The sequence below is a fragment of the Fundulus heteroclitus genome, chromosome 4 (genome assembly GCF_011125445.2).
Source record: "Fundulus heteroclitus isolate FHET01 chromosome 4, MU-UCD_Fhet_4.1, whole genome shotgun sequence".
NCBI classification, from domain to species: Eukaryota; Metazoa; Chordata; class Actinopteri; order Cyprinodontiformes; family Fundulidae; genus Fundulus; species Fundulus heteroclitus.
Genome location: NC_046364.1, coordinates 16,038,501 through 16,110,589, shown reverse-complemented (window position 1 = coordinate 16,110,589; position 72,089 = coordinate 16,038,501). Strand labels below are relative to the sequence as shown.

The 72,089-nt window shown below is 40.2% G+C and overlaps 1 protein-coding gene across 2 annotated transcripts; it reads right to left on the bottom strand.

The window, feature by feature from the left end:
• Nucleotides 1-18,857: 18,857 nt before the first annotated feature.
• On the bottom strand, nt 18,858-68,161 carry acsf3 (acyl-CoA synthetase family member 3). Of its 2 annotated transcripts, none has more exons than XM_012850780.3 (10): nt 68,116-68,161; nt 66,491-67,312; nt 62,893-63,048; nt 58,697-58,851; nt 55,098-55,243; nt 48,820-48,917; nt 47,451-47,577; nt 27,251-27,385; nt 24,970-25,081; nt 18,858-20,873 (listed from the first exon to the last, which is right to left on the bottom strand). In XM_012850780.3, exons 2-10 carry the CDS (start codon nt 67,214-67,216, stop codon nt 20,759-20,761), a joined length of 1,770 nt encoding a protein of 589 aa, XP_012706234.2. In that variant the 5' UTR covers nt 67,217-67,312; nt 68,116-68,161; the 3' UTR covers nt 18,858-20,758. The 2 variants fall into 2 exon arrangements, with proteins under 2 accessions (XP_012706234.2, XP_035992054.1); XM_036136161.1 differs by having other exon boundaries at nt 68,067-68,127.
• Between the last annotated feature and the right edge of the window lie 3,928 nt (nt 68,162-72,089).

The following is a 72,089-nucleotide window of genomic DNA, read 5'->3' as shown; positions in this document are numbered from 1 at the left end:
GACTATAAATGCCTTATCAATGTCAGAGGCTAGAGGAAAAGGGTCAGACTGGTTCAAGATGATGGAAAGGCAACGGTAGATCGAATAAGGTATGCCAAACACCATCTCTGAATGTAAAAGACACACTGACATCCACTCCTGCCTGCTAAGAACAAACAGCTAAAGCTTTAATTCATACAGCCTCACCAAAATTGGACAAACTATCTGACATGAAAGCCTGAAGCCACCCAGCCTTGTTTTGATGGTCCAGACTGCTGGTGGTGGTAGTATAAGGGTGTTTGTTGGTAATTTTCTTACTGCATTCCTTTGTATAGTTGCTGACCGTGTGAATCCCATTATGACCAGAGTGTTGCCATGCTCTGAGGTCTATTTGCGGCAGAATAAAACACAACAACACAAAACTCTGATCAAACTGTATTGAACACTGTTTCTACATTCTATCCCTATTTTCTTTTATTCTATTTTCTATCCACATTTTATTCCTGCTTGCTTTTTATTTTGCTATATTTTAATCATGTACAGCACTTTGCATTGTCTTTATACTGAATAGAGCTACATAAAGAAATTTGCCTTGCCTTGCCTTGCCTAAAGCGCCATGAAGAGCTTTTAAAACATCCCTCCTTCATCTGTCATTTGCTGCTAAGGAGCCAGGCTCTCTTGTAGTCCTTTAAATAAGCTTTTTTTTGCTTAGTTTAAGCCACTTAGATCTGACTTGTGAAAAAGTCATGCATGAAATGGTAACGAGTCTGACGACACAAACCAAACATTTCAGAGAACTACTAATTTCCAACTAAAAAATTAAGGGTGTTTGCTCCAATTTGTTCCAATTTATTGTATGGACCTATAGAAATTACTAAAGATAACACAGTTGGAGGATCAGAAAACATGAAAGAGGGACTACAGTAGGTGATGAGCTGCAGAATGATGCACCTGTTATGTTGTGTGCCAGATCTGTCCTCAATTTTTCTTCATTTGTGGATGTTCCTAAAGCAAGGAATTTAGATACATTTCATCGGCTGTGTATATTTTTTAAGTGTGAAAAAAATTCCTGAAGAACTATTGATCAAGACTGATTTAAATGATGGGTGAAACGTCTGGCGAGGCGAAAGAAAAGTCTGAAGAAAAGTGTTACAATGGTTTAAAAGAAGAAAAATCATCATACACAATAATTCAACCACACTGCCCATCTCTTTTGTGCTGTTTACTCTGCTGTGGCTCCAAAAAAACCAAGATATCCAATTTTTTTTCCCCATGTCGAATTTAGAAGATTTGCTCCCCCCTGCGTCGCTCTCATGAGAACCTTCTGCTTGCCCGCATTAAACTTTCACATCGGCACCTGCACGTGGGCACAAACAGGCCAAACAAGAGCCGGTTCTGTCAACACCGATACAAACACACGCGGATCTGCTCACACTCGCCTCCTGGCTATGAGTACCCTTGCCCTGAGTGCTCCCTCGCTGCAGTCTCCACAGCGAGCAGCGAGGCTGTCTGAGTGCTTTATGTTTGCTGTAACACAGAGTCATGGCCAGCAGAGCCATTGATTTGTCAACAACATAGTGATACACGGTGGATGGATAATGGCCCATCTTGTACAGTCGCTGCATTTTTCTGGACGACCCAGAAGCATCTGTTGTTGTCTTCTGCTTTCTCTCCTTCCTCGCCCCTCCTTCTCCTCCTCTTCTCAGTCCTCCCTTCCACCCACCCACATCCTCGCACTTAGAAAACAATACGAGAAAAGCAATGTGTCTTGTTCAGCTGCTAAATAGCTGTCTGGTTTGTGTCTCCTGAGGTGTTCGCACATCAGTGGCTGGCCCATCTATCAGGCCCCGCGCGCGGCCCTCAAACCTGCAGGTATAAAGATGATAGATATAGCACCCTGCAAAAAGGGCAGGGAGAAAGATGAATGGATACGGAGAGAGACAGTTACAGATATCAAAATGGAGTGACTGAGGGGGAAAACGTAATGGAGTTAAAGAGAGAGAAAATTCTGAAAATGTAAAGATGAAAGAGACCGAGGCGCAGAACGAAAACACCCACAGCAGTGGCTGGCTGCTCTTTATTGACAACAACTAGTTAAAGTGGACTTCATCAAAAGAAACTTTTAATTGAAAATGTGAAATAAATGGCTCTGCGCTGTAACTTCCACATCTAAGAAGTAGGATTAGTTGTAAGAGAATAATTCCCTTTAATAAGCCAAAAAATCTAATAAAAGAATGTGACTGAAGTACAGATACCTGTCAATAACTTCTTGATTTTAGTTTGGTTATAGTGTACCCTCTAACGCCGACGTTAAAATACTTTAATTAAACATTAGATGTTTAGATATTTTTTCTGAGAGATTTTCAATGTAATAGAAGATTATTCTATTTTCCTCTTATCGATCATCTTTAACAGTGACGTCAATTAGTCTTAAGGATGTTGTATCTGTTCAAATGAGCTTCCGTTATTGTAAATCGAAGAATACAAGCACAGATGCATACGTGATGCTTGTTAATGGTAACATGTTTGTGATTTCTTTTGCTTTATTTAAAAAAAAAGGTTTTAACTTGTTTTAAAACTGGGTATTGAATTATTGGATATTTAGTAATTAATTGCAGTTGTAGTTCTTTTTTTATAGGGAAGTTTGACATTTTTGAATAGCTTGTACTTCGGTGCTGCATGATCAGGCCATCTATGTCCCCTTTGATGAAAACATTTAAATTAAATCCCTTTGGTATTTTGGAAAAAATGCCCTCAGTACTGTTACATATTCATACATTATATTATTTGATACTTGTATAATAACTGAAAACTGCTTGTATAACTCTATGTCTGGTACTAATGCAGTGCACCCTTTTTAGTGGGCTTTGCTCTTTTATCATATTTAAATGTTTCAAATCATCAAACGTAATCATCAGACAAAGACAGTTCTTAAATAATAATTTAATCTACGTGGTAAGGGGAAATAAACTATCCAAACCAACCTGGATACATGCAAATATAGTACATCACATGATTTGAAAACTGTACTATGTTTTTTTTTTTTTTTTGGTTTTCTTGGATATACAAATTTTATTCAAGAACAAAGTGTGATGGGGGAAAAAATTAGGCATACAGATGCTTTTTCATGCCACTGTAGATTCTTGCCTTCATGGATGAAAGCTGTTTATATTTCCAGAAGACTGAGTTGGTGCATATTTACGTAAAACCGCTATTTTCACTATTGGCTGACCCGCCATAGACTTTACGTAGACGATAGTTTCTGACTGTACGGCTAAATGTAAAGACAGTGAAAAAAGTCCTAAAAGTGGAGCCCAGTCGAGCAAATCCCTAGCTTGTAGTTCGCCAGAGAGAAATCAAGAAGGCCTTTACAAGCACCAATGCAGTGACAGATTCATAAAGAGGTGATACAAGTTATTCCAGACTCCCCTGTACACATTCCCCTTTTCCCTCCAGTGTTTGATTAAATAACACCCCTCCCTTATCTGAGCTGTCGCTGCATGAAGGGGCTATCTGCTGGGTGAGTGGCAGACGGCAGCCTGCTGCCTCTGATAGTGCTCCACTTTGGTTAGGTAAATAGAAACTTAACTGAACTGAAACAATTTAAACAGTCTAAACGTAAAGGGATTAAAACCGGTCAAACGGTGGCTGAGCACAGGGATGGTTCCCTACCTGGTGAGGAAAAAAAAAAAAGCGACGCACGCGAGGGGCTGCGCAAAGCATATGTTTCAAAAAGTAAACGGAAAGGCAGGAACGGCACGGAGAGAGTCGGAGCAGACAGAGGACACAGCTCCGGTTCCCGATGCCTTGGTGCTCTCTGACCTACAAAATCCTCGCCTACGCCTGCAAAATGTTGCATGCGAACATACAAATGGCAAGAGGCAGAAAAGGCACGATGGACCCGGGGACAAGTTTCCGGCTGGACGGCCTCACATCGCAGCAAGCCTCGCCACGCTCTGCCCAAGGGCCGTTCCCGACTGGGCAGTGGAGTGAGCGACCCCGCCTGACTCTAACGCTGTGTGGCAGGGGGACCTCAAGACAGATGCTGCCTGCCACTGGCATGGTGCTGAAGAAGAGATGGTATTCGGTCTGCTGCAGACGGCATATACGAAAAAGCAGAGGGGGGGGAGGGGGGGACAGAGAGAGAAACTGATTGCTTGAATGGCAAAGTTGGGGGAGGAATGACGGCGGCGGGGTGGCGAAGGTGGCGTTCGTGGGGGGGTGTGGCTGTAAAAGGGGAAATAAATCAAGTCAAAGCAATTTGTGGCAATGGCTGCTGCAGTGTCATTAGGAATCCTGTCACGCAGCAGCTCCTCGGAGCAGTCAGCAGGCGCAGGTTGACAGCAGGCCAAAGAGGAATTTTAATTTTTACTCCCCGTCTCACGACTCCCACCACACATACGTTTCCTAACCGGCGGCTGCCAATAGTGGCCTTCAAACTCATCCACCACCAGCAGCCTGTCCTCCATTAAGCCTCTCTGATATATTTTACTCGAAAATCAAACCGAACATATCTCCCACACAGCTTCTGGATCGATAATTGTCAAACATTGACAGGCAGCGTAATGTATTTCATGCATCGACGGATTATAAAACAACAGGCCCCTGGGCGGTGACATGAAAAAGCACCCCTTTGATTTGGAGAGGACAAAAGAACCCCACAGAAAAGAAAACAACCACAGAGATCAGTGCCACTCTGGTCAGATCCCAGCTGTCAGACCGCTTCACATATGAGTGTGTTTTTTTTTTAACATATTTAAAATATTTCTAGTCACAGAATTTGAATCACTTTCAAAAAAAAAAAAAAAATGTTTAGCGCTGTAATATTTTAGTAAATCTGCTTCTTTTCTGATTGATTTCCAGTTCAGTCCTTTATTAATATTCTCATTTTGTCATTTAATTTAAACAGTTTTATTGTAAGCCACATTTCTTGTGTTGTTCTGGGGGATTTATTTGAATTCCCATTCCCATTACATTACGTATTCCCAGTAGACTCAATAACGTTTGATAAGTTGGCAAATAAACTTGCTTGTAAACAGATACGTTGGAAACAAAATCTAGAAATGTGAACGACATAAAATTCAAGACAGTTTTTAGTCAGCGTTATATGGTGATAAGAAGATCACAAAGCAATATGGTTTCTGGTTACTGGTTTCATCTATCTTGTTATTATTCAGTAAGATTTATGAAGTGTCTTTTTCAGATGTATAAGACATGAGATGACTTCCTGTAACTGTATGATCACATCATGGGTTTTGTTTTCTAGGGTCAAAAGCTGATCATACAGCAGCCATTCCTTTGGCAGAAACTCACAGAAATACTGACCTCAGCCACAGTCGTGAAGATTCACTCGCTGCTTCATGGCAGCCGTAGATCCTCTTTCTAATGAATTTATACAATTCCGGTTTGATTGTTTCTGTGACGTTTCCAGCCTTTAATCTTATTTTTCGCTCCATCAGTTTATCCTAGTTTGTTCTTTTTCCTCGTAGGACTCGTCCATCCAGGATTCCCCACACAGTTTTCATGTCAATAATGCACTTTTTGACATGAAATGTGGAAAATGTACTTTTCTACATTTCATGTCAAAAAGTGCATTTTGGACATGAAATGTAGAAAATTTACTTTTTCACATGCACATTTCCAGTTATTTGTCAACTAGTTTTAATTTCAAACAGAAAATGAACTTTAAATATATATCTACAGTGGTTAGGCGTATACAGAACTTGCAGAAAAGCCCAAACTCATTGGATGGATGGATGGACCCGACAAACGGATGAATAGTGAGACGGATGGAGGGATGAATGGATAGGTAATGGACAAAAAGATGATAATGGAATGGATGGATGGAGAGACGCTGATTTGAAGTTCTTTTTGCCTCCTGAACAAAGTTGACTTCATGTAATTCAAGCAAAAGTCCCATAAAAGTCAATATGTGTTGGCAAAGTTGTCACCAAAACCAAAACAATTAAAAAAACTACATAATATATCAGAGAATGTAAAGGATGGACCTAAAATGAATTGTGTGGAGTCATTCAGCAAGGGATGATGCTATATGATGCATCTTAAAAGCAGTTAGCAGTACATAAGTGGTAAATGGAAAATAAAAAAAACAACAACATAGCAGATAAACTGAAACATTACTCATTAGAAAATAAACTTATACAGCATTACACGGGGAGATGCAACACAAACACACACAGATAAGTAATGTGCTTCCAGCGTCGCCAGCAGAAGACAAAGTGGTTATAATGCTGCCGGAGCAAAGCAGGGCAGAGTAATGCTGCACATTTCTTCTCTCAGCTGCCACTTTAATAAGCAGGCAAAATGGCCACTGCTGAATAATTAATGTGTGGCTCCATTAACATCATATTAGAATGCATTCTATCTCTAATTGATTTCCCCCCCCCCTCTCTCCTGTCTGTTTATTTATTTATTTATTCCGGTTGAAAACTTTTACTCCATCAGTAGACCACTCCGTGTCCGCAGCGCGGAGGGTGAAATATGGTTGCTGCTGTTTAAATGTCAGCTTTGTAATTACACATGGAGCCATGAGCTGGGGCAACCCCGCGGCCTGAGGGGCCTCTGATTTATGGTCGGGCACTGATCACACATCACCGCACAGACACATGCAGACAAAATGAATCCGAACCCTTTCCACTCACATTTCCCGACAACGGACCCAACTCATTTAACCGGCCTTCTTATCTTGCCGAACGAGTTGGTTAGGTTGCAGCTCACGAAAGCTGCGAAAACAAAATTAAGAACACAATAAAAGTACAAAAAAATAAATCAAAGTTTTTTTTTTTTTCATGATAGGTAGGTTTCTTTGAAGTTATCTTGTTATGAACGAAATAAGTAAAAAAAACCACAATCCATGCTAGGAAGGCGGGGAAATGTGAGCTAGAGCTTTTAAATTGATGACTCGAATCATTATATCACCTTTTTGAGTCACAGGAGTCGTGGGAGAATTAAAGCTATCAAACATATACGTAGCTGCTTTGACTTTAAAGTTTAACGTCTTGTTTTAAAAAGAAAACATCTATGTCGAGGGTCAAAATCAATTCGGGCCTTTTTTTGTTCTATTTTCTATCTACATTTTATTCCTACTTGCTTTTATTGTGTTTTAATTTGCTATATTTTAATCATGTAAAGCACTTTGCATTGTCCCAGTACTGAATTGTGCTATATAAATAAATTTGCCTTGCCTTGCCTTCACCACTAACACCCATTTCTTCTTCTCCTGCTTCCATTTTTGCTCTTAAATCAAACCATATTATTGTCCTCTGCAGTTTAATGTATTCATGAATTCTAGAGTAAAATAATTATCAAGGTATTTAAACTGTGCTTCCCCACCTTAAAGGGACAGACGCCTGCACTGAGTTACTTCAGCTGGGTTGCACTCAATGACCAAACAATCTTCCTTCGTGTCTTTCATCGTATATTTTCAGAGGGGAATCTAAAGGCACCTTCCTGTCCTCCAGTGTCACTTTTCAGGTACAAAAGCCTGAACAAGCTTTACAATTAAAACACAGAATCAGACCAGGAATAGACTAAGGGATACTCATGTTTGTTGTGCACTGTGGGCTGAATAAGCCAATTTTCATCAACCACATTTAAATCCAAACTAATTATGGTGACTCTTAAAATAAATCTGTCTGTAGTCAAGTGGACAGTCGTCTATTTCACAGCAACGTTGTAAAATCTGCTGAAAGGAAACACAAATTTCATGATGCCATAAATACTGACTGAACAAACATGTTATATTTAATGAGCCAATAAGCACCAAATAGTTTAAACAATATGAAAAAGCAAGACTGTAACAGGTTTTCTTCCAGGTTTGCTGGGTATTTAGCTACATCCATCGACCACTCTAGTCAAACTAACTTTGCTTTCCCTGATGAAAAAAAGCACCAGGGATGCTCCCACCATCGTGTTTCCACTGTGCCTACCACTTAATATGCAGGACTAAAAGATTAGTTTTGCTCTCATCTGACCTGATGTTTGCTGTGTGCCCTACATGGTTTGCTGCATCAATAATCAGGACTTCTGATGGGTTTATTTGAACAATCAACCCATTAGAAGTCCTGATTGATTTCAGATTTGTATTTGGAAGACTCTAATTTGTGTTAGCCAATCACATAAAATCCCCAAAATCAATGAGGTTGTCCCATGGCACAATGTGCAACATTTTAAAGGGTATGAATAGTTTTGCAAGGTTCCAGCGTTATTCCCAGGGCTCCCCCTGTGGATCATGAAACACCAATGGGGATTGTTCAAGTGATGCCCAGAGAAGTAACCACATTTACATCTGATTTTCCATCTTGTCCCCCCCTTAACTACTCCAGACCCCAATCAAAAACAGGTTGGCCAATCACACTGCAGTATTATGGTGTAAGGCGGGACCTACAGCTGTGATGAAAGCAACAGCTGCCAATCCCACAGCTGAACCAAAATAAACATGGCAGCACAGGAGCTGCTACTATCACACCTGTTTGGTCAGAATCCCCGATTTTCACGAGGGTCACTACCCAAATCCAAGATGCTGCTCACAGACACTGCATGACCAGGGCTCAGACAACCATAAATGACCCCTCCCATCCCCTACCCACCCATACATACAGAACTAGTTACTTTACATGGACACTGTGAACTCTATTGCAACTGTCTCATCTGCTATTGTTGCAATACCTCCTGCTGCTACATATACTTGATCCATTCCTATGCTTTGCACATAACTTTTCTGCACATATAAAATGTATTTTTTGGTTTGCCGCTACATTCCTGACGTGACAAAAATGCATATTTACAATGTTTCTCTTCTGTCTTCTGTTTCTACTTGGAGCCTTGCAACAACACTTCGCTCAAATGTACATTGTGAATTTGCAGTTGAATGACAATAAAGTCTAACTCTAAATAAAGGCCCTAGTGCCAAAAAAAAATAAGAGTCCTTTAAGCCAGAAAACTTCCAAAGGAGATCAGTCATTGATTATAAGTGCATCACAGAGTAAAATAAATAAATGTGATCAGGTGTTCTTTTCTACGACAATAAGTCAAAACTCATCTCTTTGGAGCTATTATTTCTGGCAAATGTGGTTGTTTATTAATCCTTGTTTTGGTTACAACAAATTTAGGCAACATCAATATCAAAAGCAAAAATAGTTGAATGACCTACAAACCCTTCATTCCTGCATTTGTCCAACAAACATATAACAGTGTCCCCATCACTAGGCGCAAATGTCCCCTCCCTGTTTCTTTTTGTTCACTGGCCTAACACAGTAGTGGCATGTGAGACCCCCCCCCCCCCCAAACCCCCAACCCCAGTTCAATACACCCTCCCTTATGCACTCCACCCATCAGTCAGATTATAGGCCCAGATACCTGCTGGGAAAACCAATCTATATCTGGATGAATGGAGGAGGAGAGGCAAGGCCAGATCAATGTACAGATATTGATACAAGCAGCCATGCAAGGAGACTCTTCTCCTTCTGAACTCATTCTCCTTCTCTCTGAAAAGATTAAGAATCAAGATGAGCTGCTGAGTAAGGTGTGTGTGTGTGTGTGTGTGTGTGTGCGCGCGTGCGACGATGACAAAAGAGACACTGTAGCATGCTGCCAGATACTGTAGATAGAGAGAGAACGGAGGATAGGAGGGAGCGGAGATACACGGAGGAGACACGGATTACCACCACAGAGCTCAGTAATGGTGTGAAAGGAGCACGTCAATAATGAATACCTCCCATTACAGAGCGATAGACTGCTGCTGCAGCCTGCGTGGCACAGTACCTGCTGACTCCCTGATCTACCTGAAATTACACTGATGCTCTCACACTGCGTCTCTCTGAGCTACAACACACACCGACTGCAGAGAGCAGAGACACACAGCGATGTGCTCGAAGCCCCTGCTCTGGGGCCGCCAAGCTGAATTCATTTTCCAGCACAGTAGATAAGTTGAGCATTGGGGTCTGAGCCCCTCTGACGACTCCCCTGTCGGAGGGCGAAGGCTCCCCTCCCTTCAAAGAGACGGGGCTTGACATCCAGGTGTTTTATAGTATTTGTGGCTCTGATCATCCATCAAGGCGATCGATCACTCTCCCAGCAGCTTTTATTAATGATCTTGTCAGCCGGCCCGCTCTCTGGTGCTGCCGCTTGTCCAGAATGATAGATCATTAGCTAGTCTGCCTGCTATTTATTCTCTCATGACCTTGTCTCTCTCCATTGTTGAGCGGGCCGAGTTATGAGTGCTAGAACATGATAATTCGGTATTGATCCCCCCCTCCCCACACTTTTTTTTTTTCTTTAAAAAGTTTTTAGCCTCTTTATTCTAACAAAAAAGTGCTGGAGTAAAAGATGCGCACAAAACATCTAGGTTTACAAAAACTCATCTTGGGCAAAAATGCCATTAATTTGGAGTTTTTAATCACGTATTTGAACCTGTCTTCTACCAGGCTGCAACGATTACAGAACGTAAAGCTTACTTCTTGTTTTTTTTACAAGAATTTACTGTGGATTTTCAAAGTTGCAAAAGGTGTCCAAATTTTAGATGCAAGTTCAAATATATTCACGCAGGTCAAACATAAATAAATAAAATTCATGTCCCATAGCAAGTTGTACCACAACATGCTTGTTGCTTGCACAAGCTTTACTGATCAACAGGCCTGCTGGGTTTCATCACTAGAAGCTTGATAGTTGCACACTTTAAGCAGTCCTAAGCATACTATTGTAAAACTCAACTAGACCAAGGCTTAAACCATATACAGTAGTTGTAGATATGAGGTGAAGTAGAGAAACTTAGATGTCAAAAGTATTCACATCTCTTATTCAAGTAGAAGTATCGATACTAGGGTTAAAAAATGATTCTGTAGAAATATTAACTCAAACCTTTTCCTCAAGTGAAAGTATAAACATACTGGATATAAAACTAGGAAACCTAGAGGGAGTACCACTGGCAACTTTTTCCTTTTGTGCCTCATCTTTTTGAAACAATCTTCCTCTAGACATTCAGCAGGCATGTTTAAAACCCTCGATGGCTGATGGAGGTTTTTAAAGCCAAGCTAAAAACCCACTCGTTCACTTCATTTTCTGCGACTTAACTTGATGCCTAAACCTATCCTGTTTTATTTTAGCTGTTTCCTTTTTGTTTTTATGTTTTTACCGGGTTTTAAATAGCATTGTTCTGTTCCTTGTTCTACTATTTTTTTTTTATTCACCCACTGTTCAGCACTCTGTTTATAAATAAAGATTATTATAATTAACAGAATAGCCCCACAGCATACCATCTCTACCCTTAGCATTTCTCATGGTGGGCTTCATTTGAACTCAGAAGTCGACCTCCTGGTGGGAAATGTCGATCGGAATGCCTCCTAAAGTCTGAATTACGAGTCGGAAAGTCAGAGCAACAGGACCATACCTGACTAGATGACTGCTACTCGCAGCAACATTGAGTAAAACGTCGTACTTTGACTGTTTTTAGCAAGTATTTATTATTCATGTAGCGTTTAGTCAGTCTTACACGTACTACTTTTCAGTGTTTATAAGACAGGATACTTCAGTGCTGTTTATATGCACGAAATACTGCATAGAAGAGTGTTATTGTCATTGTTTTAATAGTAGAGTCAGACTAAGATTTTGCAACAAAATGTTACTTTAAAAGACCATCTGAGACTTAGGTTGGCTGTATTTGTATTTTTAACTATGGCTTTGGTGTACGCATTTATGTTTGTTCCAGCTGTCAGACAAGCGGGAAACTATAAAGCAATATCAACTCAGAGAAGTCGTGACTCCGTCCTCCCGGTTTCGAGTTCTGGGCTTAATGAAACGTAGCATTACAGCGTTGTTTGGTTTGGAAGCATCACTTAACTCCAGTCCATCTCAGGCCATGGTGATGTAGAACCTGCTTTACTCTGGGCGTTGGCATCGCTCGAGTAGTTTCCAGTTGATGGAAAGCTTTTGGCTTAGTGTTTCCTGGTTTGAGCTACTGTCAGGGTGCCAGCTTGTTATCTTCCTCTGGATGCATTAGGGGGTGAAACATGTAAATACCTTAATTACTTGAACTCATAACTGTAGCATAGCTGTTTAGACTTAGATAGGCTTTCCAAACGTGAGCCATTTTGTATTCCTCCCTCTTGAAAAGGATAGATAAAATAAAGCAAATAAAAAAATCTTGCACCCAATTTGTGTTTGACCAATTTATTAAGATGAGAATTGTGAATCATGCCACCTTGAAAAAAAAAAGAAAAAAAAAAGACAAAAAATATTACAGATAAATGTGATTGCAACTGTATGCTCAGTGTGGAAATATATAAACACTGCTACTAAGCCGATGAAGAAAGGGTATCATAGGAACAGCCATCATACTAATCTGATCCATTCATTAGAGCAGATTTATCCTAATAACAAAATCCCTACTTTTTTAGGTTTAGCACTGCAGCACAGCTGGCTTCAACATAATTAGCAGTGACTCGATGCAATCGTCTGGGTTTCATAAGAAATTGTTTTCCTTTAATTTCAATAATAACCTTAACTGCATCATTTGATAACTATGATCCAGATATTTGTACTTAACTTTGAATCTTTTTGTATGACTTGATTGAACTATTTTATTTCTGTAAAGTGACCTGAGATTATATATGTCGCTATAAATTATGCTATATAATCAAAGCTAAATTTAATAGGATTTCACGATACTTAAATTTTGACAATGCCCTTTACCTAGCAACATGCTATTTCCCGTCACTTTTGAATTTACATATTTTCTAAAAATCCTCTCATGAACCCAAAGTTTCCATTTCAGGACCCACAGGGATACTACTAGTTTTTGATTCACTCTGTGAGGCTATCATCAACCTAAAACAATAACTTTCCAAAATTAGAACTATTTAGGAATATCCATCCATCCATCCATTTTCCGACACATCTATCCCTATTGGGGTCACGAGGGGTTGCTGGTGCCTATCTCCAGCTGTCAATGGGCGAGAGGCGGGGTATTTTGGAACATATAAAAAGAAAAAGAAAAATCAGACTTTTTTTAAACTTTAGGAACAGTTTTTAGTGTTGATGTCAACGTCATAAAGGCACAAAAGGTGAAGTTAGGCTATTGCAAAAATCTTTTTGCTCTTTTTCTCAGATGTTCTGGACCGGACAAATATGCAACGAATCAAAAAATACACCAACATTCATCATCTAATGACCAAAAACAAAACAAAGGTTTCTGCCGATTCATCAAAGAGCTGATGGAGATATTTCACTTTGTGCTGAAGGGAACGATCGCCCATCATAGCAACGTTTTCCATGCCTGGAGCGAAGCTGCTGGTGAGGCTGAAAAACATGTTGTGGAACATCTCATAATGAGGGGCAGGGAAGAAAAAGAATGAGAGAGTCGCAGAATAAGAACAAGGGAAGAAATGTCAACGAAGAAAAGGCAGCGTGAAAGCAGAGAGCGATTCAGAGGGAGTTTCGCAGGAATGAAGCCCGAGGCTGAGCCAGTGAGGTGTAAGTAGCTTTAGAATAAACATGAGCTCCATATAAACAACAACCTGCCACTACAAGCATCGGTTAAGCACCCACACAGGCCTGGTGGCACTCTGGAGCCACTCGTGTGTATGTAAACCTGGGTGTCCCTGGGGCTGATGAGCCTTCCCTGTCATCCTCCCATCACTCTGGCTTTCTGCCCACTTACATTCATAAAGCCTGTCATGTGTTGATCAAGTAGCCGCAGGCTCGGGGGCCTTTTGTGACTGTCAAAAGTGTGCATGTAAATGTTTGACTGTATAATTATAGCCCCATTTTCTGTTTTGCGTCTGGAATGTAAAACAGCACAGCGCCGTATGAGCGCTTTGCCGTGCAATCCAGAAGCTACTGTGTTTGTTTGTCTCGCTACTTGAGTCTGACCTGTTTATTATGCAGTTTAAAGAGAAGAGGGAGGGACTTTGTTCTCCTCCAGAATCATTCATGATGGATGGCTTTCATCTTCAGAGGAGAGTGGCAGGCTGAGACGTCTGTGGAGTTACAGTGAGAGGATGCGTGTAAAAATAACATATTATATACACGTCCAAAGCCTCAGAGAGCACAGCACTACAGTGTTGACCTCTCTGCATTGAGAATCAGGCCCTTTACACACTGGGAAAATCTGAGCGCATTTCAAAAATATCTGAGTATTTCACTACAGGCCAAAAGTTTGGAAGCCACTTTACGTTCACAATATGGTTCTTAAAATCCAGAAATTAATTGCACCTTTGGATACATTTACTCCATGATTAGATTATACTTTTAAGGCTGATTTTCTTATTTTTTTCTATTACCAGACTGATTCTCAATAAATGTTAACAGAAGGTCTTAGTTGTAAGATTGAGAAGATTAGCAAGAAGACTCAAGAAAAAACAAACAAAAACAAATCAGTTTGCATGTTGTATAGATAGCGGACAATGGACAATATGACTCAATGTCCAGGGTGTCACTGTGTCAGGTGACAACACGAATGACCGAAAAACCCTAAAATTTCTAAGAAATTTCCAATTTTAATTATATTTGGATTGGGTTTGATCAGATCCAGTTCAAAATCTAAGGGTGAATTCACGCCTGTCACGTTTGGGCTGCTTTAAACGGACCAGAATTAGTTTCCTCCCTTGGTCGGGACCTTTTTTGCAGGTGTGACTACACTCAAGCGAACCCTGGTCTGGCCCAAACAGGGGAATCGAAACGACACCAAAAATTGGGTCTCGTAGAAGTAAAAGCGGTACTGAAACATAGCAGCTGCTTAGCAACGCTGCTGCCAGCACGCTGTGGGACTCCTTCGGTCATATGATGCTTTCTCCAACGCCCTTCCAAAATGAGCAATAAAAATGTAGATAGAGACCTACGTTGATTGAGCTACTCTTGCCACTCACAATGATTTAGTGGCAATAATAACAGCAAAATGTGCAAAACAAAGGAATCTACATCATAGTTTTCCTCCTCTTCCTGGTCTGTGCTGCGTCCCTCCCTAGTCATTGCTGTCCAGTGGAAACAACAATCGTCAATTTACCTAGAGTTAAATGAAAATCAATTCAACGTTCAGTTAGGTACAGGGCAATGTGTGAATGGAATTCACTCCCAAAGACTATCATACAACAAAACACTCTCTATGGTTTCAAAACTTCACTTAAGAAATATTACCTTCAAAGAAATTTGGATAGTTAATGTTAATTTTATTAAGGAGATATTGTGTAGGGTTCTTGTTAGCTAGTTCTTCGATATAGATCTATCTGGAGTAGCAAAATTTTATGTTAATTATGTTTATTTATTTATGTTACTTTTAATGATAAAAGGTGTTAAATGTAAATATGTATTACATTTTGTGTAAATGTCTTGTATGTATAGTGTGTAATGTGATGTAATACATTGTATTGTCACGTGGAAGACTGAAGGACCCCAGGAAGGATAGCTTTTAGCTGATGCTGAAGCTAATGGGAATCTTAATAAAACAAACAAACAAACAAACATGTGTAACTTTGCTACAAGTTATAGTTCCCCTGCAAAAACTACAATGTGCTGCAGCAACCCCACCAAAAAAAAAAAAAAAAAAGTGGTCCACAAAGGACTTTCCTGGTGTGAATATACCCTAAAATATTAAATAATTAATAATGTTTATAGAAGAGACATTGGGTGAGCTCTAAATTTGGCAGTGTGCAACTTATTTGGCTTTTTATTAGCAAAAATCAAGTATTGCTTTCATAAATACATCTTATGGGAAAAGTCTAATAACAATGAGTAACAATTAGAATGAGTAGTTCATTAATAGATAGGTAGCGGAAGACGGCGTATCGGAAGACGCCATATTGCGTCACCATTTTTGATTACAGAAGCTGAAAGGGGACAAACTTGTTACTCGTTAGCCTTACTCGTTTTCCCTGCTCCTTTGTGGACTGGTGCACCTCACAAAATAAATGTCAACACTGGGAGAGAACATCTCTAAACATCAGTTAGGAATAAAAAAAAAATGGGTACAAATGGGTCTTCCATCCAGATGGCCAGATTAATTACAAAGCAGTTGAAGGAGAACCAACACAATGTTCTGGAGCGGTTCCTGCAAAGGTTTACTGTGTGGCAGCTAGAGGACTACAAACCTGACCCGATTACACCAGCTCTGTGAGGAAGAATGGACCAAAATCAAAACAATATATTGTGAGAAGCCTTGGGAAGGAAACGAAAAATGGTTTACCCAAGATATACAATCTAAAAAGCAATTTAAACAAGAACTAGCGAAATGTATGCAAACATCTGAATTTGAAGAACGGGAAAAAAAGGTAAATAAAAGCAATAACGGTAACCCTAACCGACCTAAAACAGGAAACGATTTGCTGGATTTACTGTCAGCGATAAAAACAAAAACAAAAGACGTCCACTCTATTTGTTTTGTATAAATACCTGATTAAAACAGTATTGCCCCTTTTATTTGCTCCAGCTGCTGCATATTCAACCTAAATTGATCAACTAGAAACGTAATATGCATCCTAAACATAACACTTTTTTCACTATTAAAACCTTCATAGCTGAACTCTTCCGCATCAAAGCACCATGGGGAAAAATGTCATTCTGATGTAGGCAGGAACTCCTGAGTCCTTTGTGAGCTTTCTTACAGGACGTCATGTTACCGATCGTGTTTCTTTCCTTCTAGTCTGCTTGCCTTCAGCCGGGTGTTGGATAGGCTTTGGAGAAGCAGATACAGAGAATGAACTTAACTAACTGTGCAAAATGGATAAAAAAAATCTCTGAATGCAAAACTCAGTGAATTTTTAGTTAGCCTTTGATGGAACATGGTCATTGTTCAGACATTTAACGAATCCTCGTTAAATTAACCCTATCCTCGCTGATAGGGTTGCACATATGTGAAAGAACATAATCCACAACAACCTAACCGCCTTCTGAATATTTTGTTACACCACCAGCTTTTGAAAAAAACCTTTGGTACTCCATTGACTCCATCTCTCTCTCTCTGTCTGTCCTGAACAACCTCACCAGCATCCCCAAAGCCCCACCCTCCAGGACCCAGGAGCCCAATAAGCAGCCATCTGTAGCCAACCTCTCTCACTACGCTCCAGCAAACACAGGCAGAAGGTGGTTGAATGTGTGTGTTCAGGAGCAAAAAGGAGAGGTGAAGGCAGTTCAAGGGCACAAGAGCGGTGCCCTTCGACTGCCTGAACCCTTCCCCCCCACCCCCCGCGCCTTCCTCTGCGCATCAGACAGCTTTTCAAAGGCCTCCAGAGCCCAACCTTCAAACACACACACAAGACGTTTGTGCACACCAGCTACACCCCAGCCTTCCTTCCAGTGGCCCTGGCCGAGGACCGGCGTGGCTTCTTAGGCGGGGTGGTGGTGGGGAATCTGAGGGGCACTGGAGCTGTCCTCTGATGCTCCTGCAGCCCTGCCTGCTCATCCATCCTATCCTGCCAGCCCACAGATCGATTGCACTGCTCTCTTAATCAGGTCTCTGGTGACTGTGGGCGGATGAACGCGTGTGTTTGTGTGGACCAGAGGCCGTCTCAGCTCGGGGGTCGCCCTTTTATATCTTTCCATCTTCAGCTCTGGCCGTTCATCACGGCACGACTGTTTATCTAAACCTTGATTTCAGAATGTTTGTCGTTCTTTCTGTTCCGCTTTCTCACCGACTTCCCTTCGCATTTCTTGCTGAAAACTCCTTGAATCCTTTCATCCAAGCACTCCTCTGCTATCCAACTTTTCTTGTTAGCGCTTCGTTCTCTGTTGAGCTCCTGGTTCATGGTTCTTTCCCCTCTCTCTGGAGTTTCTGTCATTTCCTCACACACACACACACACTGTCTGCTCTGGCAGCGTGCCACGGCTCATTCAGGAGGAGTCTGGAAGCCGAGGTGATCCGTTTGCCGGCACAATCTGCTGCGACTTGTGATGAAGACAGAAGAGGCGAAGGATTGGATAAATTGAGAAGAGAAAGGATGAGAGGCGAGAAGAGCGAGTGGGGTGAGAGGACTAGTCAGATGGAGTGCGGGGCATCCAGCTGTGGTGTTTTGCCTTTCTGGAGAAGTCGTTCAAGCTCTCATCACACCTGTGTCCCCCCCCCCAAACACACACACACACACACACACACACACACACACACACACACACACACACACACACACACACACACACACACACACACACACACTGAAGACACGAGGGGAAAAGCATGCAAAAGTATGTGGTAAGATAACTGTCAATAAAAACGTATGGGTAGGAATTTTTAAATGTAAGTCAATAACCGTGAATACATTTAAGATTTGCTTTTGTTCCTTGTTGTCAACTCATACATATCAGATGTTTCATCTGTGAGAGTACAAGTTTTTAGAAGTTACAACTTTGCAACAATACATACAAGTACAGATCGCAGATTTAGCGGTACGGGTCACAAATTTACGAGTACGAATCTACAACCCCTGATGAAGGTGGTGGCGGTAATGCTCCTGAAAGTTGTTCACCGGCCACCCTTAAACGAGAAGAGGAAGTAGACGACGAAAACAGAACTTGTATTCTCACAGATGAAACATTTGATGTCCCATCAGTACCGCCACCCACTGGTGAGGAGTGTAACAGTTTCATCAGCGGCTGTAGATTCGTACTCGTAAATGTGTGATTTTTATGTCTGTATTGTTGCAAAGTTGTAACTTTGCAACTTATATTACTTCTAAACTTGTGTTCTCACAGAGGAAACATCTGATGTTACATGTATTTATCAGTTGACAACAAGGAACAAATGCGAAACTTAAATTTGTTCACTCTTATTGACTTGCATTTACAAATTTAGACACCTACGCATATGTTTTTATTGACAGACATCTTACCCCATACAAAAGAGAGAAACGCCAAAAAAAAGATCAGCAAACAATTTCTAAAATTTCTAACTTTCAGATTTATTTACATTTCTTATAGACAAATACATCAGTGTCACTTCAATGCATGGAGGAAAATAAGTATTTTTTCATATCATTAAGGAAAAATACAGTTAATTACTATGATCTCGCTTAAGATTATCTGTTAGTTTATCTGTGTGTAGCTCTGGCACCATAACGCCTTTAACTGTGATCAAACCACAATGGCAGCTGGAGCAGTGAATCCTACAGTGTTGCTCAATACGATCACTTTACATTTCATCAAAGCTCTTTCCCTTACTTTGTAGAAGAGTTGTAAGCAGTAAGGACCTACAGTAAGCCTGAACAACATCTGGGTCACAGTCATTTTCACCTGAGAGTCGCTTTATCGGCTCAACAGAGCGAGGCCACTTCCAAAGTGGATTTTTGTCACCCGAAAAACTCCCAAAAGTCCCAGTTCCTCAGTTCATTCCTACTGACCTAAATAATACAATGCAAAAATATTATTGTGTAGGTTCATGTTGTTTGTCTGATGACTACCTGAATGATGCCAAGGTAATGCGTTCAAAATTAATACAGCGGCTTCTGCTTAAAATACAACTCCTTGAGAAGGAGCCTTTTTCACATTTTAACTTTAACAGCTACAAAGTTAATTTATTTTGTTGGGATTTTTATATCCAATATATCAACAGAGATTAGCGCTTCATTGTAAAGTGGAACAAAAACGATGTGGAAATCTAAAAAGTGAAGCCTGCATCTGTATTCAGCCTCCTTTACTTTGATACTCCAAAAGATACTTGTGTGCAATTTCAAGGTAAGACCAGCTGTTCTGTGAAGGTCTCAGAGGTTTGTTAGAGAACATTAGAGGACAAAAAGCGTCATGAAGACCAGGGAACAACTGTGACAGGTCAGGGGGGAAGGTTATAAAGACCTTTATCGCAGGGTTAGGTTATAAAACAATATCTCAAGATTTGAACATCTCAAAGAGAGCTGATCAATCAGTTCTATGAAAACTGATGATACAACGACCATCCTATTGAAAGATGGTCTATTCACATAAGACCAAAACAGACATAGTGTCCTATATACAAAACGCTGCGTGTTGCCAAAAACCACAGACCAATCTGAACACACCAAATCAATGGTGAAATACAGTATGGTGGTGGCAGCGTCATGCTGTGGGGGCGTTTTACGTCAGCAGGGACAGAGAAGCCGGTCAGCAGTGATGTGAGGATAGCTGGAGCGAAATGCAGTAAAGAAAACCTTTTAGCCACAAAAGACTTGAGGCTGAGGCAGAGGCTAAGAAGGCCTGAGAACAAATGCTGAATGTTGTGATGAGAAACTGTGAAAAAGTTAAAAGAATTAAGCTTTTTTTGTGAGGGACTGTAAAAAAAAAAATCCATCCTTTTAATGACCCAGTTCAGAGAACATCACTCCTTTGTCTGATTCTTAATACGGAGAGCGCTTCTGGTTAACAATTCACACAGTTTGTGATGTGGAGCAGAACTAGACAAAAAAAAAAAAAAAACAACCAAAAGGAAACCCAACACACACACAATACAAGAAGTATTTCAAAACTTCTCGCCACATAACACATTTTTACACCCAGATTTGACTTTTTCTTCTTTCATATCAGCATTCCTAACACTCTGTCCTCATGGTGGAGTTTAGACTTTTATTCTCTTTCATCCACACAGGTGCTTGAAGCAGTAAGTGCAATAGTTGACAGGAAATGATTAACCTCCGTGGTCGTGTTTGGATCGGTGATCGGGTTACGGCGAATGTTTATCCCTCGTTTTGGCTTCTTTCCTCACACTAACGTAAAACGTCTGTCTGATCTGGAAGGACAAAAGAGAAATATCCTGGCAGAGAGGCACACTTGAAGAAACACCGACATTTCCGCAGCTATCAAAGCTGTCCAGTCACGGAAAGAAGTGTCGCAGGAGGTCCTTCTTGTTGACTTTCCCCATCTGATTCCTCGGCATTTCCTCCACCAACACCAGGCCTGTCGGAATGATGTAGGGCGCCATGTGCTCCCTGCAATAAACAAGACGCTTTAAACGCTGCAGACAGAAGAATCAACAGTCATAAGCACGCGCATAACGCCGGCAAATGCACCAGCGCGGATGGGCGAGGGCGCACGCTAATGCAACATCAAAACAAAAACGAGAAAAAAACAAAAAAAAAACAATTGCCAAAACAAAGGCTCGCCCCTTGGCAGAGTAGTTGAGATAAGGAAAGAGACGTCCTTCATGCGCTCTGCAGCTCTCTGCCTTAATATCCCCAATTCGCTTCCAGTCACAGACAATTCCCTTCATACAAAGCAACATAATCAAACTGAGATGAAAAAACAAAACAACAACAACAACAAAAATAAAAAAATAATAAAGAGAAAAACAGAAGGCTGTGATAATTAAAAGTGTTTTATTTTTCCGTTTTCACTGGCTGTTCGTTGCTTCAAGTCTTTAAGCCCGGAGCAGTTTTTTTTTTTATCATCGTCTAACCTAGTTTGTTTGTTTGTTTGGCATTATGTGCGCGCGTGTGCATGCCGCTGTTGTGTGAGTGAACATAATGAGTCATACGGCTGCCATCAAACACTCTGTTCAGCAGATGTCTCCGTCTGTCTGACTCGGGGAGGAGAGTCTGAGGATATGTGCGCGCATACATGCCTCTGCAACGCGGCTTGCTCCTGCCACCGATTTCTTTAGGGTAGCCTAAGTGTGTGCGCGTGGCAGCGTGGGGCACAGAGGCTGTGATTCAGATTCAGAGTGACAGCTGAAGCCGGGGCACTGAAGAGTGAGCATCCATCTCCTTGTTTTATGTCTCATTTTCTCTGCCTCCGCCTCGTCCACACTCCGGACCGGCAGCGTGTTGGCACTGCCAGTCCGCTGGCAGGACCCCTGGCTGCGTATGCTGCTCAGAGAGTACGTTTGCAGCTCAGCAGTGGTAGTCGGCCAGGCGGGAGCAGCAGGATCTAACATCTACACCCCATGTTGAGCCGTCAGCCCGAGCACCTGAGTTTGTTCAGAAGTGAAAGAGCGGATGACAGCGGTGGGACTCTTGTACGGCAGAAATGTATGAAAAAAACAACAACAACAACAACGTAGAGTAGGGAGAGGAGACGTGGATTTAAAATCTTATCAAGATATTTTGTCGTATTTATTAAGCGATGGGAATATTTGTAAGTCATTCTTTTTCACTGGGCACAGTCCGAGGCTCCCAAACGACTTGTCTTTATCAAAAAGGAGACTCCACTAGTTACGGTCTGGAAACTAATTCACACCCCTTGACCTTTTCTACACTTTCTCACATTACATCAACACACTTCAATGTGTTTCATTATGAGTTTATGTGATAGACACACAAAGCAGGGTATGATTGTGAGTGGAAGGAAAATTAACGGTACACGACGTTTTTAATGACATAAATATCCAGAAAATTCAAATTCTTACTTTATTGATCCCAAAAGCACAGACGCGCACTGGTCTTCAGCTCCCTAGAGTCAACACTTTATAAAACCGCCTTTTGCTGTAATTATAGCTTGAGTCCTTTGCGGTAAGTCTACCAGCTTTACACCTCTAAAAATGTTTGGTCATTTTACTAGCTATATGCAGAATCTGACAGGTTTTCCTCCGGGTTCGCCCTGTATTCAGCTCCATCCATCTTTCCTTCAACTCTGAACACTTTCCCTTTTCCTATTGAAGAAAAAAGCCACATTTCTATTCGGGGTCATGTGCATATTTTTTTTTTTTCTGCATTTGGTGTTCTGTGTGTAGGCCAAAAAGTTTCATTTTGGGCTCATTTGACCAGAGCCTGTTCTTTCCCGGGTTAGCTGTGATCCCAACATGCTTTGTGGGAACCTTAAACTTGACTTCTAATGGGCTCAGGCCTGTCACACTATCAATAAAGTTCAGATTAGTGCAAAGCACAACACATAGTTGTCCAGGAAATGGATCCTCAACCTGGGCTCTGCAGCTCTGGTTGAGGATCCCCTTCCCCGCCCCCTTATTTCAGATGGGCAGCCATGTCCTGCTAGGTTTCCAGTGGTGTCATACTCTTTTTACAGAGTGGTGCTCTGTGAAATGTTAAGAGGTTGGAATATTGTTATATCACCCTAACCGTGCTTTAAACTTTATTCCCCAGCCGTCTGCTGTCTTCCTCGGCCATCAGGGTGCGTTTGTTCACAACTGTTCTCCAAACCTCGAGGCTGTCTCACAGCGGCTGTATTTATATCGCGATAATAACTACAGAAAGGCGGACTCTACAAAACGGTTCGGTTTCTGTGGATTCTATTTAGGAGCAGCAGGTTAAAGGGTGGAAATGCAAAAGGACACTTCTGCACATTTTGGTAACCACGTGACGTGTTTTCCCTCCAGTTCACAATTATGACAGGGTCTCCAAACTTTTGCGAAGCACTGCACATTCAGCGGTGCATCTGTGCTACTAAACTGTACACAGTAATAGCATTTAATCGCATTTTAAAACGCAACAAAGCAATTAAATGTTGATCAAATGAAACCAACAACCGGAAAACAGTTTAAACAGCAAAAATAACATAATAACCCATTTGCAAACGGCATCAGGAAAAAAGGCCTTATCTTCATTACATCAGAAGGAGTAATGCTTATTACCATAATTTCTTTTCACTGTAACAATAAATGATACAACAACTAATCATGCAGAATTAAAGGTGATGAAACTGATAAAAAGCGATAGAAACGAACAGCGTTTGTGTGAGAGGCGGCGTGCCAGCAGCTACAATCAGCTTCAGACAAAACAAACTCCTCTGACATTTGCAAAAGGAGGAGAAAACGTTTGACAAAGCCTCTCCATAACAATCATGCGTTTGCTTACTGCACACCTTCCTCATCCCCCCCTTCCTTCTCCTTCAGTCAAACGGCGGCTTCTTATTCTGCATATATTTTTCGATTAATCTGAGAAGTTCAGGGTGAGTGAGAGGGGATCTATTGGATCCAGGGTCTGCATTAGCAGCTTTTGTTTGGTTTCCATGAATAACAGCATGAAATAAAAACACACTCCCTGTGATAGTGGGAGGTGGTGGTCTGCTGCTGTTGCAGGGTTAGGATGATGGATTGGTCAGAAGCTATGTAGGTCACAGGCTCCTCTGGTGGTACCAGTCTCAGTCAAACTGTGGCCACGGAGAACTTTGAAAGGGAGCAGTCGGTAAACTTTCTAGACATTGATTTAAAAAAATAACACCCATATAACGAATTTTGTTCCTCCACTCCAGAAATCTAAAGATTTAAAGACTGGAATATGGTGCAGGAGAAGATGAATCGTGGCTGGAACGTTTCTTGTTTTATTATTTTGTTACTTCTGATGGCTAAAAATGTCGCATCAGCATCACATCTGGTGCAAAAACACCAGGATATGCTGAGGTTTTCAAATTAAACATTTAATGTTGTATGGGGGGGGTGGGCCGAGTACTGTTCAAAATGTTTTAAAATCTGATTATTAAGATTTGAGCTTTCATAGCTTTATAGCCACAGACCAGTTTGTTAGTCGTGTTTTTTTTTCAGACAACGTGCTTTCATTTTCCAAATATAAATTATCATATTCATGTATAAAAGTCCACGAATAAGGCTGAAATATAAAAAGGCACCATTGCTACTGAACAAAGCAATCAGCTTAGCAACTGGAAGACAAAGGCACTGACCTACAATACAGGGTGAATAACAGGATGTAAAAAACAAAAATAACCATTTTGTTATTTTCATTTTGTTTTTACCTGTGGCAGATAAAACAAGTCCACATGTATAGTCTCTCAATTTTTGTCTGAAAATTAGGCACAAATTCCACCTTTCAACTAGGACTGTTGATTTTCTCCTCCACATAATTTTACTGAATTGAATTTGTGGAAATTTGTTTAATCACATTATCTTTAATAGGCTTATGTTCTCCTTTTGTTTTCTCCCTCTGACATTGTTTTACTTTTAATCAGTTTATAAAGATCTTCAGATATAACTCATGTTTGAAGGCATGTTTCCTTCTTTATCTCCACAACCTTAATATGACTCTGAAGGTTTTTTTTATTATAGGTGTTTAAACTCCCTCAGAAAATCTGAGTTATAAATATCAGACAGCATCTATACTTCCAGAGTGAAAACATTACCTTGCCCAGGTCTTTAATTCTGGTAGAGTCATTTCCTGGTTTTTCCTCAGCTGCACCACAGCAGTGACCTTTTGGCCCCACGTAGCGTCCGGAGCGCCGATCACAGCCACATCTGAGTCAGGAGAACGCATACGAATAAAAAAAAAAAAAAACAGTGCAAGTTCTGAATTAATTAATTTTGTTTATAAAAACTGAAAAATATGAAATGTTTGTGATTTAATGTAAAAAGGTAAAAATGTACCATTTTATGTAACCTGCATTAGCCCTCCAAGTTTATGAAATTACTTTTCTTAAACAAAGAATGGGGGTCTATATAATATAATAAATATAATCATAGCAAACACAGTGCAAAGAACTGGATAAAGGAATGTGGAAACTTGGTGTACATTTCTGAAAAACAAAGTTAGGCTAGATAATGTCTCTTAGTTGTGCCATCAACAAGTACTGTTGATGGCACTATAAACTATGTTTTTTTTTGCCTCACGATCTGTGATGAATATCAAATAGTTTTAGATTTTGCACCATTTCATTTACAGAACATCCCTACGACTTTGAAGATGTATCATTTTTGTAAAGCATACAACAAATGGGAAAAATAACAGAAAAGTTCGGCGTAACTAATCAAGCCCACTTTTGCAGTAACTACAGCTGCGCGTCTCTTTGGATCAGCCTCCATGAGCTTCCCACATCTTGCCACTGGGATTTTTGTCCACTTCTCAAGGTTAAACTGCTCCAGCTCCATCATTACGAACAGTTATCTGCAGGTCTAACTACAGATTCTCAATCTGAACTTTGACTAGGCCATTCCAACACATTTAAATGTTTCCCCTTAAACTCATGGAGTGAAACTCTAGCAGGAGGCTATGGGAAGGTAGGGTAAGTTTACTTGTTTAGCCCTTTTTAGTAACAAGGCAATTCAAAGTGCTGTACATGAACAGAAAAAAACATTATAGACAAAATAAATCCTTGACTAGACTTCTTTCACACATTAACACACATACAGAAAGACTTAACTGTTTCTATTAATAATAAGAAATAAGCCAAGTACATTCTTGGGGATTTCTGATCTAAAGTCATTTTCTCCAGCCTTTCCAAAGCTACAACTAGAATAACTTCTTTTGTTTCATTGTTTCATTGGAACGAGCTTCATCACTAAAAATTCAAAGCTTAATTTTTTTCGATTCATACATTCCTCAAAGCTACAAAGGGAAGGTGAGCCTCCATCTCAGTCTCAAATAACAGGCAGAATGATGCCAGTTTTACTCAGGAATGTCCCCGTATTTAGCCCCATCTATGTTTCACCGTGGGGATGGTGTTGTTAGGGTGAAGGGATGTGTTGGGTTTGTGCGAGACGTAGCGTTGTCCTTTGTGGCTGAAAACTTTATTTTTAGTCTAATCTGACCAGAGCACCAACATTGCTTTTTGGCAAACTCAAAATGTGGCTTCTTATTTTTTTTTAAATTATGGCTTTTTAAGGCTACTTTTCCATTAAACCAATCTCTACGGAGTGTATGACTTAAACAATTTGTGTGAGACAATATATAACTCTATTATCTTGATTGTTTAACCACACTTAAAGGGATTTATCTTAGATTTTTTTCAATTGAGATCCTGACAAGTTTTAACTGTAATGGTTACCTTACCTGCATCACAGAGAGGTCTTATCAATGTTGGGTTGTTAACAATGTTGTGAAAGCTAACAGCTAATCAGCCGTACAGCGTCTGCTGTAGCCGACTTTAGAAGTTGAAACAAAGGTGTCAGGATTAATGTGGGTTAATCAAAATCATTCAAATAAACTGGTGGCTGGTATGTTCTATGAGATACTGAAAGCATGCACTTGTATTAAAGCATTGTTGCATGATAACCTTGGGTAAAATAATAATCTTGATATCAAAGAATTGTTTTTTTTTTTATTATTTTGCATCTTATAAAAATCATTAGGCAAAAAATTAGAATGAACTCCAGCTGAATTTAGCAGCACTTTTCAACTTAAGGTGTTTGTCGCACAAGATTATTTCATTCTTGCCAATTTCCTCATTATAGAGTGACAATATAACCGCCCGATCTTGACCAAGTAGTTAGTCAAGGTATCTGCCTAGGTAGCGTCCAAGAGATGCTTACAGCAGAGTGCCGACAGTAATTTTAAAACACCATGACCTTAATAAAGAAAAGGCAGTCGGGTCTATTTTCAGTCCGCTGACCGGCAGTGTGCAGTGAGTAGTGTAGGATTAAACAACAAAAAGTAAATTTGTTGTCAAAGCAAGTTAGCTCAGTACTAACCTATGATGTCTGGATGAGCCAGTAGGTGTCGCTCCACCTCGAGGGCGCTGATCTTATAGCCACCGCTCTTAATGATGTCAACGCTGCTGCGACCCAAGATCCAGTACACGCCATCTTTGTAGACGGCTGTGTCTCCTAAAACACAAACGCAGACACGCAAAGAAGACGCAGGACGGTAAATGAAAGAGCCAAAAAGCGTTCCTGCCTCATCATTTGCTCAGATAAAGGTTAATGTAGGAGACAGACCGAGTTAAAGAAATTTAATATTGCTCTATTTCTTTTGTAAAAAAGACAAATTTAAGTTCAACTTCTCTTAAAAATAGATTTTATTATAAGAAAAATATACAGTGTAATAAAATAAGCAGTTTTTAAAAAACAGGAAATTATGCGACTAGGGGTAAAAATAGTAAGAATAATACTGAATTAAAATAAAAAAAAAGCTGTGCATATAAATAACACACATATAGATAGACAGAGTTATGTGTCTCTGTGCACGGTGGTGCGTGTTTGTGTGTGTGTGTGAGGCGGAGAAAGTCAGAGTGCAGCGAATGGATGAGTGTTTAAGATCCCCTGACATCCTCCAGATGCACACACACATAGGTGTCTGGGGGCCAGGTGTAGCGGAGTAAAGTATGGGGGATAAGGGACGCAGCTGGGTCTGGGGAAGACAAGAGGAGGAAGTGGGTCAGTGTGGATGAGCGGAGAACGAGGAAAGGAGATAAAAATGGACAGAGGTGGTGATGAAAAAAAAAAAAGATGGAATGGGAAGATGTCCTTTTAGGTTATTACAGGTGCTACTTTCAGGACAGCTGGTACCGGGAGGATGGATGTGATCGAGACACGGCGCTGGAGATAAGCAGAGTGTGGGAGTTAAGGAGCGGACCGAGCAGTCACCCTGCAGGGCCGAAGCTGCAGCTGAACACCGGGGCCCCCAAGGTGGGAAACAAAGGGGTCCAGCTCAGAATCCCATTTCCTACTGTTACCTTGTGTCTAATGCTGCCATCGCAACATTATTCTGTTCAATATCACAATGGAAAAGTCTGCTTGAATGTAGTATTTGTTCAGTTCCAATATTTCAGGGGCCACAGATTAAAACTTTCATATCTAGTTCTGACTTGAATAGGCTTTGTCAATAGTTTATGCAGGATATATTAAAGGCCAGGAGCATAGAGCTCAGGGCGATTGAGAGCACATTACAATTATGGAAGAGAAAAACAATGGTATGGAAAACGTGTGTCTTGATCACATCTGGGAACAAAAAGAACAGAGTTGCTAAGACTTTGTGCCCGGCTAGCTGTGATACATAAGCTGATCAGAAACACGTGCTCACGATTTAATGGTCACTCAGATTTCTTGAACTCTGGCCATGTGTTATGGATCAAGACCCAGGATACAAGCGTCTGAAGTGAGCTTTCCCTACAGGGTGGCAGGGCTTTGCTAAGATAAGGCATGGCTCCATCATTCAGAGGGAGCTCAGTGTGGAGTCACAGCTTGCCCACGTCGAAGGAAATCAGACGCCGTGGTTTAGACATGTGATTAGGATGTCTCCTGGACACGTTCATTTGAAGGTTTGCCAGACATGGAAGGACACTCCTGGGGACACCCAGACCTCAGTAAGGTGACCGTAAGCCTGTTTCAGGAGACATAAGGTCCCCTAAAATGAGCTGAAAAGTGTCACTGGTGTCCATGTTTTCCTCCTGATGTGACATAGCCTCCAGTAAGAAGAGGAGGATGAAGATGGATGGACGGATATATGAACATAACCCAACATACTTTTCTTCTATTACCTGCCTTTTATTCTAAAGTAGGTTTTAGGATAATTTTTTGAGGGATTTTGAGTCACAAATAAATCCAATTATCTCTTAAAATGATTTAATAAGTTAAAACAACGAACACATTGAATGGTCTTATTGTTTTACTATAAAGTTCACGAAAAGCCTAGAAGCACGAGAATATCCAGAATAACATTGTCATTTTTATCAAACAAGATGTAAGTATGGTAATTTATTTTTAAGATGGCGGTACTTTTTGAAAATCTTAATTACCCTTAAAGTACAAATGCAACCTATTTCTTTCCATTCTCTACTTATCATATAACACCGGTTTTGGTTATTCAATCCTCACGTGATAGTGATTAAGTATTTCTTCAATATAATAGACTCATCCTTGGCAGCCTAACACTGAAATATTGAGCCAATAAGAGAATGAAGCATGTGGGAATAATATTGCACTTTATCTGTACACTCCGGTTGGTGTCATTGGATGTTTATCCTATTTGTATTTGGTTTACATCCCTCTATCCATCTTATATATAACCACGTTATCACGCTCCAGTGTCTGACTCTCTCTCTCTCTCTCTCTCTCTCTCTCTCTCGCACACGCCTTTATTTTCTACCTTTAGTCTCATTGTTACCCTTCATTTTTACCTTTCTACATCTCAAACGTCTCCCAGACCCCTGTCTTTCCCCATCTCCTCTTTCTCGCTGCTCCACCTCAACATCAATACAGGGCCCATCTGTTCCCATACATCATGCACTTCATTTCAGTTTATTAGCTGGGATAAATCATAAATATTTCATTATACATCACGGGCGGCTGTCGCCAGCACACCGACAATTTATCACCACTGCCCTCTCTGCCGGCTTGCCACGGCGGCTATAAGCTTTCCAGTCTATTAAACAAGATTGATACAGTGTGTAAATTTAGATATTGGGAATTTCTTCACAGACCACTGCTTCGCAGTGATAGGCTGGGGTAAGGGAGGGGGAGGATGGGAGAAGAGGGGAGGAGCCGGCCGGGTGTTAACACCACTATCAGGGTAGTTACAGTCGCTTCCTCCTTTGGATGAGGGGTAAAAGGAAACAAAAAAAACAGAAAAGAACCATTTGGTTAGAGCTATGTAGCTCCCTCGTCTTATGCAAATAGAAACATGTACACATGTATTGTGTGTCTTGCTTGTGTGTGTGAGAGAGAGCAAACTGATAGATATAAAAATAAAATAAACTACATCCATCTGGCTTCAAAGAAAGAAATAGCATTTGTGAAGCAACACTGCAGAAAACGGATGAGGAAAAGACACAAATACAACACAACTGAAATGAGTTTGAAGTACTAATACAGGACTCTTTGACCTTGTCTCTTTGAGTAGAGGGAAAGAGCAAGGCATGTTTGGAGAGCCGTACAAGTGGGGAGAGCGATTGGAGCACGCAAGCTGATAAAAGAGAAAAAGAAGAGCTGGAGAGAGATTTTTGGGAACTGTGTTACTGGGACGTACACACATGCTGTATGTAATCTAACACACACACACGCACACACACACACACACACACACACACACACACACACACACACACACACACACACACACACACACACACACACACACACACACACACACACACACACACACACACACACACACACACACACACACACCCCAATCAGCACTTCAGGCATCAGAGAGTCTCTGCCATTATGTGTTATGGCGTCTGAGGCAGATATGGCCGAATGGCTTTCTTAATTAAAACGATAAGAAGCCTAATTGCACTGGGCTTTCATCTCATTCTGAGGCATTAAAGAAAGCGAAGGCGCGCAGTGTGGAGCAAATAAAGAAATAAAAACAGATCAAGAATTTAACTGAGGACGGAGGGCATGGAAAACTTTGTGATGTCTTTCAGAGAGCAGAGAAATTGCACTCAGTCGGCTCCGTGCGACTTGTCCTCAGTTACGGTTTGGCCGAAGTGGCAGTAAGTCCCAGCTGAATGACTTTCAAGTCATGATTTTGGTTTTTATTGACAGAGAAAAATAACTAACATTTGTAAAGAAACACTTTATTAACAGCTGGGGAGTTTGAAATTTTTAACAAAAACAGATGACCTTCAAGCTGTTGAATTTTATGAAAAATCTAAATTGACTGCAGTCCCGACATTCTTGAAATAGGAACCAAACAAAAAAAAAGACTGAATAAAACTTAGGATAAAAGAAGAGAAATCTGATTTGATTCTCAAGGACAGTGAATTAGCCAGCTGTGAAGAAAACATCTCAAATATAAAAGCAACATTCATCATATTACTAAAAAAAATAACTATTTCGAATAGCAATTTAAATCTGCCTTCAAGATTTATAAGTATATCAAGTGTAAACACATTTAGTGGTTTTATTTCTACTTATTTTTTGATCCAATCTGCCTGTGATTTTATTTTGATTGATGGCAGCTTTTGTCTGATTATATCTTTTATATTTGATTTATGTATTCCATTTCCTACCTTTTTAATGCATTGATATAGTGTTAATCTAATGTATTTTTAATAACACTTTGTACCACTTTGATATATTACATTTTCTGGAATTTAATTCTTTCACATACCCAAACAAAGCATCTCGAGCTATTTTTGTTAAACCTCCACGGTAATTGGCACCCTGATAAACATGTGTAAACAGCCTCAAAATAAACTCATCATTTATTCCAGTAATCTCACTCTGGAAAATTTGGAAAAATACAACCTTAAACCAAAAAAACCTGTGCAAAAAACAATCCCACATTCAGAACTACATATATATTCAACTAAATCCCCAGAGCCTTAATTAGTGCAAATTAAAACCTGTGTTTAAAGTGTCCAAGAACTTTTAATTATAGCCTTAAATTAATTATAAGTTCTCATGGATCTAAATATAATGTGACATAGACATCTGTGAAGGTCCGACCAGTAAGGCAAAAGGACAAAGGCGTATATAAAAAAGTATTTTCTATTTATTTGTCCAAAAATTGTTCACAGAAGACTTCGAACATCAAATCTCAAGAAAAAACTGACCTACCACAATGAACACACAGGGGAATTTATACACAAAGGCTAGCCTACACAAAAAAGGAGGGGGTGGGAGATGAGACAAAGACAACAACGCATCAACATAAATAACTAATTCAAACCAACATATCTTGACGACAACACAACTATCAAAACAAGACAACCTAACACCACAGAGGTTTTAGCAGTTATGTTGTTAGTAGAGAGAGAGGTAGATTCTTTAACATCAAGTCCCCTGCTTCCAGCAGCCTGATGGTTTGTTCCATTTCCTGGTTTGCCTTTCAACCAGTCCTCTCCCCCAGCCAGTCCTTCAAACTCAGCAAAACAGAAATTAATGATTGAAATAAACAAAAAGGTGTTTACTAAATGTGTGCACCCATAATAGTAAACAACCTAATGCAAAACCATATTGTGTGAAAACATTTAAATAAATACTAACACTGAGGAAAAGATGGAGGAACCTCCACAACATCTATTCCTCTTAACCACTGTTCAACATGGGAAAGATAAGAGAACAGATTAGGCAATATCTACACCCTTCTTTCTAACCACAAGGCCACCACTCCCACGGATGGATTACACAACATTAAAACCATTTTAAAATCTTCAAAGTTGTTGTTTAAGATTTTTTTAATAACACTGTTCAGACATTTGAAAATGAAAAAGTTTACATAATTATGAAGATTTTTTGATACTCATACAATCCAGATGTACTTGAATGCAGCATAAAAGAGCAGGTGCTGAGAAATCCCCTCTAGTCACACAAGTGTGTGGTCTATTCGTTCCTCCTGACCACCAGAGGGCGGTCCTTAGCACCTGGATATCTATCGCTTTTATATATATATATATATATATTTCTCTGTATTGCTGTGCTCTCTTGTAGCCTCGCATAACATCCGTTTGGAGCTACGTGCTGCTGCTGAGGTCCTCCAGAGGCTGCGTTCTACAGTCAAAGTCACCCACCGTATCTTTTTTCATCCAGTTGTCACCATTCGGTAGCTGACCTAGAACCGAACAGCTTTGGCACGGTTCACATTGTTTTAGTTTGCCTGTGGGATACTCTCGCCCCATGCCGTGGTACCGTTAGCAGAGACAGCTATTGTTGCGGTACCGTTTTTATATTATATTTGGCTGTGAGTGATTCCCACTCCTTGCTTTTGTATTGCTACCATGATGTCAGCTCCGTTCTGACCTAGCTGTAATAGCTGCTTGGCTCCTCTGAGCCCAGAAGATGGTCATATGTTGTGCCCCTCATGTCTCAGTGTCGGACATTTGAGGTAAGGCCTCCAGCTCCAGGAAGGAACCAGAGTGGCGTAAAGGACCACATGCTAAAGCCCCTTCATCAAGAAAGACTCATTATGACCAGACATTGTCTGCGAAAGTTGACACACTGGGCTCTGAGTTTGCTCAGATTAAGTCTTTACTCCTGAATCTACAACCAGCCCCACTGATGTTGGTCAATGTGAGGAAGTCACCATATCTATTGCTGCGTTAGACTCCTTGTTCAGGACTGATGAGGTGGGCTACATTGAGGACTGAGACAGTAGTGTGGGCTTCCTCTCAGCGATGAGCTCATGCACTTCTGAGCCAGAGCCCCAACTGGAATCTGGACCTGGATTATCCTTTGTCAAACAAGCTTTTCAATGGGCTTTATCTCGCCTTGGGGTTGATGATCTACCTGTGGAAACCGCTAATTCAAGTGCCTTTTTTAAGGTCGGTCAAAAACCTGAGTTCAATGTACAGGCCTCACAACCGTACATTGAGGAGTTTCACCGGTATATCATAGGACTGCAGAGCTCTTAGTTCTATGCGTGATGCCGCTCAATATGGTTTCAACTGTATGCTGTCTGTTGACAGTATTATTGCAAATCTGGTAGTGGCATTTGGCTACCCAGCCTGATGCCTGCTGTCAATGACCCAAATGCAGGGTCACTGATGAGTTAATCCCAAACAGCTATGAGATAGCAGCTCGAATTGGTCATTTAGGTAACGCCTTCTCCCATTTGGCCCTTGCCCTCTCACAGTCCCTGAAGGAGGCAGGAGTTGATGATGCTACTCAGAATTTGAGTGATGCCTCACTCCAGACCTTCACCTTTATGTGCAGGGAGCTTGGTAGACTGATGTTGACTCTCACCATCACCAGACGTCAGGTGTGGCTGGCGCAGTCCCCCCTGTCTGAGTCTTGCAGAAATGTGATCTGCATTCTGTGGGTCCTTCCAGGTCAAGTGATTAGACCTGCAGCCCAAAAGACCCTGGAGCATGCTGTTGAAGCCAATAGGTCTCGGCAACAGTATGCTGACCTCCACCGAGCTTCCAGACTCCAGCTCAGACATGGTACAACCTTTCCCCCTACATCTGGGGCTCCACCCCCTGGAACTGCACGTTTTCAGAGAGGAAGGTTGGCCCTCTCAGTGGCCTGCCTTTCAAGAGCCTACAGGAAGAGGCTCTTGAAAGGACTGACCGGTTTCACAGAGTTTCCCACAGCCGCACCCCTGAGCCATCGGGGGGCTGTGGTAGAGGTAGTCGGACCTGACTCCAGGCATCTGGTCCCAAGCCACTTTTCTCCAGGTCATCTCAGACTCTGACAAGCCATTGTTTGAGAATGATGGGTGATTTCAACCGTTTCAGTTCAAACGTCCTCCCTCAAAGTTCAATTGGGTAAAAATTAGAGTAGTTTCAGATGTGCTAAGGCAAGATATTTTGGAACTTTTGGAGAAAGGGGCTATAGAACCAGTTCACAGTTTAGAGGGTTTTACTCAATCTATTTTCTTGTTATGAAGGTTTTTGTCTTATTCCTGATTTTTGACATCTAAATCACTATGTCAAGGTGCTGCGATTTCACATGCTTCGCACAGTAGACATCCTTCAGGCAATTGCACAAGGTGACAAGTGTCGACCTACAGGACACTTATTTCATCATCTGCTAGTTCTCCGGTTTGCTTTCGAGGACGAGCGAAGGATGTGAATCCTTCTCTGGCTGGCTAACCCTTGACTCAGTAGCCTCTTATAAATAAGTAAATGAACTGAATATATATAGCGCTTTCCCAGTCATGCTGACCACCCAAAGCGCTGTACACTATAGCCACATACACCCAATCACTCTCCTTAACGTGCACACATTTATACACCAAGACGCAGCTCGGTAGGCAACTTGAGGTTAAGTGCCTTGCCTACATCGACATGTGGCAAGGGGAAGCTGGAATCGAACCCACAACCTTCTGATTGCCAGACGACTACTCAACAGTTGCCCACGCTTGGACTATGTTCTTCAGTTAGGACTCCAGGTGAATTTTGCAAAGAGTTCTTTGATTCCCATTAAGTCGGTAATATTCATTCGCATTGCCATGAACTCACTAACTGTGACAGCCTCCCCATCCCCAAATGGGGTAGCCACTGTGATGCATCTTGTCTCACATGTTCAGCAGAACAGTAGACTATCGTATGGTCTGCTCCTCCAGTTCTTGGCAAACTGACTGCCATGTCATTGGTTGTTCCTTTTGGGGCTTCTTTTCTTGTGCCCTTGCGTCTCTAGAGGGCTTCTTTTCTTGTGCCCTTGTGTCTCTAGAGGGCTTCTTTTCTTGTGCCCTCTAGAGATTTGGGTCAACAGCCTAGGCCTGAACCCCAAGCAGCACCGACTTGTATGGCTCTCAGACTGGGGCCTGCTGCACCTAGGGCCCTGGGAAACCAAGGTTTTCAAATGCGGGTCGTCCCTTTAGGCTCCGTCCTATCTCGTCTGGAAGTGGTTGTCATGGATGCACTGCTGTCCGGCTAGGGAGCAGTGTGGAAGCACAGCTCGTCCAGGGGAGACTGGAGTCCTCAGGAGAGGCTTCTTCATATTAACATGCTCGAGCTACATGCCGTCCAACAAGCTCTCTGACATTTCCTTTCTACTCTGAGAGGGAAACATGTTATTGTCCGGTCAGACCACACTTCTACAGTAGACCAAATAAACCATCAGGGGGGTACCAGGTCCGTGCGCTCACTGACAGAGACTCCAAAACTCCTCCTGTGGGCTTTATCTCACCTTCTGAGTGTCAGGGAGGTTCATCTGCCGGGCATGCAGAACCGTGCTGCGGATCGACTCTCCATACCGTCCAACTATACTGGTTTAGTACATGTGTACTGACAGGGTACATAGGTGTACACAAAAATGTTTTTGGTATAAATATGTGTATTATTACACTCCCAATCACAACAGTCATAGCTACCGGGAAAGAAACGTTGGTATTTGTTACCTCTGAAAATGTAACAGATGATTTAACAAGATTCAAAGGGAAAAATCTTGTTTCATCAAAGGTTTTCAAAGAAAATCCCTTTTTTTTAAACTATCTGAACTAGAGTGAAAAATGACATTTCGTTGAACAGTTTAAAATAACACAAAGGCATAAAAACAGCCTGGACAACTTGAATTTCTTTGTCAAAAAGAGTCAGCAAGAAAAGGGCAGAAGGAGACATACAGCAAAGGCCAACATAACGAAAAACATTTCAGCACCACTGGCATTAGAGTTAGGGCTACAGGTTTCTACAGCAGAGAAATGTAACCAAAAACTGTGGCCATCCAAAGAGATTCAGATCTGCATTTCTGCAAAAATACACGGAACTAAATGTTTGTAATTCAGAGTTTTCTGCTTGCAGCCTTGATTTATCTAACATCATAATTCTTTATATGCACACCTAATTTACCTTCCTCCACTTATTATTATTGGTGGAGAGAAAACATGTCCATGGTCACATTAAATCAAATTTCTCGGTGAATAAAGACTTAAAAGACCACACAGTTAATTAAAACAAGTCAAATACATTTATGTTTTGTGTTGTTATAGTCCCAGAGTGTGCTGAAGCTTCCACTATAATCAGCTCAAACATAAGACCAGTTTGTAACTCAAAGAGGTGTTTATAAAATAATCAAAGAAAGGAAAAGAAGAATTTTTGTTGAAAGATATTTTTAAAATTAAGCTGTAAACTTAATTTTCTAATGCCTATAATCTGCTAGACTGTGTTATAATTTACAGTTAAGCCCTAAATTATTCATACCCCTGGCAGATTTGGATTTAAAGTTGTCTTTTAATTTTTGCAACACGTTGCTTCAGACTGGAAATAATTAGTATTTTGAACTTCAATCTCAGAGAAAATCTATTGCGGCAACTAAAGATTAGGGTGATGGCATGGAGGTCTTCCAACCTCAAAGACTTGGAGCTCATCACTGAATATAAATCATTGAAATGCAAAAGGTGGTGAGCGATCCTAAGAAGGGTTTGATTGCTGTAATGCCAAGGAAGATTTTTATGTTGATTATTGAGAACGGTATAAACAATTTGCAATGCCATTTTGTAATAAAATGTAAATAAAACCAGATTTGAAATTATTTATTTAAAAAAAAGAAATCACACTCCTTTTATATTGTTTTATTATCTTGGGAGAGATGCCTGTCTAACTTTCTATCAGTAGAAAATTTGTTTGTTCAATTTAAATTCTTCAACTAAACCTGCCAGGGTTATGGACAATTTTGGGCTTAACTGTGTCTAGAAAGGCTCATATCTTATTATTTCAGCCAGGTTAACGTTGTAATACATTTAAATGTTTAATTTTCTCATTGAAAGTATTTTTTTTTTCCATTCTAAAATGTTGAATGTAAGTGATTTTTCTCCCAATAAACCACCTGTTCTCTACAATATCCAGTCAGCTTTGCTACTGTTCATTCTTTTATCTTGTGTCCGACTTCCTACACTGCACCAGTTTCTTATTGTACGAGTCTGCCCAATTTCAACCATTTTACATGTTTTTTTTCCTCCGTTAGGGTTCCTATGGCACTTGTGAAAGGTGCAGTAACAGCACTGACACTTGATTTAATCGGCTCAGATAAATGACAAAAATTCAGTCACTCTAAGTACCATTTAGAGTGAGAACATTATAGTAACTCTGGCGCTTCCTCTGGAGTCCCATTAAAAACACTTTAAACCATAAGAATAGAAAAATTAAGCGAATTTGAAACCATACCTTTTGAAAAACCCCAAACCTTGGTACTACTGGTGCCCAAGCCTGGAGACCCTAGTAGATGGTTTTATGGTGTTACCTCTCAAATGTACTACCACCACAAAATGTCAATTAAAAACAGGACTAAATTAATGCTTACGCTAACATGGACCTCAACGTCAGAGACAAACATAAAGGAATTAACAACGAAGTCCAAACTTTCTGCATAAAGTGCAGTATACTGTATGCAGGTGTTGAATTACCAGTTACTGGCTGACAGTTGTCTGGTCAACATCTCAAACAACCAACATGCCCTTCACGTTATGTTTTGCCTTTCAAGAGGGAGCTTTGCAGTCTCCTTGGAGAGTAAAGAAAGATTTGGTCTGAATGCCCAACGCTGGAACTCTGTTTTCCCCTTAATTACCTGCATCGAGCAACACCCAGACCTAAAGGTTATTCAGCAGATCCCCAAGCAGGTGGTATTTTTGTTGTTGTGGTTGGACATAACACTATGATGCTGTTGCTGCAGGATATAACAGCCAGTTAATAGAAACAACAGCAGCACATTTTACTACAATATTCCCAAAAGCAGAAACTTTTAAGAACTGTCTATCTTGACAATGACAAGTGAGAGAAGCACTCAGCATTCAAACAAATCCATTAAAAACCTAAGGATGAGAGTTTAAACCATTTTTTTCTTTTCACGTTATAAAATTCACCCTGAACTTTCACAAAGAATAATGAGATTTTACATATACATAAAGTAACAGAAAATTCACTCAGAGCCTTGTCTTCCTTTATTTGTATTTGAAGATTTAACTACTTTAGTAAAAAAATATTTTCAGCCACTTCAGAGTCAAGGCATTGCCTGAGAGGTCAAAACGGCTTTCAGAGCATATTACAAAATGCTGTTTTCAAGGTTTTACATACTCAATGTTAGAACATAATGAATAAAAATTGCTAAGAGTGTTTTTTTTTCAGCTCTTATCATTAAGCTGCTGTAAAACCAAGTTCTAAAAATGTTTTTTAAGTTGGTATAAATCAATAAATTCAAAGCCGCAGGACAGACTTGAGAGTAAATGTAAGAAGACTATAAATTTAAAGGTCATAGCTACAACTTTTTCAACAACACGATTAATTTTTCAAAAATAATACATACACAGAAAGTCTAAAGTGATGCAGAGTAAAAATATTAATTTTACTGAGCAATAAATATGTTGTATACAAATACTTGTTTTATAAAATTAGATGGAATCAAAATATATAAATATTTCCCTCTGGCTACGACATCAACATTGACATGAAAGGATTCTATCAATAGGAATAGTAGGTTTAAGTCACAGGAGACGAAGCTCAGGCATGGTCAAATCGTAGTAGCTCTGTGATAGCGGACCAACAATTAAACAAAACGAGGGAGAACAATGGTTAAGGTTTTGAGGATTGGTGCTGACTTAAGGAGGCAAAGGGGCTCAAAAGCCACGCAGAGGTTGCTTTCCTTCTGGACAGGTAAGCTAAATATTTGCTAGTGCTAACCAAAGGACTTGGCAACCATAGACAGTACATACGTAGGCGCCTCATTACGTGCTGGAACGCATCCTGAGCCACCGCCATCTTGGATGGGTCTCTCCTACTCAAGGCTGGCATAGGAGCTGACGGGAGTAAACGCAGAGGGAGCAACTTTCTCCGTATTTTCTGCAGCTTATGGTTACAATTACTGTGGATAACTACTGAAAGTAGATCCCATGGAGCAGATCACCATTTTGGCCTGAGACTGGCTCTGAGCATGAGTTTTTATTTGGTGAGAACAATTCAGAAATAATATTAATTTGTTATCTCTGTGTTTTGCAAATTAAAGCTAAATCACATTGCCAAATTAAGTATGCTAAAGTTACAGAGTACTAACTCATGCAAGAAGCTGTGCAAAACAGTTTTTTTCAAGGGTCTCCAGCTCTAGTTGCAAGCAGGGAGTAAGACACTGAAATGACCTGGAAATTTAAAAGAACACTTTTTCAGGCCTTAATAAAAGTCTGAGTATACATGTGTGCATGCACAGCACACAACATTATGAAGAAATGATTGTTGGTGTGTAGAGAAGCTCGGGATTGTAGATATGAGAGAGGGAGAAATATTGAAATATAGACTGTATGAATTTATACATGTATTGATTTGCAATACCACACGTCTCTTTGTTTAAGAGGATAAAACAAAGTATTTCAGCATGAGAGCATAAATTTAGTTACATATTTAATAACATGCCATACCACATGTCTGTCTGTTAAAAAGCATAAAACAAAGTATTTTAGTATGAAATCACATAGTTATACATTAATATGCCATATGTCTGTCTGTTAAAGAGCATACATTTATGGAATTTGTTATTTCAGCATTAAAACATGTTTTTTTCATGTGGGACAGCGTCCTGTATCATAACCACATCTTTGCCGTTTGTAACAAACCAAATCGTGTGAAAATCGTGTGAAAATTCGAGGAGTTATGATTTATTCTAGTTGGGCAAAACAGCTTCCTCAGTAAAAATAAAATGCCCTGGACCCATCCAAAATGGAGGCCGCGCTGTAACGTGAGCTCCAGTAGGCAACGCCTGTCCATGGGGCGTCCGGCAGGCGTGTCGAACAAGAGCCGGCGAGCGCGAGTGTGGCACCTACTGGCCGGGAGGAGTTAAACTTGTAGCCATCTCCTTTAATATTTGCCTTGTGATCTACTGCTGCTGCTAAAGCCCCTTAAAGCGGCAGTGTAGTATGCTGTAACAAATTGTGTGTGCTGTGTGTGCCGTCTCTGAATGCATCAACACAAGATTGCAACAGTGCGAGTTGCAAGCTTGTGAGCTGCGAGTGAAAATGCAACATCCTTGCATGGACAGAGTTGAGTCCTGAGCGCTCTCTGTCATTTTGGAAACACCAGACCTATCCGAGTAAAGATGTAAGGTCTAAATGTGAGCCAGGCCTCGCTTCTCAAAGTGATCATAAACACTTTGCATATATGAATATTAATGTTCCACATTAAAGCCTGATGCCTAGATGGAGGAGTTAATGAGGATAAATAACAGACAGCCAGGCAGTGAAATCTCAGCAGTGACATTATTCATCATCCTTAACTTTTGTCACAGCTCCTTTTTTAGTAATTAATATCATACAAGAAGGCACTTTGCACTCGGATGAGTGATCTAATTTGTTTAATATAATGAAATTAAAGGAGCTTGAATTGCTTTATGTTAATGTTTCTGATTATACCCGTTGTTGGGGTTTCTTCCCAGCAGCAGATAACAGATTGAACTTGAGGATTGATGCGTGTCTCAGATCTGCCATGTTCATCAAGGAAACTATTTAACTGCACTTTGCATGCACCGACTCTGGACTTAATCACACAAACTTGATCTCAATCAGGAGATGGAAAAAAATAAGAACCTTGTTCTGACGCCAGAGCGCTCAGATGACAAATCGGTAAACGTTATTTTTTTAATCAAAACACTTTCTTTGTTTCAGATCAGATGAATAACTGTGAGAGGGGATTATAAAACAGGAAGAATGAATGGACGTTTTTTTTTTAAAAGCTACTTCTACAGATTACAACAGTAAGCACCAAAGTGCAGAGGCTCAAGTCAGGTGATGTTTAACTAGATTCACCTGTAAGTGGAGTTAATAAAACGTGGAGCACCATGTGTTGGCTTATTGGCAGTAAATGTTTTAGGAGGATATATCCGAACTTGGTTCTTGTCAAGGCACCAAGGAAATCCCGAAAACACACTACTGAACAGAAAAAGGAAAAGAACCAACACAAAAACATTATCACCCCCCTACGTTGCCTGGACAGCTGGAGAAATCTGAAGGATTTTCTCCAAACACAACATCCAGACCGAACTCTCACTCAGAGGTTGGTTCATACTAGGGATACAATTACCAAATACAAACTGAACGTCGCGGTGTCGGCAGTTCAGTGAAGCAAGGAATGTCCAGACCTTTATATTGAAGAAAGTAAACGACCCATCGCCAGAAGCATGGCTCACCAAAACAGAGCCGACTCCTTAGGACACAACTCAGCAGTGCACCTACACCTCAAAGATAAGGGACGCTCTTTTCAGGACCAAAATATTCATATTCTGAATGGAGAAGTGAGCTGGTTTGAGAGAAAGCGTTAGAGGAAGCCACATATGTCAAACGTCTTCAGATGAAAATCGAAACTACGAGAGCTGAAGTCCAATTGTTGTATTTTAAGCCTTTTTGGGATTTTTAAATGTTATAGGGATGGTTGATTTGAACAAAGTGCTGGTAGTGGGGTTTGAGTGGCAAGCTAATTCCCACTGGGAGCTCTGACACTGGAGTTAGGAGGACACAGTGTGACTCGGGGTGAAATATGACATTGGGAGAGTAGGGAAGGATGAAGGCAGGGAAGAGGAGAACACAGCTGGGAGCAAAAGTAGAATGCACAAATGACTGGTGGTGGCTGCACAGGACATGAGGCGCAACATCTCTGTCGGTTTGTAAAGAATAAACCACGAAGACATGAAACTCACCTTTACAGCGGGGGGTTACAATTCACATCCACAATCAGTGTTATATTACCCGTTCAACACTTTTCGTAGTCCACAAATGTCTTAAATGTGAACTTCTGCATCAACATTCAGCACACAATATTACTTTATAATATTACAACATTGCACACAATGTTGGTCGGATAGATAAAACTAAATATATTTAAATTCTAGCTGTTACATGATCCAGATGGCTGAGATTAATAGGTTCTGTTGGAATAAGCAATTAGGAGTGTGAAACTGAGGTAAAGTGACAAAGATTAACCCTCTTGTTAACATTTCTGCCCTTGAGCCAGAGTCTCTCTTAGTTAATTAAATGAGACCTCAGATAAGGCCTGGCTAATAGTCGGCCCCCAAAGCTCAACTTCCTCCTCATTCCTTTCCTCAACCAGTCATCTAATTTATCACCGAAATACAAAACTTTCTATCGGCTTCTCTTGATTGGTTCGCCCTAGCACAAGCCAAATTTAAAGCATCTCTTTCATTTATTCGCTCCCCCTTCACCTCTGCTGTAACAGCTTAATATGCACACATCTAGCCAAATAACGAAAGCTTTCCACATCACTCATCGACCGATTTTAAGCTGTGGTCAGTGGGCAGGCACTGCAGAGATGAGCACAGAAAGAGGGTTAAAAAAATGACGGGGGGAGGGGGGGGGGGAAATCAATAGGCTCTGAGATGTTTGTGAAGATGAGTGGAAGGAGAGCACCCAGATGACAGCTTCCCTATAGCGCTGCCAATCAAGCACACAGCACCTGCTGACTCTAAAGAAGACACCTCTGACCAGCTGAGAACTTATTGATCCCAAGTCCCACATTCCTTCCGCACCATTCTTCTGCCGTCTTGTTTTCCACCGGCTTTTTATTCGCCTTGTCAGCTGTATACTCTTGTCAGGCTTTATCTTTCACATTGTGCCAGCCACGCAGTACCGACATCCTCATCAGCGAACGATTTCAAGCCGTTTTTGCTCTTCCAGCTCAGAGAAACTCAGTTTAAAGTTGCAGTAGTAGTAGTAGTGGTGAGTATAAGAGAACTGGGCACTTAAGAGTTTTTAACTAAAGAAATGGTTAACCCAACCAGCTTTATCAACACCGTAGAAACATTTAATGCTTTCTTTGTATTTGCAAGTTTGACCTGCTTTATATTATTGTGGTTGGTTTCAAGGACAGTCCTTTATTAATTATGAAGTTTAATGTTGACAATAATGATTCAAGTGTAGGGGTGTACTAATACACCCAGGCTAGAATTATACTGGGTTCAAAAGGAAGAGACAAGATTTTAGTCATATTTTTTCAAAGTCTAAGGACCTCATTTTTTTTGTTTTTGTTTGTTTGGGTAAAGGTATCAAATATTCCAAACTGTTTTTTAAGAATCTTAAATTTGTGTAGAATAATTCAGTGAAGGTTTTATTAGTCTACAAATTTTAGTTTTAATGCCTCCCCAAAATGTTTAAAGAAATATGTTTTAAGTAATCGGTAATCAAAGTAGAATAAGTCCAGGTTAGACTTCTCAAAGAACTACAGTTTCCAAGCAGGACCCTATCTTGCATATCTTTTTGTACTTTAATTAATAGAGTAAACTTTATTTTATTATCAAACTGAATCCAGCAAACCAGACGCCAACTTTATGGCTCGTTGTAATGTTCAACAGTATTTTCTCCATTACTCAGTCACCATTTAACTCTTTTCTACCTGGTAATCAAAACTCTGCCACACAAACTATTTGAAAGTAGTCAATGGATCTTCATGGCTTGTTTCATCCTGATTAATTTACCTGGATAGGACCTTGTGAGGAAGTGTTGACCAGAAATACTAACATTGTCAGAAGTCATTACAATTCTTAGTTTATCAGGCAAACCAAAACAACAAATCCATGAAATCATCTGTTGACAAGTGATAACATCACCGTGAAGGCTGAAGAAACAGTGAGACATATTGGGCTTTATGACAGTGGCAAAAGATTGAGTGTTGAGTTCGAAAAGGTTGTGTTAAAAAGGGGCGTGAGGGGAGACAAGAAGCTAAGAAAGACAGGCCAGATCGTCTGCAGTGTTTCTCTCTTCAAAGTTGTTTTTTTTTTTTAAATAAATGATTGTTTAGAACTTTGTGTCAAACAAAAGCAGATTCCTCTTTCAAATTCATCGTTTTACCTTGTGATTATATTTGTTGCATGTTTTTTTGTACTATAGTAAAAAAAAAATCATATAAATTAGCTTAACAGTATTCTCCTGGTTTTAATAAAAGGAGATAATGTCTTGCATGCTCGAGTCAGAAAAACTGACCTGCAAACTTGATGAGATTAAAAAGGAAAACTCAAAATCAAATGGGCTTGACCAAAAATAATACATCATAAAGCAGAAGGGAAAGGACACAATATTTTAAAATTGTCTAAATTGAAATCAGATGGTCTAGATCAAGGTGTTTTCGTGTGTTATAATATCCCAATCAAAGTCCAGATCGAAATCCAATCGATATCTGCTTTAACACTTGAAAGGTGACCTTGTCAGACACTCCATCAAATCTTCATGTGTTTTGCAAAGAACACTGGACTAAAATATCAGTCTCTAGATATGCAAAGCTGGCACAGACTTACCTGAAAGACTTATAGGTAAGGGAAAAGATATAGTTTTAATCAGGACCAAATGTAAAAAAAAGTTCAAGGGGAATTAATACATTTGAAAGGCAATGCTGTCTTCCAAGCATGTCTTTCAAATATTTATCTAAATTCAAAGCTAAAAAAAAAGGAACAATGACAAGATGGAGTTATACAATTGTTTGCATTCGTTTGTGAAAAAGAGGCGCTGAAAAAAAGGAGGTGGAGTCTTCTTTAATATAAACAAAGGTTGGTCACAGTTTTACAGGAGACATGTAGCCCTCACCTGGAGTAATTTTTATAGATTGTAAACCATTTTATTCACCAAGGCCGTTCTCCTCATTTGTTCTGGCCGGTGTTTACATCCCACCCCAAGCCTGTATAGTAGAGACTGAACAACAGCTCCCTGAGCTGATAACAGATGTAAAGAAAAAATGCAAAAAACACCTCAGACTCTCTCATTGTTCTTGGGGGTTTTAACAGTGCAACTCTCAAATTAACCTCCAAAAAAAATAAAATAACAGAGAGTATATTAAGCGCCCCACCAGGGATAGAAGCACACTGAATCACTGTTACACAGCTTTAAAAGATGCACACAGTACAGTTCCTTAGGCAGCTCCAGGACTTTCTGATCACTGTCTGCTTGAGTGGAAACCTGAAAACCTCAAAGCCAAAGTTTAAGACTGCTAGAACGTGGACTGATGAGTCAGCAACTGTTACAGGCCTGCTTTGACTGCACAGATTAGAGTGTATTTAGCTTTTGGATGTAGCTTTTTGACAGCTACATTCATGCACATCCACGCATGTCGCTAAGCACGTGTGCAGCGAAGTCAGTTGCATCGGCTGGAGTTGATAAAACGGCAAATGATACCAAAGAACCGAAACAGTGGGAACCGGTTCTCATCAAGAACCGGTTTTCAATTCCCATCCCTAAATGTCCTCACAGAAACTGGTGTATGAAGGGAGAGTTTCTGGAAGCTCATTCAGGTGAGTGGACTGTGCACTTCACCCCGAGATACGTTGGTAACATCACTGGTGGTTTATCATCTGCTTCCTTGCACCAGATTTGGGTTTTCAATAACAAAAACAGATTTCAAGCTCAGTTACTCATGTTTAAACTTTGAAATCAAGTGAAAGGATGTGAACTGAGTGCTCTAACTGACTGTTACCCTTATCAAAGCTTGGAGGAAAAAGATTGCTCTCTTCTTGAACGGTTAAACATTCCTCCTACTTGAAATGAAACCGAGTGTGTGTGATGAAGTTGGCATCGGGGAGCGGTAGGAGCTGGGTGGCTAAGGAAGATGTCAGATAGCTTCCTACAGAGCGGTCCACGCAGTGTCTGTGGCGGCGTGGCTGGAGGGACAGGTCTGTGGGGAGCTGATTGCAGTGGCTCTCATTATGTGGCCGCTGGCTGTAATGGAGTGTGACAGCAACGTGCTGTGCTCTGGATCGCTGTCCTTCCAGCCTGCAAAGCCAATTAAACACACTTTGCCCTTCTCTCCCTACTGCCTGGCCCTGTTCTGCTCTCAATCACACCATCCTTTTCACGCTGCCTTCCCACTGCTAGCATCAGCACCCCAGTCCTGCCCTGTCTGAGTCCACCCCTCGGTCTTTGTCGTGGGCTCTTTCGAAAAAAAACCCAAAGCGGCCACATCTGCAAGCTCAAAAACGAGTCAGCCTGTAAGAACGTCACTTGTATCCGCCGCTCTTGACCCCCTGCACACTGAATCCCTCCAGTGCCAGGTTATAGCTACTCTCCAAGTGGCTTTACAGTAAAACAGTAAAATTTTTTTTTTTTTTTTTGGTGGCAAAGACAGAAGTAATGGCCTGGAGGGAGGAAAAGCCTCTGATGACAGTTCCTCTCTCTGTGCTACCACACACAAGGAGCGGCAGAGAGCTCTGCTTGGTTCCTGAAGACCCAGAGCAGTCACAGCCACTTAGGAGGGAAAATGCCCTGCAGCGCCCAAAACACACATACTCCATTTATCACTCCCTCATAGTGCCCTAAAATGTGAGCGCACACACCGTTCTCATAAGCTCGACGTGTGTGTGTTTACTGCCTGAACTACTCCTGGTTGTTACCTGTTTAAAATCAGACCCTAAAAGTCCCGCCTGCAACATGAAAAAAAAAGCTACTCCACCTTTCAGTGAAGTGCTCCGACAGCACAGATCATGTAGCTGCAGCTGTTAAAAGACTTAAATCCCATTTTCCAGAGTGTGTGTGAATGAGCATGTGGACATGACAATGAAGAAAACGCAGCTTAGGAAGGAGAAGATCGTTTAGTACCCGTTTTGAACCAGCCATCTTCAGTGAAGGCGTCTCTGGTCTCCTCAGGTCTGTTCCAGTACTCCTTAAAGACGGACGGACCTCGAACCAGCAGCTCTCCCTCTTTACCCTCAAGACCTGGACGTACCTGTGAGAAAGTCAAAACAGAGAAAAGAGATGAATTGGATAGATGGAAAAATACAGTTGAAAGGGGACCAGAGAGTGGCTGAGCCATCGTTAAGACTAACCGTCTTTTTAAGATAGTTTTCATTGAGAATTGTGTTTTTTTCTTTTTAGCAGTGCCAGTATTTTCTTTTTATCTGGAGTCCAAAAAGCCTAGTTAACAGCAAGCTTTCTGCTGCTGCTTTAAACTGTGGCAACATTATCAGATTAACAGACATGAAATAACTGCACCAAAAAAAGGGAAAGGACACTGAAGAAAAGGCAGAAAGTGAACACAATGTCCATTTCTATGTTGCTTGCAGTGTTAATGCTAGAACACTTCTCACTTTGGATAAAAGGATAAAGTTTTTAAAATGCTGCTTTTGTTTATCTTGTTAATTTTCTTAAATGCAAAAGCCTTAAACTGAATAAATATATGCATACATGTGAAAATTGGTTTATACTCTTAACTGGCTTCGATCGGGGATCGGTATGTCAAAAAAAAAAAAAATCCTTCCTCCAATTCCTCGTGTAAAAACTAAGAAATTGCACTAATTTGAGTCTATGAGCACATCAACCAATACTGACACACTATTTTCTGAGTATAATTAAAATCACAAACATTAGGTACATAAAGTACGCTTTGATGCATTGGAATAACCTTGTAATCCTTTTATTCTTGGTCTGATTCCAGACTACAGCTTCGATTAGAGAGCCTGCAGAATATTGTTTCCTTTCATGTTTTCAACGGCCTTAAAATCTACAAAAAATCAGAATCGCTAGGTAAGACCAAAAAGAAACAAAACAGAATCCATTACCTGCTAAGAAAAGCCTGCTCGTAGCATCTTTACTTTCAATTTTCCTTCTCTCACTGCAAATACCTTTGAGGTGTTGTAAGAGCTACTAATAGGCTTTTTATTTAATCTGATTCTTAGCATTTTTTTTAACAAGCCTATAAAAAATTCTGTATTATTTCGTTTGATTACTGTTTTGTAAATTGGTTTGAGGTAGAGTCAGTCCTTCCTGCATGGCTGTTTTAAGGCCACATCTCATGCAGACAATTTCATCCCATCTAGTGCATTTTATATGTGGGCGAATCTACTTGTAACAATGTCTGGAGTTGATACATAAAGATGTCTGAAAGGCCTTTTATGTCACATAGAATGCTACTAATTTAAATCCTGTCTGTGGATAGATTGCTGCTTTATAATGACTTATATTGATTTACCTGAGTCTCTTTGTGATTTCCCTCAGCAATCGTGGTGTTGGTGGTGTTACTCATGACGATTCGCACCTCTACATCCGGAAGAGGCAGCCCTACAGCTCCTGTCGACATCGACACAAAAGGCATGCAAAGAGATTGTGATTTATGAATGGTTCTTCTGAAAATAAACCCGCCAACCCAATAAGGAGAATAAATGACAATAAAGCGTGCGCTGACAACCTTCACTTAAGCATTTGTCAAGCAGCAGACAGTCTGCTGCTCCAAGATGGCATTAACCTCCATCCTCTGGGCACAACTGGTCACTAAAAGGTTTGCTGAGCTTGTAAAACTGGCAGCAATTCGTCTCAGTCGACACAAGCCGGCTCACTTTGACAGTAATGGGAATTTCTGGGCCATGCCTGATGCAGCTTTCCCCCCCCCCTCTCCTCTTTAACGACATCAAGAAAGCTAAAATAATAGAACAGTTGGGACATTCGTCTTGGGTCGCACTCTTTTTTTTTTTTTCTGAAGAAAGGAAGTAACTGACTGCAGAGTACAGTTTATTCCTTCGGTCTTAACTACTGCTGAGTGCTTGACAGGCTTCTTTTTTTTCTTTTTTCCTGATTTGACAGGTAAACAAAAACAAGAACTTTGTGTAAAAGCTGTGTACAAATGCATGAAATATGATCTGTTCCCAGATTTACTAAAAGCATTTTCCATCCTCGTGTGCTTGCAAATGCGACCTTTAAAGTTAAGCAATTATTGCATCAACGATTGCGCCAGAAAGGTCTCAGAGGTGTTCTCCTCGCGCCGGTGTAGGTGAGTGTGTTCAGGCTTGCCTTAAGGCTACGAAACCTTTTTTCAGAGACAACGGCTCGCCAAATGAAGAGCAGGTCAGGTCCTAATAACAGAACGAGTTTCTCACTTCATATTGATCTAATCAATTCAGGTCCTGAATGAGGGACTGGAGTTGAATGGATCAATACGAGAACCAACTGAGCACAAAAGTAACCAGAGCACTTCCCAATGGATCATCTGGGTCACTAACAAGTCTGAGTCATAAGGTCAGACGAGCTCAATCTCACAAAGTTTAATTGCAAACTTTGCTTATTGCTGGAAAAAAAAAGTTTAAATAAATTGGTTTTAGAATGACCAGAACCATAAACTCGATCTTTTTATATATGGCTCACTTGACATGTCTGTTAATATGAATTGTATCAGGAAATCCAAATCCAAGCCATTTAATGTGCTTATTTTGTTTTTATTCTAACTGTCTCTTGTGACATGTTGGAATATTGATATATTGAACATTGATTGACACAAAGACACTTGGCCATGAATGCACTCTCTGTATTTAATGTAGGGATACTGCAATGTCTAAAAAAAAGACAAAAGCAGGTCAGATGTACAGAATAATGTAAATATCAGCACCGGTTGCATCACTGTACCAGCACCTAAAAAAATCTTTGTAACAAAAAACAATTTTGTGCAATAGTGTCACTGCCTCCCTTCAAATGTTCCTATATTTTACACCTCAAGTTGTTTGCAATTCAGCTAAAGTAGCAAATGCCATCTAAAAGTCAGATTTTAGCTTTTTAACTAGACTTAGACAATCCTAAGTAAAACAATGAAGTCAAAGTGCTTCTTGCTGCTTTATCTGCCGACAGTCTCAGGAGCCCTTTTTGATTTTGTTTTCTCAAATAAATTTTTTCAAATAAGCAAATCACAAAGAAAGAAATGACTTATGCACTCTATGTGACGAGATGTATACCCAATTGATACTATATCTGAAGAGCTTTATGTTTTTCCCTTGAATGTCTTTTGTTTTTACTTTGTTTTGCTCTTTTGTGCAGTTTTAACAGGATAAGGTTTCGTTTAGATGATTTCAAGCAGAGCATAAATGTCACAAAGAGGAACGCAGGATAGCAAATTTTCTAAACATAGAATTATTCCTTTTAATTTCTTTCTGGAGGGGATTTTTTTTGCCTTAGCTTTTTACACCACTGCTATTCTATAAAGACTAGGAGCCAATGCGTCATTGCTGGCACAACTTTCCATTATGACATGTTCTAATTGGCCATAAAAAAAAATCAAAACCAATATTAAAAACCGCTGGATTCACTCACAACATTAAGGTGTGTTCACACTGAATGCAAACAAGGCGATTAGAGCGAGTGATTTACGTGTTACCCCTATACGTAAAGGTGCGATCAAGAGCAAATTAACGGTCGCGGAGGTGGCGAATCCAGGTTCAGAGAGTAAAAAGCCGGTCCACAGATTAGTTCCAACCATTTGCATTTCCAGCTCCACAGCATAGACGGGGAGTAAAATTACCTGGTTAAGTGAACAGGATGAAGGAAAACCAGTCAGGCTTTTTACTTTCCTGAAGCCGGATTCCCGCACTGCTGACGATCGGCGATGCAAACGACGCGTTTCAAGTGACGCGACTGGCGCGAAGGTGGTGAATAGAGTGAAGCAAAACTGTGAACTTCTCTGTCAATAATGTTGTGTCAACCAATCAGGGACTGGATCTGGTCAGGATGTAGGGTGAAGGAGCACAGTGGAGACTTTAGGCTGATTCACACTGCAGGATAAAAAGCCTGACTTTTGCACCGATCTTCCTGTTGCGACATGCGAGGCGAGGGAAACCCACAGAAAACAAACAAACAAACAAACCCACAACTCACCTCTATATTATAGTTTTTGATGTATTTTCTGTGTTAAAATTAGGCCACAAACTATCGGCATCATTCTTCCTCGTCGTCCATCTTTCTTTACGCTAAACTCATATTTAATCTCCAGAGGTTTTGCAAGATTTCCCGTCTGACACCCGCATGATCCTGAGTGAAATCTGTTTGTGTGTTTCCTTTTGATGGGACAACACACACCGTACGAGCAAACCTGTGATATCTACAATTTTTCTATCGTTATGTGCGGTGTCTCGAAGGCCGACAATTTTAAAATCTTACCGTGTGAACCAGCCTTAAGCTTTTTTTCATTCAAAATGGAAGCTACATTTCTACAGAGCACTGAATGATTTACTGACCAAAGACGGATGGACAGGCGCTCTTCAGCGGGGATAGAGTTCCTCTAGTTCATGTCCCGGATGGTGATCCGTCCCCCGACACGATGCAGCAGCTCCACATAATGGGTCCTAGACAGATGGAAGTACCGCTGGAAGCGACCGTCGTCCAGATGCCTGGAGAAGGTGGTGGTACTTGCCGAACCAGGGTGTGTCTCTGGAGGATCTGGTGGACCCAGGAACGCCGGAGCCGATGGCATTGTTCGTCTTTGCATATTACATCCAGCTCCACGACTAGCTCATTAAAATCAAGGTTCACCACAGTGAGTAGAACAGACAATAGGAGCTGGCAAGCTGATGGACACGCTTCCTTTTTGATGATGCTTTGGAGCTAGCTGGGCAAAATTTCGCTGCTTTGTCAGCGTGAATTGTTTTCGAGAGGGAGGTGAAAGCTCAAGAGACCAACGTCAGGAAAATTCGCCTTGTTCGCATTTGGTGTGAACGCACCAGTAGGGTTCCTGCACGGTTGCCACATGGTCAGAGACCAGTAGTTAGATTACTCTCCAAAACCTTTATGGAAAAGTTCACAGGGGGTTAGAACAGATACTTTTCTACCTTTCTGCAGAAGCTAGCTGTGCTGCAGTGAAGAAATAACATTTACATAAACAGTGACAATGATGTATTTTAGTTTCAGATGTGCTTTTTTTTTATTTCCGCCTGACACAATTTTGTTGGCATTTCAACATCAATTGTTGCTGCTTGTGTAAAGTTTACTTTAAAGTTACCTCCCCTGTCCTTAACAGATAAACAGGGGTTTGAGGGGAAAATGTCTTAGTGGTGCCTAGAGGACATAAAAATAATTCTTCAAAGTGGCTGAAAGCCAAAAGTAGGTCCATAAAAAAAAAAAAAAAAATCAAAAAAATAAAAAAAAGATGAAAGGGGCAGCAGAGTGAGAGAATACAGAAGATGGATCGAACCAGTATGCAGTAATCTCTCATGTTTACATCTAAGCGAGGGAACCGTGACCCAGAAAGCAATACTGTTTTATACAGGCTTCAAAATGGCAAAATATGTAGCAAAATTATGCCAGTTTGATGTTCTAAATATGTGGAAATGATTTTATACACTTCTGTCAATAAAGAGTTTTTTTTATAATCTTTCACGTGGCTGTTTGGATGAGGCACACGGCTTCGGTTCTCTCCTCTTGGAAGAGCGGTTCCTGTGGTTACTATTGATCTGTTTTAACCTACTTAAAGATGAGACAGGAACATACTGACTGAAACAGGCACAGGCTCATTCCTGCACGCACATCAACACACACACACACACACACACACACACACACACACACACACACACACACACACACACACACACACACACACACACACACACACACACACACACACACACACACACACACACACACACACACACACACACACACAGCTGAGGCAGAGGAAACATCAATACAACCGCAGACTTCTTAAAGACATCCCTAATAATCACCTGAGAGGAATCAAACAGCCTGCTCAGTTTTTGCCAAACAATAAATAAACAAAACCGCAACAAGAGAGCAGACAGAGGATTACCCAATCCACTTGCAAGGTAATTAGCTTTACCTGTACAAGGGTTGTTGACTGGGGATGAAGATGGTGAGGAAAGAGAAGAAGGGGGGATGACAGGTGAAGGCAGCGAAAGAGAGTAAACAACACAAGTTTGGCCTCATTTTTAGACCTGGCTTTTGTTTGCGGGAGCGAGGGAGATGAAGCTGGGATTGAGGGGTTTTACATGACATGACAGCAGAGAAAACTGCTCGTGATAAACAAAACACACAAAGTAGAAAGGCTCGGGGTGGAATTGTTAAAAGTTTAATGACATAAGACTGAATGGCGTTAAACGTTCCCCCACTTTTGTATGCTAACATTATGTACAACAATTAGTCTGTGAGGTGTTATTTTATTATGGAGCACTGATCACATTTTTTTAGTTAGGATTCTTAAAGAATTAATGCCTGAATAACCAAAATACAGCTGGTTCCAAAAGGTGCAGCAGCTGCCTCAAAGCAGTAAAGGTGGAGAAGAAATCATGACTGCTACAACACTTATCTATACAAGAAATAACATAAATAAAGCACCAGTGAAACGTAGTACTTCCAAAACACAGTTTTCTCTGTAGGACCTGATCAGGACTTTGGTTGCAAAGGGACAAAATATTTTAGTTTCCATGGAAGCTTTCCTCAGGATATTAAGCTTGGCAATTTTGGAAATAATCAGGATAGGAAACTTTTGTTGGCCGTTATATGAATCTAATGGATGAATTCCTGGGAGTAATTAAAACAAATGTTTCCACATCCAAATATGGATATAAACACTTTTTTTTCTCAAGCATGCAAAAAATCCTATTTATTTGTATGCAAAAGTTCAAACTCAAGTTTGAATTATTGTAATAAAATATCGATTATTTCTAAATTTTCAATTCAACTTAACAGCAACAGGAAGAATATTGAGTAAAATAGTCCTTATTCAGCGACAAAACCAATTTAAAGATTAGGTGAAATGAACTCCATTCAAAACTTTAAATTAAAGGGACCCTTATAGAATTTAAACATTTTTGCTTCGGACACAAAAAGGTGGAGTTGTCCCGGATTTTAAAACTAATTGTGCATTTGATAAACTAATCCACAGTGAATGTAGTGAGCCTGGCCTCAGTAGTCCTGCAGTAAACACTGTGATTGAGGAATATCAACGATAAACTCACGTATACCTGTGTTAAATTTGTTCTTTGAGATTATGATAAAGTACAGGTCTCAAAATATATTTATAAATCACTGTTCAGGGCCAACCTTCAAGGTTTAAAACTGCAGGTATATTTCTGTTTTCCATTAATTCTATATTTGCAACTTTGAAAATTACTGAAATTTTGCATCAGCAGCGTTACCATGGTCACTGCCTCCCATATTTTTAGGTTGATTTGGAGTCACTCCCTTTTCCCCTTGATGTGAAACAAATAACTGTATAAACTAAGATGCTACCTAACTTGGTAAACATGCCTCTCTAGAAGCTTTTCTGAGCATTTCCAGGTGTCTAGTTTTGGACACCTGGACAATTAACTTAGATCATCAGCGAAGACACAGACAAATCCTCTATACTGTTGTTTTTATTCTTTAGAGAGGGTTAAACATAATTCACCAATCTGCCAATCTAACTATTTGAATAAAATGTGCATGCTTAAAAAAATGTACTTAGAAGAGCTTGTGGACGCAGTCAAACCTCTGTACCTGGGGTTCGTTGACCCTTCAGGGGGTTGGAGAGCGCCATGCCGATCTCTGTCATGCCGTAGCGTTCCAGCAGCGTGTGTCCTGTGATCTCCTCCCAGCGCTGCAGGGTGGGCAGGGGGAGAGCAGCTGACCCTGAAACCATCAATCTGAAACGGGGAAACAAAATAAATAAATAAATAGAGCTCTTGATTTTTTAGGGGAAAAGGTATACAAAATGCAGCAGGACATTGAATAAAATATTGTCAGCAGAATGTCAATAAGATAAAATAAAAACCGAAGAAATCGCAGATTCATGAAAATAAGAATCACAATAGATGCACAATGGATTTAGTAAAAAAAAAAAAAAAAAAAGGCCCAAGTTCTGGTTCAGGGGCTGACAGAGGTGTTCTGCACATCAGCTTCAAGGGAAGAAAATAGATGCTTTAAAGCAACAGTACGCTAGTAACTCTAATCCCCAAAGTCTGTAGAAGTAGCTCCAACAGCTGCTGTGATAAAGGCTCATTGAGGCAGTTTAAAGGGGACATATCATGCTTTTTAGCTCTTCCTTTTCACATTGAAATCATTAATTTGTGGTATAAATAAAATGAGATTGGAGTCTACATTTTCCCCTTTTTCCCCCTGTCCTGAGGTGCGTTTGAGAGCAACTCATTTTGGTGCCGTCTCTTTAAATCTAATAGAGGCTGTTCACTACCCGTCCAGGTCACAGACCATTCAGTCATTTTTGTAGTATGCTGGGCGACGGTGTGATGAACAACCAAGCATTTTGACTTATCCACTTGTAGGTTCAGCATCGTTCAGCTTGGACTACAAAATTGCTCAGAGAAATAAAAATGGCGGAATGGCGAAACTGGTAAGCTTGAAGTCCATGACCTTGTTTAGCAGCTCTGCAGCAAATACTGATATGTAATACAGTACTCCAGGCTCCAGACCTTTTCAATTAAGAAAGCTTCCAGGACAGGAAGTGAAACGTCTTCAAACTTCGGAAAAAAAAAAGTCCAGTTGTTTTGTTTTTTCCTTTTTTATATGAGCATGACCTGGATGACTGAGAATCTTCACCAGCACACTGTGATGTTAATGAAAGGAATAGAAAACAGAGAAATCTGAACGGCTTGAAAAATATGACCCAAACAGAATATAAAGATATCTACGCAGCTACGCACCCCTTTAAGCCAACATAGACCCCTTAATGTTATTAATAACCAATTAATGACTAAATTGTATCCTTCTGCAGAGTAACTCAACCAAACCCAATTCAACTCAACAATCTGAGCAGCCAAAAAAAAAAAAATGTTACAAAATTTGACTGAATATTGATCATACAATCACTTTAAGTCACTTCTGTTTATATCACATAGGGTGAAAGACATGATTGTCTCCCAAAAAGTAATAACAAAATACACCACAACAAATTTCCCTGTGATGGATTTTGACTTCAAAACATATTAATTTATACAAGATTTTGAAAAAAATACAAACCCGCTGACTCTAACCCAGGTGTATACAGAAATACTAAACCAAAATCAGTGGGAGACTGCAGAAACGATGAACAGAACAGGAAAAACTATGATGATTTGGAAACAGCTTGAATCTTAAATTGAAGTAAAAATACATATTGTATTTTAGAGGCAATAATAAAGATACATGACATATTTATGGGGAAAAATATTTTTGTGGTTATAGTTAATAAATATTTTCATAAATGTTGAAAAAGGGAATATAATCGCAACAAATACTGATTACAAACTTTCGGTTCCACTTTAGTAATTAGCTAAAAGAGCGCTACAGAGAAAGGCAGTCTTCCAGCAGTGGAAATAGGAAAGGTTTCACTGCTGTGTAAAACTTTGAGAACAAATACTTATCATCCCATTCTGAATGAGATAATCAGATCTGAAATAAATTTGGATTGCATTATACATATGTACATAATATGAAAATACTCCAAAGGATGCTAGGAAAAAAAAAAAAAATCAAATACTGGACTGATTTAATATGAAAAGATTCTGACACAATCTTTACATCAGCCCAGTATCAACACAGTTCTGAAAGTGTCAATTGCTTTAAATAAATCAAGTATTCTTTTTTCCCACTTATCCCCTTGACATACATTTCTGCTTCAGCTTTGTGTTTTCATGTGCAGTTGTAAATAAATAATGCTCCAGGACTTCCTTTCTACCAATCCACTATATTACAGAATATGCAAAGGAATGGCTAGTGTAACTCGGCAGCTGAAGATGTTTTTCTTTTGGACATGTCAAAAACGTTTTGAAGCATAAACGTCACAACTAAGTGGCACAATATATACCGGACCTTTGAGTCACTGTTATGGTGTTTTTCGCAAGCTCTACATTAATGTCACATCAACAAACCAGTTATAACATTTATTTTTATGCTATGCTATGCAGATGCTCTGTCTGCGGCTGCAAAGAGTCACTCATCTCAGCTTGCTGAATGCTTAGAGTGGCTCACATGCCAGGGCTAGTCCAACCTATTTTCTGATTAACTCAAGAACATAATGAGTATTTAACCACTCGGGCGCACTCATAGACTGTGTATAAAGCACTGAAAGCAGTGTGTATAAAGGCTTACAGTCACTTAGCAAGAAAAGCATTATGGCGCTAACGCAGCAAAAAGTAACGCATTTAGTCTGCATGAGGAAGCAAAATGTTCAATTAATTAGAATATTATTGAAATGTTTATTTATTTCAGCAACGCAAATTACTAAGGGAAACATTATATATATTAACAATAATAAAACAAATTTCCAGCTCCAGCTAAGAAAACCACAGTGCTTAAAGGAGCTATAAGTAAGAAATATACAGTAAAATCAACCTAAATCATTCTCATTTATCACCTGGTCTCTATAAACAATCGGTCCTCTCCATCAACAATGTCTTAATCACGTTTTTCTCCTTTCAAACCTAGAGGTATGGAGCTACTTCAGCTCAGAGTGTAGCCCGTGTTTACTTCCTGGTTCCAGAGCCAATCATATGAGAGCTCCAAGAGTTCCCAACACAGCAGCATTTGATATTTTATTTTGGCAAAAGAGCAGCAGCCTGCTAACATGGAAGCCAGTAAGAGAAGGGGACCAGAAATAGATCAGAATACATCATAAACCTATCCTATGTAAGTAAAAATTCACAACAGCTAATATGCCGTTTAAAAACGGCATATTAGATTGCCTGTGATTGGCAAGCTGTTGTACCGATTTAAGCCACAAGGTGTCAGTATCACTTACAGCTCCTTTAAGATTAAAATATTGGATCAGACCAATAAAAAAGCAAAAATTTTCATCCAGAAATTGGGGCTTAATGAAAGGTATGTTTAATACCTGCTTAAAGGTTGTTGTTTTTTTCAATGGGTACTTTTAATCTGACAAACAAGCCTATTAGAAATGCATATTATAATTTATTGAATATTAGTGCATATTTTATAGCTAATGCCAATACACATGCACTCTATATATAATGGGGATGCATAAAACATATATTTTTTTTAATATTTGCCAACATTACAAGATAAGAAATAGAGTGCAAGCAGCTTTATATTTTCCACCACTATTTGGGACATTAATCAGTTTTAGATGAACCTGAGATAAGCACCTGATTCTCTCTTTGCAAACTGCTTTGACAAAATCCTTGACATGAGGCTGTGTGAAGTGCTGATCATAGTACTGGATCAGCTTGGAGTAAATAGTTGGCACGGCCATGAACACGTTAACCACTGGAGCCTTGAAGCTCAGGAGCATCTCCCATACCTGGGGACACACAGAGAGGGAACGAGTCAGGCCGAGATAAGGAGAACGCATTGCTGAAATGGGAGAAAAGGAAAACGATAAGGAAAGGTTAAGAGAGAAGCAATGACTGCAACAAAAAGGGGGCAATGAAAACTAAATCATCACATCCAGATTTATTCCATTAGTGCTATAGAAAAAAAAACGACATTTTTTCCCCTTTCATTTGATGTAAATGGCAGAGTAAAGTCCGCAGCAGCCTCATATTAAACCTGTCAACACAATGTCAGAAAAAGACAAAAAAAGTCAAGCTTTGTAAAGGTCAGGAGGAGGGAGACAGCCAACTGCTGAAGGGCAGAGCAGCAACAACGACCAAAACAAAGACTAGCCGTACAAGCATTTTTGAGAAACGGGTGATGTTGAGAATGTCCTTTTACGGTAAAATGCACACAATCAGTCATAAAGCACACTAAACAAACCTATCATTTAAATGTTAAAGAATATACAACTCAAAATGACCACCGAGTAGCTTTCTACATGCCGCTTGTTGGCGGAAACAGCTCATTTACTATGTGCTCGCAAGATTAAAGTAACATTTTTGAATTTTTCCAATCCTTACAGCATCTAATCAAGGTAATTTCATAGTGAAATTTAAGTATCAAAGGCAATACAACAATTGTGCCAGAAAGATCAAGTATTGACTGTCAGCGTTAGGAAGTATAAGTCCAGGGATGTATTTTAGCTATCCATCAGTCGTTATAGTTTCATGTATTTAAGGGAAAACAACAAAAAGCAGCAAATATTGCAGCCGGAGATCAAAGTGACTGTTGTTTAACTGAGGTGAGGAAATTATTGGATTGCTTTTTATTTCTCTCACACTCACAAACTGCATGGTTTGTCTTCACGCGGGGCCATGCAGGCTGAACGGTTTGTCTTCTTCACGCGGGGCCATGCAGGCTGAACGGCGACTTGATTTAAACCTGGTCAGGGAAGGTCGGACCAGATAACCAGCTGAGTAGCGTCCCTTTAACATCTACAGGACATCAAGGTTCATGTTAGTTATTTTAAATCTGTCCACCAATAATTCCCATAACATCTCCAAAGAATGACTTTCACATTTGGAAATGCCTTTTGAACATCGCATAACATCGATTTTTCAGGGCTACCCTGAACACCTGAACTTCTGAGAGGATCCATTAAAGCAAAAGATGGAAGAACGGGATGGAGTAAGTGAAGGAGAACAACAGTTTCTCCCAGCTTTGTCTCCGTTTATAGGAGGAAAAAAATGTTCCTCTTTTAGCCATCTCTCATTTCACTTTACTTATCCTCACTTCTTCTGTGTTCATTCTGCTCTAATTTCCCAAGTGCTTCATCTTCATTCCCTGCTCCCATCCCTGACCTCTCATCCTTTGCTCATCATCCCCCCCCCCACCCTTGCTATCTAACATTCACTTACCTTCTCTCTACATTTTGTAATTTCTTGCTCCACTGCCTCTGCAGTCTCTTCCATATACATCCGCACCTGGATGTGTGCTCGCACAGAGAAAAATGCTGTTTTTTTCCCCCTCTCATCACTTCCACTCTCAGTGACACCAGACACTCCTTAATGTGCTTCCACTTCTTCCTTCAAATAACCTCATTGTTGACTCGTCTACTCTATTATCCATGAAACTTCGTCTGACTTTTCTTTATCTCTAACAGACAACTATAACAAACACACAAATGAGAAGATACGTTGACAACAATATCCCAAGCTGATCCGATAGCTGCAGAGCATTAAGAGCGCACCTGTTCGTATACAGAGAGAGAAAAAAATTATTAAGTGAGCGTGCCCTGACCAATCTGGGTGGTGTCTGTCAAGTGCACTGAGGCGCTTCCACCAAGTTCACTCCAGAGGGGAGGGGAAGGTAATTTATGTCTATCAAGGAGCTGGTCTCCACCTAGGGGACGAGAACCTGAGAACCCAGAGTTGCAGCCTGCATCCTTAACAACGTCCACTTGTTGAAAGCTTGGCTTTGCCCTCAACGTGGGAGCTCAACTCAACTCAATGTCAGCGTGCAGCAGCACCGACAGCTGACGCGCTCACCAGAGCTTCAATCTGCCCATTCTATGACAAGCTGTCACAGTTGGGAATAACTTTATATTATATTTTATATATATATATATATATATATATATATATATATATATATATATATATATATATATATATATATATATATATGTAAAGCAAATGTGAAATAGTGTTTTTCGCTTGATTATCTCTTACCTGAGATTGACAGGAGGAATGCTTGAAAATCTTAAGTGGCTTCTCCTACCTTTTTGGCAGAAACTAAAAACATTGAGTTTTTAGACTCATCAAAAGCCAGACTTTGAAAAACCGACTTGATTAATTTTTTTGAGTTTAGTAAAAATGGGTTTGCAGGGGCTAACCCTCCAAACCCATTTAAATTCTGTGGGACTAAGGAGAGCTGCGTATCCGTCAAAAAACCGGCACCACAACTTTTCTCCAGCGATGTTTGATTTGACTGTTAAATCAAAACAAGATCGACTCAACTTAGTTTATAAAATTTATAAAATTGGAATTGGCCAAAATCTGAAATGGTAGGTCAGACCTGACAGAAAAAGTGGAAAGCGGTGTTGGCCAATACATCTATGTTGAAACTTTTGTTTTGCATGGGTTCTGTGATCAATCAGAGCAATAAACAGCAACAGACACCAGTGAAGCGCTTTTAAAAACGTCAGCAACGGTTAGTAAGAATTTTATTATAAAAGATAAACATCTGCAAGAAAATATAAAAGTTGGCAAACTTACAGCAGTTAATCAATCGTAGTTTAACTTTTTTTTAAAGTATCACAAAAACTCATGATGGATCTAAGGAGGAACATAAAGGACTGCACAAATTTTTTAAACAAGATTATTGTGCAAGTGGCGCCGAGAAAAAAAAAAATAAAAATAAATAAATAAAATAAAAGTATAAATAATGCAGTCTATGTAATCCTTAGCAATAATGATGTGGTTCACACTGAAAGTGCAATGATTGCAGTGCACCTCTGAGAGAAGGTAAATAGAATACAGGTTTAGAGACATAAACCAGAGTTGAACTAAAGAAAAAACTACCTGAGGGTTTCCAAGCTGAGTGCTCATCAATCTTTCATCAAGGCTGCTTTGTAAAATGTCGTTGCTTTCAGGAATGCAATGCACTTACTCCTTCTCTCCGTCTCTCCTGGAACACCTGACATGTCAATATTTGCTCTGAATATTACAAAACCAGGCTGTTGTCCTCAGTCTGTGACACTGTATTGTTTTATTCAACAGCAAAATAACGCACAGGATGATTTTTTTTTTTTTTAAATGATTGCAATTCTTCCCAAGTTTAAATTGACTAAATTTAACCAGCGCACTCTGCTGTCTAAACTAACCTTCAAAACTCTCACAGCATATGAAAGACCATTGTTCACACCGTCAAAGTGCTGGAGGTATTTTTCTGAGAAGAAAAAAAATAACATCTTGAGCTTGCAGCCTGGTGTAGGAGGTCAGGGATGATGCCTGAACACTGATATCTGCGACAGCGTTCCTATATCTCTATTCTTTTTAAACTATTTTTTTTTATAAGTTCTTAGCTTAAAACAAGAGAAGCCAGCGTATATGAGAAAAGATGCACCTAACCTCCTTTAAATCCACTCCTACACACCCAGCCACCCCACCCCACTCTCAGGGCCAAACAAGCACTATCATCCTTCAATGTCATCTCATCGATTGATCTGCTGCTTAAGCCCCTGCCGTGAGTCGGCATTGGTCACATACAAAGCCACACAGGGCAATTCATCACCGAGAGCCGAACGCTTAGTTTGACAGTCGGGAGGAGAGCAGGAGGAGACGCTTATAAAGGGGCAGAGGGAGCAGAGATGAAGCAAGGACAAGAGGGGGAAGCAGAAAACCGGGAGAAATGAGGAGTGACAGAAACAGACCTGCTATGAAAACAGATAGGGAAGCTTAAATCCTAAATGATATAACGGCGCACGGAGGGAAAAGGGCAAATGACGAGAGAGGGGGATTCAGACCTTGTGAGGCTGGAATTCAGGGAGCATGACACAGGTGGCCCCCACCCAGAGCGGGCACAGCAGCTTGTTGACAATGCCGTGAACGTGGTGGAGTGGCAAGGTGTGCAGGATGACGTCATCTTTAGACCACGCCCACTCAGAAACCAGACACTGGACCTGAGACGGTGGAAAAGAAGGACAGACAGAAAATCTGCATGAAAGATCTGCAAAAAAAAAACAGCAAAATAAGAATAAAAATACTGTATTCAACTGAACAGCCACTGACTTTTGCAATACTGACTACCTGTAAGGATGAGATCTGATGGAAAACAGAGCACTGTGATTATAAATTCGTCGGACATGCTTTAATAGCAAGAGGATAAAAACAGAAGCAGAGAATGACAGATTAGATTACAAGTTTTTATGCAGTCCTCTCTTTAGTTTAAAAAAATCCAAGTTCTCGCCAGTAGAAATGTATTTTTTATGATAAAACAAACTTTGCTGACAATGAAGTTCTTGGGTCACCCTTTTATTATTAATCCTTCCAAAGAGCCTGACAGCATAGTTATTTTATCTTCTTGTCTTTCCAGCCCGTGCACCTGACAGCGTGCGCTCCAAAAACAAAGGTAACTGGACCGCTGTGGGTCGGTTTATTTCTTTTGCAAACTTTTACCTCATTCATTGTCTTTTGTAGCTTTAAACATCCCATTTCGTGCTTCCTAACCCTTCCGTACAGGTTTGTTTATCCTGGCGGTTTTGAATTATTGCACTGCTAAAAAGCATGTCAAAATCTCTACTACGATTTAATTCTGAATTATTTTCTGGAGATTTTTTTTTTAAATCAGTGGGTTTCTGATATTATCAACTCTAAAAGTGATCCCCTGTGGATAGGAACACATTCCCTGCAGGAGACTACTTTAAATCATATTTCCTCAAAGCTGTGTCCTCAAACGTTTTCCAATGTGGGTTTGAATTAACTCACCTTCACTATTTATGTTATACATACAAAACACTTGTTAAATCCTAAAACGTTGCAGCTATTTAACGCTTGAATAAGTCATTGATCAGAGGTATCAGATGGAAATGAAAAATCCAAAGAAAATGTTGAAAAAGCACGGAGAACTGCTTATAAAAAGCACTTAAAAAGGTTAAAAAGAAATGCTTTTGTGTAAAATAAATGCAACAAAATCAGGGATGACTCAATACTTTTGCACATTGCTGTTCATCGTCATTTTTTTTTTACTTTACTTTGTTTTGTTCTGGTGTAAGTTTAGCCATTCAATCCAATGTTGCTGTTTTATCTGCACTTTTACCAGTAGCCAGCTGGGAACTCTAAATTTCTCCTGCTTGTGTGGAGGAACATAAAGTCAAGATCCTGACCACCAGTAAGGCTCCTGTTGGAGAGGAAGCTCTCCTTTCTTCCTTCTCGCAGCGTGATGTGCAAACGGTACAAAAATAATATTTAGCGTAGTTGAAACCATTTAAAGAAATTATATTCATCTTTTTTCCTATTAAAAAAGCTATGTTTTGCTATTATTGAAGCTGCTCTGGACCAATTTATCCCAGCAGGAACTCAGAAGATTTATTTAACTATAAAAGAACTGAGAGCAAAATTAACACCAAACATTTTTTAAAGCAGTAATCATAAATTAAAACTGTTTTTTTATTGATTACTGTACACAGTAGATTGCAATATTATTTCAAATGGTAATAAGCATGGAAATCGGTTCAGAACTGCAGGGTGTAAAAGCTAATGTGTTCAAGGGGAGGTCAATAATCAGAATTTCTTCAGAACCACAACCCTTTGGAAGGGGAGAAGAGCGATGAATCTGATGATTAGTCGCTGTGCGCCTCTGATATCTTTGGCAGCATCAGCTGTGGTGCCTCTGCTCTGGTAAATCTAGCTGGTAAAACAGCGTCATCTTCATGTTGTCAACATGACAATCATTATGTTCAGCAAGAACTCAACAGAAAACAGTGCAACGGCATATTTAAAGAAACACACTTGCTGTTTTCTTGTAGTTCAAGCCATAACCTAAACCACTTACATCCAGGCCAAAGTGAACTATTACTCAGTTAAAGGGGTTCATTTTCCAGCAATTCCTGGAAACATTGACGACATTCTGCACTGTGCCTCATGATGAGGTAACATCATGCACCAGGACATCCTCACAATGCGTCTCGGTCACTCAAGTGCAGAGAGGCCTGTCGACACCAAAGCAAGGCACACTAAACTTAATATTTCTTAATTCAAATGAATTTACCAACAGCCTTTTCCAAGAACCCTGACAACCTGGCGGCCTTCGCTTCCAGGAAATCAATCAATCACTCATTCTTCTGGTACAGTCAGCAACAACCGAAGCTCTGCCTCCATTCAGAGTGATTTCATTATCCAGGCGGCTGGACAAATAGGGAAAAAAAAATACTCAGAAGATGTCTCTGTGGACTTCGGATGGCATAAACATGGAAATCTGATGATGGTTTCTGAATGTTTCTTTCATTTAAAATGTAGCATATATGGGTAGTTTTATTTTATGTAGATCACTTTATGATCAGTTCCACAAATTCAGCTAATAAACTAAGACGAGGTAAAGAGACATAAGTGTCTCAGTGTTACCAGGTTTAGAGAGGAAGCTGTTAGTGTAGCAAAAATATGAATTTACATGGTTAAGCCCATAATGTAAAGTTTAATGAATTTACACCGGATTCTGTTATGCTCTGAGGTGTATCGTGGGAAACCACTTGAAAAAATAAAAGTCCTTGAATCTATTTCAAATCACTGATTTAAAAGTTGCATGCATTTCCATTTTTTTAAATAAAGTTTCATTTCACAGGGAGTTCATATAAACTTTTTCCCAAAAGTCCAATTTTGAGATTTTTCTACCAGTTTCTTAACAGTCTGTACATTTAGGCTCAAAACTGCTACTTTGTTGGACTATTAACCTTATATAACACAGATCATGAAACAACAGAAGGAGAAAATTGGATAGTGACTCTCTATGAGTAAAGCTCTATTTCACTGTTTGTTTGGTTTTGTTTCTTTGCCCTGAAGAAATTTAAATAAAACTTTGTCTCAAACTCCATAGAAATTAAAACCTGCACCTGATTCGCCACCGTTCTAAATAAATAGAGATTATGTAAATCACAGTTTGTTATATGTTGTACTTTTTTGTCTGTAAAACTTCTGAAAAATAAGAGTTTGTCATCTAAAACGCCCAGTTTTAGAACCACAGCTCTGAGTTAATACCCTGTTTTCTGAGGTTCTGGATCAAAAAAGTATCAAAGTATCCGTGGATGTGTCAGCAACTTAAAAAAAACAATACTTTTCTTCATATAGGGATATGTTAGTTAGGAAAGTTTGCCCCTGTTAATAGCTCAAAACATTGTTTTTTTTTTATTTACTCATGTTACATTTGTCTGATATAAAACATTTTTGATGATATGAAACATTTAAGTAAAAAAAGCTAAAACCTGTTAGGGGATACATACTTTTTAGGACACTGTAGGATCTAGATCTTGTCAACTACCACTAAGAAAACAGATGTGCGACTAAAAAAAAGAAAAAAAAGAAAAGTTTTTTGTTTAAAATTTAAGTAAAGGTTCAGGAGTAATGATTTACCATGGCTTGGATGCTGCTGTGTGTATGTAGGACCCCTTTGGGACGCCCAGTGGTACCACTAGTGTAGATGATCATAGCCGGTCGATCAGCCCAGTCTCTGATGGCGTTCTCCTCCTCGCCTGAAGGAGTACCAACATCATCTACAGTGTGCAGGTCTGACGTAGGAGGGAGCGTCAAGCAGGGAAGCCCCAGCTTCTGCGCCAGTGGTTCAAGAGTCTCTCCATAAGGATGTGCTGCCACCAGTAGCGAAGTCTGGGAATCGGAAATGATGTACTCCAGTTCTGAAAGAGGGTGTTTTCGGTAGAGTGGCACCGCCGTCCCACCGCTCATCCAAGCTGCCCACTGTGCCACCACGTAGGAAGCGTCGTTGGCACAGAGGAAGGATATCCGTCTTCCATCAAGACCCCCGAGGCCAGAGTTCAAGGTTGCACTGATTCTGCTGGAAAGCGCTAAGTTGCTGCAGTACAGCTGCTTGTAGCTGTGCCTCCCACTGCTGTCCACAATTGCGAGCCTTTCTCCAAACCCAAGGGCTCTGGTAAACACAGGCCTCGGGTTTATCCTCAAGGACGGCGCGGTAGTCCACCTGTGAGCGCTTCTTTGAGCCGGCACCCTCAGCGACCATCGTCCTGGCTCTGATAGGTGGAGCTTTCTGGTGAGGCTCGCTTTCCGGTGAAGAAGGGTCGACCTCAGAGGACTTTTGGTGAAGAGAAACAATTCTGACAGCATGTTTAAAACCTAGCTGATCATCACCTTCTGGGGTTTGCGTGTCAAGTCGGCTCCATCCACAATCTCGACCATCTAACGCTCATATCAAACAATAGCCTGGAAGACGAGAAGAAAAACAAAAAAAACGGATAATTTATTTGTTTCATAAAGCTGAATTAAAGTCTAAAGACCTGTTATTTGGCAATGAACATGCAATACGGACGGTTACAATTAAATCACACATTTCTTTGTGTGCAAAGAAATAAGTCAGGCGAAAAACATGCAATCTTCAACATGCCCACCACTTCACAAGGAATCGTCTTTTGTTTTTTTATTTTTTTTACTCTGTTCACAGATGGACTCAGTCTGACTTTAACCACACAATTTACTGTGAGGGGCTAGTGTAAAATCCATGTGGAAAAAGCCTTAATTATTAGTATAGACACTTATTTCCATCGCAGTAACCAGAGACTAAGATCTTAACATAATTTAGCATACAAAAATAAAGCAATGGCTCAGAAATATACAATTTTAATAGAGAAATGCATCGTCCACAGAACATCTTTGCATTACATCAGAACAATTCATTTATTATTCAACTAAATGAAGCAAGTCTCCTCTTAAACTCTCAAACGTTCCCTAGCAACTTCATCATTGCGCTGTCGCTATTTAGCGTGCCTTTGGGGAAAGAGGAGAGGAGCAGAGCTGCTCCTTGTTCCTGTCATAACTCCTGCAGAGAGCAGCTGAAAGCAGCACGATCCGCTTTATTTAAACACGAACTTAAACAACTACGGAGGAGACATCCATCTCCGGAGAGGAGGGAATAATGCGTGGGCATCCCATAATGCTCTCTCAGCCCACCAACACTCACAGCTTCATAAAACAGTCGTTTGCTCTTCTGTATTTCGCTCTCAACTCACCCCAAAACAAAGTGAAGGACGGTGTAGCGCCAATATTCCGCCGGTAAGAAACAAGCGTACGCTGAACAGTTCCTATCCAGTGAGAGGAAGTCCTACGTTCGCATGTTAGAATAGAACAGAACAGAATAGAATAGAATAGAATAGAATAGAATAGAATAGAACAGAACAGAACAGAATAGAATAGAATAGAATAGAATAGAATAGAATAGAATAGAATAGAATAGAATAGAATGTATTTTACTGTCCCTCCGTGGGGAGATTCGTGTGTTCCAGAAACAAAGCGAAAGGCAGATTCACACGAAAAAATAAATAACTAATAGAAAAACAGACTCTACAGTAAAAGGACAAATTTACAACACCATTAGATACTTTACAGTTTCTTCAGATAGCATGCTCTGATTAAATAAATGCCCAACTGAGTAGGGTGATTTAAAAAAAAAAAAAACTTACAGAACGTGCATGTATGTTTGTGGGGTAAAACAACAAAAACAACTATTTACAAGAAATAATAAAAAAAAAGTGCAAAAACAGCAGGGATGTAAACACGTATTGAGTTTGTTAGAACCACCTATGGTTAGATAAAGTCTAACAGCTACTGGGAGGAAAGATGCAATAATGTTCCTTCGTACACCTCGGATTCAGCATCTGTCACTGAAGGAGCTCTCCAGTTCTGCAACAGCTTCACACATGGGGTGGGAGACATTGTCCAGCAGTGATGTCATTTTTGCAAGAGTCCTTTTGCCACCTGCACCGGCTCAAAGATATTATGCAGATGTTATAAGATATTATTCAGTGGGAAAGGACACACAGACATGGATGGATGGATGGAGCAAATGGACAGGTGGAAATTAAACCAAACTGTGCATCCTCTTCATTAAGACATATGAGGGAACCAACTAGGTGAACAAATTTCATGCGAATGTATGTTGCAATGACAATAAAGATGATTTTGTTTATCTAGTTTATTTTATCATGTAAAAATGTGTTTTAAAAACTATATATATATATATATATATATATATATATATATATATATATATATATCTTTATCTAGTTTATTTTATCTTTATCTAGTTTATTTTATCATGTAAAAATGTGTTTTAAAAACTATATATATATATATATATATATATATATATATATATAGTTTTTAAAACACATTTTTACATGATAAAATAAACTAGATAAACAAAGGCAACTCTGATTCTGCCATCAATTTGTGAAAAGTATCAGTTTATCTTTTTGAAAGCAAATTTAATTTAGAAGTTTGGTTTTCCAATTATTCCATTGTTCTTTGTGCAAGTCTATGTAACTTTTATTTTACAATCCCGCAGACCTTAAAACCTTATTAATTACAGATCTGCTCAAAACAATACAAAACTGGCGCATTCTGTTGTTTTGTGGACGCTGGCAAAAGCCCACACCCTGCAGTCTCACTGGTGCGCCTCAGAACCAAGGATGCGGATGCGGGGAGGCAGTGCAGCATATATGCAGCTACCACACACAGTGCTGCCTTTGGCCTCAGATCACATGCCAGTTCTTTCACTTAGCATGCCAACTAGCTTGGCTGGCTCCATCATCCCAGTGCAAGTGGGCATGTTCAGCCGCCAGCTGGCAGTCGCGGGCCTTCAGTAAGAGAATGGTACAGGCATGGCACGCGTTCAAAAAGTTTTCCTCTTCCCTCCCCAAACCCCCTACTCTGCAGACGAGGATGGCATGTTCCTAACGAAACTGGAGGCTTTGTTTGAGAGAATCCCCCTCCACTCACAGGAATAGTATCGTCAAAGACCACTCGACTCCCATTTTTAAGGGAAAAGCTGCAATTGCTACCCCTGGCTGCGCCGCCGTTGTTTCAGGAAATATTTTATTAGTGGGGAATTTTCATAGTCCCTGGACACTTTTCTGGATGCAGATGGCACTGCCAGGTTTTGTCAGGATTCTGCCTAAAAGTGACCAAACGTAACCTCGGAGGAATCGGAAGAAACGAGAAGACGGCTTGAGTTTTTCAATTCGTTTCCTGGATGTTGGCCATTTCTTCGACGTATACGACATGGGGACTGGAATCTGTGCCAAAAAGAGATTTATTTGCATCTCTAGGAATATGCAAGGTTGGAAAACAAGCATCGCATATAAAACCGTGATGGGAAAGAAAGGTATGGGGTCGCACAAGGACTAAATGAAATAAAAAACGATCGACATTGATGCTGCAATGACTTACTGCCAAGCGCATAATATTTCAGAAAGCACCACCTACAACAGCATCGCCGCTGATGGGCAGGACGACCGCAAGCTGGCGCCAACTCTCATCTTGGCATGGGATTAAATTGAGAAACCCAAGAAAAAAAAAAAAAAAAGCGGACCCCCACAGATCTACGGGAGAGGCTGAGAGGGTAACGCAAACCGTGGGGAGTACCCAAGCATGTGTCAGGTTGGCATCAGTGTGAGAATGTCTTGGCAAGCTCTCGGCTCTCTCCCCTCCCACCTCGGCTCGCACACAAACACACTGTTGCCCTGCTTGGAACACATGGTACATCAGCAGCGGCATCTGGCCACGCTGACTCCTGGCAGCTGCGCTTCGTCTTCGCCAGTTGGGCGTCTTGGCACTGCCACTTCATCAACTACCTGTGGCTCCTCCTGGGTAAAAAAGGCGAGCGATGAATTATTCCACGGCTGCAGCTGCAAACTTGACTTTCATCCAAGAGTTTCACTGTAAACATACGAGCACTTCAGCGAACACATGCCACCCACATACTGATGCACGGTTGACAACGCGGCTTGTGTTTTGCTCAATGTGATGTGACGCCTCGGTGTGACGGCTCGGGCGTTTTTCGATGTGAGAGATCTGGTCTTTGATGACTCTCTGGGTCGCAAAGAAACCATCTTTCAGGATCTGGAAGCCTTTTGTCTACAAAAAAACTGATTTTAAGCCACTAGCACAGTGCAAACAGGCAAATAAAAGGACAGGATATTATAAAGTAGAAAAAGGAACTTTATTTTGACCTTTCAGACTCATTTATTTAATTTTGTTTTACCATAGGGTCAAATCAAGACCACATTGGAAAGAAATTGTCTATCTATCGTTGTAGTAAGCAAATGTGAACCTTCAAGGTTTAAAGCAAACCTTTAAACCTTGAAATAACATCCTTGCTTTCGATTAGTGACTTTTTGTTAACAAGCGTCAGTTTTCTCAAGCTTTTCAAAAGGATGTCTTCACCTTAACATTTTTTCTTTTTTGAGAAAAGACTGCAGGAGGATGTCAACACCTCTCAGTCTCTCTCTCTCTCTCTCTCTCTGAACTATTTGTTCGCTCTCAGTTGATTTTTCTTGCACAGCCGCCATGAAATGGATGGGTTCAAAGGTCCAAATTCCAGCGCTGAACTCAAGAGTTCTGATTCAAGTTATTGATGAAATATTTTTTTCTCTCCTCATGAAAGAAGCAAAGGAAGAAAGGTTTAGACAAATTTAGAGAAAAGTTTTAAATCTCTAACGCGTCATTAGTTCTGAATTTTTCCTGCTTGGTTTTCAGTATCTGGAGAACTACATGATGCATTTTCATCTCACAAGTTCCCTCTGCATCTCCAGTCATATTTGAAGAGAACAGTGGGCTGTTATAGGTAATCCATCTACTTTCTAACGTTATCACTCACATACTCACCTTAATATTTTTGTGGGTGTTAGTCACATGATGGTTACCCAGGGGGATTACCCCCCCATCTGTGTCAGTCTGACCCATTTTAGCCCTCGGCCATGTCCAACTGTTCCATGTCCCAAACATATGTGGTGTGGCAGGGGGATAAGACAACCATCGCCATACGGGACCTGCAGACTCACACTGCTGATATGAGACTGGACTGTGTGACCTTTCCAAAGCAAACCCTTATATTGAGCATATTTTGAAGAGTTGTAAATGTTGTTATCCGTTTAAATAAAATGAATCGCCTTTCCTGATTTTTTTTTTGTTTGTTTCCGTTATG

Bases quoted from the DNA above. Each gene is read 5' to 3' on its own strand.
- acsf3 (XM_012850780.3), bottom strand. From the start codon at position 67,216: ATGCTGTCAGAATTGTTTCTCTTCACCAAAAGTCCTCTGAGGTCGACC. The intron at 58,852-62,892 runs GTCTGAATCCCC...GTGTGTCCCCAG, and splicing joins CTGAATTCCAGCCTCACAAG to GTATGGGAGATGCTCCTGAG. The intron at 25,082-27,250 runs GTTAGTACTGAG...CTCCTGACTCAG, and splicing joins GGCTCATCCAGACATCATAG to ATGTGGCTGTGATCGGCGCT.